This window comes from Thamnophis elegans, chromosome 2 (assembly GCF_009769535.1).
Source record: "Thamnophis elegans isolate rThaEle1 chromosome 2, rThaEle1.pri, whole genome shotgun sequence".
Taxonomy (NCBI): domain Eukaryota; kingdom Metazoa; phylum Chordata; class Lepidosauria; order Squamata; family Colubridae; genus Thamnophis; species Thamnophis elegans.
Genome location: NC_045542.1, coordinates 22,120,165 through 22,192,253, shown reverse-complemented (window position 1 = coordinate 22,192,253; position 72,089 = coordinate 22,120,165). Strand labels below are relative to the sequence as shown.

The following is a 72,089-nucleotide window of genomic DNA, read 5'->3' as shown; positions in this document are numbered from 1 at the left end:
TATCCCAACTTTGGCTATTTTATCTATTTTATCTTTACTCTCCAAGAAGATCAACAAAGAATTGTTAGTGCCTTTCTTTATTTTGAGTATTCTTGTTTCGGTATTCTGCTTCCCAAATCTCAGTTGCATAACACACTGAACAACAAATTAATCAACAACATATTGTTTATGGTTCGGTACATCGTGTACACCCTGCAAATTAGGTTAGTTAAGCATATAGGGAAGTGTTTGTTTGTGCTAATATAGCTGAGGGGTTTTTGTTAATTACAAAGAGGTTTTCACCATCCATTCCACCAGAGATTCTTATGGTCCTGCTTTATCTTCACACTAATTCTCTCTGTGGTAGGCTAATCTGGGAGATGGTCCAAGTAAATGTGACTACATGAAAATTGAAATTAAAGCATTAAAACACTGATGATGTTACCTACTTGGGTAATAAAATGTTTGTAAGCAAACAACCAAGCTCAGAGAGAATCAGGGACTCCACAATTAAAGCACTGTTTCACAAACTAATCTAGCTGAAGGATGGATGGATGGATGGATGGATGGATGGATGGGGACCATTGCATTAAAAAATTAGCTATTTCTACCACAGCTAATAATTATATCTATTCAGTCTCATTGCCTTCTTGACTCAGCTACCAATCTTGGAAGCTGCTAAACCAAATGTTGATATTATCTTAGTTTCCTTAGCCTTTTGTGAATATGTTGCTGAAATCTCACTGGCTTCATAAGGATTCCATTGGAACCAGAGGTGGTATTCAGCAGGCTCTGACCAGTTCTGGAGAACCAGTAGTGGAAATTTTGAGTAGTTCAGAGAACCAGTAAATACCACCTCTGACTGCCCCTGCCCCCATCTATTCTCTGCCTCCTGAGTCCCAGCTGATCAGGAGGGAATGGGGATTTTGCAGTAACCTTCCCCTGCCATGCCCACCAAGCCATGCCCACCAAGCCACGCCACGCCCACCAAACCATGCCCACAGAACCGGTAGTAAAAAATTTTGAATCCCACCACTGATTGGAACATTCTATGTATGTAGGGATTCTGCCCTTATTTCAGACTGGTCCTTTTGAAGATGGATCAAGTTATAAGACTGAAAGTATCATTATTCAAACTTGGGTCCGAAATTGCCCAGTTTCTTTCTTCCTATATAGCAACTATTATTTTTGTCATATTAAAAAAGGTTAGTTTTGGTCTAGGTTTGGAATGGTTGGTTTTTTTTTTTTGTCTTTCTCAGAAACCTTCTTCAAGTAGTTTTGAGGACACAAATTACTAAACATCCTATTGATGACATCTCAGTTTTCATTTCTGTGCAATATTTTATTTGAAACATAGCCAGGCCAGGTGGAATATAAAAGTCCCTCCACAGTTGCTCACCTAGTAGTTTACAGGTCACATAGAAAGTCAGAAGGTCTAACTTTTGGAACCCTGTCAGACCATGCGGTGGTCTTTCCTTGCTTCTCAACATGGACAACCCAACAGCCAGATTATGCAGGCAAAGTAGTAAGAAAACTCTAATGCTTGGTCTGAGAGAACTTCCATTTTGTGTGTGCTTGATAGAGGAATAACTGCAGGGAGAAGAAGATTATTCCCAGTTGTGCTGCTTTTCTTGTCCCTGGACACTTGCAGCATCACCTGAATCAAATGAAGTGGCTTCCAATGGGACTGTTGCAGAGGTGTGTTCCTACCAGTTTGCACCAGTTTGGTAGAACCGGTTCGTCAAATCTACCGAACCAGTTAGAAGAGGTTCCACCAGTGGACCCGGAAAGCAGGCCACAGCTACAGAAGAGGTTCTAAAAAAATTTGAAACCCACCACTGACACACATACTCACACTCACACTCACACTCACACAGAGAGAGAAAGAGAAAGAGAAAGAAAGGAAGAAAGAAATAAAGAAAAAAAGAATGAAAAAGTGAGAGAGAGATGAAAGAAAAAAAGGAAAAAGGGACAGAGAAAAAAGGAAGGAGAGAGAGAGAGAAAGAGAGAGAGAGAGAGAAAAAACACATGGCTGGCAAGCCACTCCCACTAGGTCACATGGCCAGCAAGCCACTTCCACAAAGGAGGCCACACCCACAAAGTAGGTTTGAAAATTTTTTGAAACCCACCACTGGACTGTTGGGTGTCTGTTCACAACTCTTCACAATTTTATCGCTTAAAACATAAACATTTGTATTTGGCTAGCATTTTCATGAAGCAGGATAGTAAAATGAATAGTACTGTGGCTTCCTGAATTGACTTTCATTTCCAGAAAATCAACTGTTTTATCTATTTTGACTACACACTTTGAACTGCTTTTTAAGAATCGCTGAATGTGAAATGCAACCCATTTGTATACATTTTATATAGTTCTAAAAACCCTGCGCAAACTTGTTTTGGCAAACATTGTCACAGAGAGATGATTGGTTAAAAATTGATGCTGCTCTCTATGATCCAAATACCGTAAAGAGACATTTCTTTCAATTCCGTGGCTTTTCCCAAAAAGTTAGTACCTTGGAGAGCAACATATGCCAGTTGTGTCAGCTGCAGCAGCTAGAACATTTTCATTTATGTTCCACTGATGACTTTTTGGTGTGTCTCTAGTCTAGTCTCATAAACTTAGGTCATATTATGAGAGATCAGGCTGAGAAGTTATAAGTGCTGTCTTTGGAAGTCCAAGTGCCCTGACCATCATTCATCAACTGAGGTTTATTTAATTTAGTTTTCCAATGAAATAACATTTAAAAACAATATATTGAAGAAAAGATATTGCTAACTGGAAAACCAACTCGTAACAGGGAGGGAGGGGGGAGGAAACCCACCGCAAAAAAATCAAAAGGGCACAACTAGCCTTTCAACCCCAAGTCCTGGGAGAACAACCAGGTTTTCAGCTATTTGTAAGATATCAGTAAAGTAGAGGCAATAAGAATCTTCAGGTGGATATAAGAGCCATCACTGAGAAAGTACATTTTTCTGGGTCCCATAAACTGACTTTACCAGATAGACCAAAACATATGAAGATAGGTGGTCCCCAAGTAAACATTTCCTTTTAAAGTGAAGATCAGCATCTTGATTGCACTTGGAAGCCAACTAGTAACCAGGAGCAGCAGGTGGTTCAGTCGCCATGGCTTATTTTAGTTGCTGTATTAGTTATGATCTTTCTGGGACTTGATGCTCTGGGTTTAGAATCCATACCCTAATAATTTCATGTATTGACTTATGCAACGGAATTAAATGTAAAGTTTAATTCCATTTCATAAGTCAATTCATGAAATTAGATGGGAGGTTTAGGAATATGAAAAACAAGCAAAACAAAATAGTCTTTGAAAGTGCTCCAAAAGCTGCAATAGGTACCAAATGCAACTGCTGGGTTGTTAGGTGGGCAACTCAGGGGGTTATGATCTCACATGATTGAAGTTTAACAAGGGATAGGATAGTCTCTTTCTTTGTTCTTTTCTTTGCCATCAGAATCCAATTCCATGACAAAAGAAATGCTTTTCTACTCTACTTCCCTTACTGAATACTAGTGATCAAGTTGTTCTAAAAATTTGCTTGATAATGTCACAGTATTAGTATTTCTATAAAGGTAAAAGTTCACCTTGCATATGTGTGCTACTCGTTCCTGACTCTAGGGGGTGGTGCTCATCTCTGTTTCAAATCCAAAGAGCCAGTGCTGTCCAAAGATAGCAATAGCAATAGCAGTTAGACTTATATACCGCTTCATAGGGCTTTCAGCCCTCTCTAAGCGGTTTACAGAGTCAGTATATTGCCCCCAACAACAATCAGGGTCCTCATTTTACCCACCTCGGAAGGATGGAAGGCTGAGTCAACCCTGAGCCGGTGAGATTTGAACAGCCGAACTGCAGAACTGCAGTCAGGTGAAGTAGCCTGCAGTGCTGCATTTAACCACTGCGCCACCTCGGCTCTATGGTCTCTGTGGTCATGTGGCTGGCATGACTCAATGCCAAAGATGCACGGAGCACTGTTACCTTCCCACCAAAGGTGGTTCCTATTTTTCCACTTGCACTTTTACATGCTTTCGAATTGCTAGGTTGGCAGAAGCTGGGACAAATAACGGGAGCTCACTCCGTTATGCAGTGCTAGGGATTCAAACTGCCAAACTGCCGGCCTTTCTGATCGACAAGCTCAGTGTCTTAGCCACTGAGCCACCATGTCCCTTCAGTATCTCTATAGTCATATTGTAATACTAGATGGCTATAGTAATACTAATGTTGTGACGTTATAGTATTACTGGTTCCCAGACTCAAATCATTTTTAAAAGACAGCTAACAAGCAAATATGACAGTGAAATATGACAGTGTATTAGGGTGATAGGGTGTTAGGGCCCAAACGTTGAACATGGCAACATCCATATGAAGTGCCTTTTCATAGCAAAGCGTGGAGGCAAGAATCACATCAAAAAGGGAAATCTCACCTTTTCTGATGCTGACATCCAGGCTAATCTCAGCCTAATCTCCCATTCATGGCCTTCTACTAACTTCCCTAGTCTATAGAAGACACAATCACTATAAATTAGCACTGCATTAGGCATGTTTGGTTATCATATCAGCCAGCACACCATAGGTTGTACCTAGAGAAATTCTCACAAGTTTGTAGCCTTGCCTTATGAAGATGTTCCTTGGAGGTTTATTCCTTTTACATCACTCACCCAGGCTGTTGTGTTTCACTTTAAGTCTCAAGGCACTCTTAATGATGAATAGCTAGACCGAAAGCCTGCCAAGAATATAGAAGCATTCTGATTAATTGTCCTGGTCAGTTTTAGCCAATTTAATCTCATTTCCATTTGGTAGGACTCTATTGGCCAGATGAGGCAGATGGTTGTTGCTAAAGCTCAAGAAAAAAAATCAGCTGAAGTGACATATCTGTGAGGGGTTGTGGGCTTCTTTTGTGGGGTATATGCAATGTATGTGAAAGAGAGCCAGAGCACATATATAGAACTTATATGGGTGCCTGTCTCACATAGTGATCATAGCAGCTCATAGCATTAAAGCCAACATAAAACACATCATATGTGCCACAAAGAAGAGGGAGTCAAGTTATTCTCCAAAGCAGCAGAGGGTAGAACAAGAAGCAATGGGTGGAAACTAATCAAGGAGAGAAGCAACTTAGAACTAAAGAGAAATTTTCTGACAGTTAGAACAATTAATCAGTGGAACAACTTGCCTCCAGATGTTTTGAATACTCCAACACTGGAAGTTTTTAAGAAGAGATTGGATAACCATTTGTTTGAAATGGTGTAGGGTTTCCTGTCTAAGCAGGGGGTTGGACTAGAAGACCTCCAAGGTCCCTGCCAACTCTGTTATTCTATTTTATTTTATTCTATTCTATTCTATGTTATTCTATTCTACTCTATTCTACTCTAGTCTACTCTATTCCATCTCACCCAGGTGCCATAAAAATCATACTTAGCGCCATCCTAGCCCAATGCTTGGGGAAAGAGCTAGATCTTCACAGCCTTCCAAAGGGCTAAAAAGATACCCACCCTCACAAGATAAACTCAGGAAGAAGCAGTTTATTCTCCTACATTGCGCTATGCATAATACATAATATGCATAATATAGGTAGTCCTCGTCTTACGACCATAACTGAGCCCAAAATTTCTATTGCTGAGCAAGGCAGTTGTTAAGTGAATTTTTGCCCTATTTTACAATCTTTCTTGCCACAATTGTTAAGTGAATCCTTGCAGTTGTTCAGTTAGTAACACGGTTGTTAAGTGAATCTGACTTCTCCATTGACTTTGCTTGTCAGAAGGTCGCAAAAGGCGATCACATGACCCTGGGACACTGCAACTGTCGTAAATACGAGTCAGTTGCCATGTGTCTGGTTTTGATCACATGATCATGAAAATTCTGCAACAGTTGTAAGTGTCAAAAACAGTCAAAAGTAAAAAAAACAATGTTGCTCATTTTCCTTTCTTAGCCAAGGGAGCCAGTCTTTTCTAAAGACACTTCCTTGGTTGTTGGCCAGCATGACTATAGGCACACAGAATGCTGTTACCTTCCCACCAATGGTGGGTTTCAAAAAATTTTAGAACCTCTTCTGTAGGTGTGGCCTGCTTTGTGGAAGTGGCTTGCCGGCCATGTGACTGGGTGAGTGTGGCCAACTTGTAAAATGTGGTGAAACTCACTTAACAATGTTCTTGCTTAGCAACCAAAATGTTGGCTCAGAAACTCTGGCATTTGAAGCACGCAAGTCTTAAAGCTTTCAAGTTACAAGATCCTTGTACCCCCTAAACCTTTAGAAAAAAATCCCATAGGGGTGTTCAAATTTGACAGCTTTAAGACTTGTGGACTTCAACTCCCAGAATTCCTCCTCCAGTCATGTTGGCTCAGGAACTCTGGCATTGAAGTGTGCAAGTCTTAAAGCTGTCAAGTTACAAGACCCTTGCACTCCTAACCCTTTAGAAAAAAAAAACCCAGGGGTGTTCAAACTTGACAGCTTTAAGACTGGTGGACTTCAAGTCCCAGAATTCCTCCTCTCGCTCTTCATCTTGATGATGTGCAGACAGGCGGAGGGGAGGGAGCTGGAACCGGTTCTAAACGGCACTGTAGATTTGTGGAACCTCTTCTATAGAAGAGGTTAGAACTGGCAGGAACCCACCCCTGCTTCCCACTGAAGTGGTACCTATTTAACTACTCACATTTGCTTGCTTTCAAACTGCTAGGTGGGCAGGAGGTTAACAGGAGATAATACAGTGAAAATATGATGTTCATGTTCTCGCTTTTCTTGGCCATCAGCTAATAAAGAAGTGTTACGAATACCAAACTCAAACCATGAACATTTTGTGAAGATTCTCTTCCCTTTGAATTATTTCTTTCGGATGGGAACCAGTAGGTGACAAAATGCAAAATGTTGTCACCTAATGCTAGGATTGATGTTCTCGATTAGCAAAATGGGCTTTCAATCCAGCACATAGCTGGGAGCTTTTGAACCTTTTAGAACTTTAAAAAAAATAAAATCCTATTTTGTCTTTGAAAATTTATAGTCTGTTAAAATTCATAGAATTACATTGTCCTCTCCCTATTTCAGAAACATTAAATTCTTCAGATTTGTGAAATTCAAGTTCTTTTTCATATCGCTAATTTGTTTTTGGTGGGTTTTTTGCAGGGAGGTATGAATTCAGTGCTCTGTAACAATGCATTGCCTGCTTCCATTTAAAACAAACTACATATTTCACTATCATATAGATATTCATTTATAAGTATTTTATATAATGCAGGTGTTGACAGCAGGTAGTCCTCAACTTACAATAGTTCATTGAGTAACTGTTCAAAGTTATAGACACTGAAAAAAGTGACTTACGTCAGTTTCTCACACTGACAGTCATTGCAAGATTCCCTGTGATCACATGATCAAAATTCAGACACTTGGCAACTAACTCATATTTATGATGGTTGCAATGTCCCTGGGTTATATGATCCTCTTTTGCAGCCTTCTGACAAGCAAAGTCAATGAGGAAGCCAGATTCACTTAGCAACCATGTTACTAACTTAACAATTGTAGTGATTCACTTAACAACGGTGGCAAGAAAGGCCGTAAAATGTGGGCAAACCTCACTTAACAAATGTCTCACTTAACAATAGAAATGTTGGGCTCCATTGTGGTTGTACGTTGAGGACTACTTGCATTTAGATATATATTTCTAGTATCTTAGATTGCATGGAAAAGTGTATCTAAATAGTTTCCATACATTATGTCACTGATTCTTCCAATTGCCTAGTAAAGTAGGCAGAGAAGGGAAGGAAAGAGAAAGTCTCCTTCTGAAGGCAGGGGTGAGAGGGTTGCGTAACATACCTATTGAGGTCTTGCGAACGGTCATGCAGAGAGATTCTAACAGAGCATTTTTCTGGCTCGTGGCTCATTGAGGGCATTCTAAGTCACAGTTTAATGAGCTGCATTTTGTTTTAGTTTGAAGAAATACCACATCCTGAAATGAAACAACTTTTTAAGAAGGTCCCAGGTAGTCATTTTGCAGGATTCTAGACAGGTGGAATGAGCAGGGCCTAAATAGCAGAAATGTATACCGGATACCCTTAGCCTTTCTCTAATGAGCCCAAGGTGATGAGCTTCTGCTGTCTCCTGGGACTCTCCCTGTAATGTGATCTGCCTACTGGCCTCCCCACCCCACAGTTGCCCATCAGGCCTGGTGTGGTGCAGAAGACTCCCGGACTGTTTTCCCAAATCTATTTCAATTCAGTGTCAAGCCAGGTTATGGAACGGAAACTATCTTGGTTATCCTAAGGATGGATCTGTGCTGGGGAAAAAGAACAGGCAATGCAAGTCCTCCTGGACCTCTCTTTGAATACTGTTGGCCATGGTGTCCTCCTGGATAGACTGTCAAAGTTGGAAGGTAGGGTTAATGTAACAGGGTGGTTCCACTCCTACTTGGATTACCCTTTCCAGAAGGTGTTGCTAGTGGATTACTCTTCTGCCTCATGACGATTGTGATACAATGCCCTTCAGGGATTCATTTTATCTCCCATGGTCTTTAACATCTGCATAAAATCACTGGGAGGTAATCTAAAAAGGTGGGCTGAGGTCCTATCAATATGCAGATGACATTCAGCTCTAGTACTCCTTTTCCTGTAGCACAAGAGAGGCAGCTGGTATTCTGAACTAATGCTTGGGTGATGGACTAAACTGAGAGTCAGCAAATTGAGAGACGCAGTGGCTCAGTGGCTAAGACTCTGAGCTTGTCGATCAGAAAGGTTGGCCGTTTGGAGATTCAAATCCCTAATGCCGTGTAATGGAGTGAGCTCCCGTTACTTGTCCCAACTTCTTCCAACCTAGCAGTTCGAAAGCACGTAAAAAATGCAAGTAGAAAAATAGGAACCACCTTTGTTGGGAAAGTAACAGTGTTCTGTGCACCTTCGGCATCTAGTCATGCCGGCCACATGACCACGGAGACGTCTTTGGACAGTGCTGGCTCTTCGGCTTTGAAACTGAGATAAGCACCACCCCCTGGAGTCAGGAACAACTAGCACCATGGCACGACAAAAGCGCGCTCCACTAAAGCGCGCCCGATTAAACCGCGTCGCTGACGTCATCAGCAGCGCGACAACAGCGACCACGGAGAAAAAAGGGCACTTTAAAAAGCGCTTTGAAAGCAAGCCGATTCAAGTTAAGGTAAGGGTTAGGTTTAGGGTTAGGGTTAGGGTTAGGGTTAGGGTTAGGTTAAGGGTTAGGGTTAGGTTAAGGGTTAGGGTTAGGTTTAGGGTTAGGTTAAGGGTTAGGTTTAGGTTTAGGGTTAGGTTAAGGGTTAGGTTTAGGGTTAGCGTTAAGTTAAGGGTTAGGTTTAGGGTTAGGTTTAGGGTTAGGTTAAAGGTTAGGTTTAGGGTTAGGTTTAGGGGGGTTAGGTTTAGGTTTAGGGGTTAATTTTAGCTTTAGCGTTCACAGCGTGCTTTTTTCGTTGCGCTGTGATGATGTCAGCTACGCGGTTTCGTCGAGCGCGCTTTAGTTTTGTAGTGGAACCAACTAGCACATCTGTGTGAGGGGAACCTTTACCCTTACCTTTAAATTGAGGTTCAATCCAGACAAGATGGCAATATTGTTAATGGGTGGTTTGTCTGTTGAACTGATTGGTACTCTGCCTGTCCTGGAGGTCTCTACACTCACCTTAAAAGAGCAGGTTTTCAGGTTGGGTGCTCCTCTATCCACCACTGCCACTAGAGAGTGGCCTCAGTGGCACGGGCTGTCTTTTATTAGATTTGGCTGATTTACTAACTACAATCTTACCTAAACAGAAAGACATCATTTGTGCTCTGTGACTACAAGGGGGAGAAATTCTTTTGTGGCTGTACCCCATTTATGGAATTATCTCCCCAGAGAGACTTAAGCGCTGCCCATATTGGCATTGTTTTTTCCTCGTGGTGACCAAAAAGTGATCTGAATATAATGAAAGAGTGGTAGTGACAGACAACGTGTTTCAGCTGCTCCAAAATAAAAGCCAGATTGAGAAAGTATCCTGCTGTGGTTTTGGACAATTGAGATAAGCTTTAAGGTGGTCAAAATAGTTATGAATCCATGAGCAAAACTCACTGCTGTGTCCAATCCTCAATGCTTGAAGGTTGAAATCTTCCCCTGCCAAATGTTGTATGGAATCAACCACCAGCCCAACGATAAGGTCAAGCTAATTAGGTAAGGAGGCTGTTAGGCAATGGGATTGGTGAAACATCAGCAGCTTCACTAAATTATTCTGCACCCCTGCTCACATATGTCTCACATCCAGCATGTGTGGAGCAGTTTGAGTTCTTCCAGAGGCTCAGTTTTTGCCCTTGAAGTCTATGTTGCTGCTGCATCTAAAATCTGTTTGAGCAGCCTGAGACAGACCTACAATCCTTATATGATTCAAACTTGGTTGCACAAGCCAATTCCACAGTCTTGTTATAGATTGATTTGACATTATGCAACACCAATCTAAGACCAAGGCTTCCAAAAATCCATTATCTAGGACTCCAAGGTGAGGCAAGTGAGCCAGAAGAGGGGATAAACTCAAAATTTCCTCTGCAATGGTCATTCCCTACTTCCCATCACATTTCCCTTTAATTGTTATAGCTTCAGTCCTCTGCTCATTCTATGATCCCCACTGGTCCCCTGACCCTTCCCTGAACCAAGCTCTTAAAAGATTCACCGACTATAAACCATTTACTCTTCTTCTCCCAGACCCCTTTCATTATCATCCTTCTAGGTAGCATTTGTCTACTTCTGCTGGAAGAATTACTCCCCCTCGCCCCATACATCCTCTCACCAGGTTTCATAGTCTCTCATTCTCAGGAAAAATGGAGTGGGGTTCCTCTTAGCTTTGAGGACAATTGCCCTGAGGTGCTCTCACCCTAGAGCAGGGGTGTCAAACTGATTTCATTAAGGGCCGCATCAGGGTTGCGTTTGACCTGGGAGGCGTGGCCAGGGGGCATGGCCAGCTCAAAGTCACTCATGTTGGGGTGCCGGTGGTGGCCTGACTGCTGTGCCAGTGAAAATGGATTCCCGAGCTCTGTTTTCAGCTGTGACGGCCTTCTACAACCCTCTGTCAATGAAAACAGAGCTCAGGCCGGCTGTACGTGGCCCTCCCGAGCTCCATTTTTGCTGGCAGAGGCCCCTGTGGGCCGGTCCTTTGCTGTTTCCAGGGTGGCCCCGTGGGCCAGATCTAAGCACTCTCTGGCCAGGATCCGCCCCCCGGGTCTTGAGTTTGACACCCCTGTCCTAGCAGTTCAGTTTTCCGCTCTCTGATTCTTATCCAGATGCCAGAGAATGATTGCAATTATTACATTATTTTAGTGGAAGAGTTCACACTGCATTTTCATCATTTGTAGAAAGATCTAGTCCCATAACGGATCTCTTATTCATTCCCCTCTACTATATCACTGCTGCCTAAGTTCAGCTAAATACATATACCAGTACCTGAATCTGAATCATACATCACCATCTTAACCAACTTCCTAATTGGTGACATTCTTCCTTCACATCTTGCCATAATATCATAACCCAGACAAGCCAACATTTGAGATGAATAAAAATAAAAAGTTGCAAACTACAGCAAGTAGAATTTTTGATGGGGTTCTATAATACAATTGGCTAAAATATGATTGGATGATTTGTAGTTCAAGAAGTTCTACAAACCCAAATTTAGATAGAAAAAGCCTGTATTAAGCTATCATGGTCAAGCCTAGCCAATGAGCCGGGCAAAAATAGCAATAAAATAAATAAGTTAAACATGGAATCAAGAATACATCAAAGTTCCAGGGTGGGGGAAGGTTGGGGGGGTTGGGGGGAGGGTGGGTGGGAGTGGAGTTTACTAAGTTGGAGGAGGGATGTTGGATGATTGTACATGTATACTGCTATTTTTTTGTTTTAAGTGTATATTGAAATGGAATTATAAATACCATCAACACAAAAGGGAGTTTACTCAGAAGCTGAAACACACCAAGTGAATTAGAGGAAGAGTGGGAAGCAGAGGAGAGAAGAAAGATAGGAAGAGAGGGATAGGAGAGAGGGTGAAGGGGGAAGATGAGGTGTATAAGGAGGAGTGGTAAGGGGAGAGAGGAGAAGGAGAAAGGAAGGGGAAGTAGAGTAGAAAATGATGGAGGGAAGACAGGATGTAGAAAGGGGGAGGAGAGAGGGGGAAGAAAGTGTCGGATAAGGTATAAATATGGTGTATGGATAGCAGAAGAGCCAATAACTGGGTTTTTCTTTTTTCTTTCTTTGGTAGTTGATGGTAAGATGAATTGATGTAAGTACTTAATAATACAACATGATATTGACTATGTAATAGTATACATGTGATTATATGTTATGAAAATGGAAAATAAAAACTTTCTATGGTGAAAGAATACATCAAAGTTTGTGGCCTAAGTTGAAATAGGAGGTTTTTGTATATGTCTCCCTGCCTAAGGCTAGGTGGGCTTGTGTTGTGGGAGAGCAAACAACTTAAACAACAAAAGTGAAAGGAAACTGAGGCAGTAGGAGAAGATGAGGAGGGGAGCAAGGGCAAATATGCTAGGCTGGAAATGCTGAGCCGATCTGAGGTAGGGAATGAGTCAGAGCTCGTAGCATTGTCTGGGAAAGACAATTCTATTCTTAGTGTGTCCTTTAAGGAAGAGAAAGAAAGGAAAGAACAAATCGCTAGTCCATACTGAACAGGCATGGACAGACTTCAGATTGGAAGGACTTACTACATTTTATTAGACCCTCAAGACCCATCAATGAAATCTAAGCTCAAAATGGTAATAAGGGATGGGGAGAAGGAGTGTCAGTTTTACTGACCTCTACTAAATGTGAATCCATACTGAGATTTTGAATTGTTAAAAGTTTAGTTTGGGTGTTTTAAGTGTCTGAACTGGGAGGGGATGGCTTTTATATGTAAACATCTTGCAAATTCTCCTCATGCTATTTATTGTTGTCCTTTATTGTCCTTTCATTCTTTTAGTTTGTAATCTATCCAAATAACTTTTATTTGAGGATGAATGTAAGATAGATGTATACAATTCTTGAAAAAAGGTTTCTTCTTTGGGATTTTCTGAAGCTTGTGCAATTGAGTGCTACACATATATCAAAGGAGTCTGAATGAATGGATATGACCAATGTATGGTACTTGTTTGATGTCTTGACCCTATTTTCTGACAGCTACTAGTACTACTGAAGAAAACATTTCTTTGACATTAAATCGGTTGTATATTACAGCAGTGGGAGTAGGAAACTATTGATTTTGAAGCAGCTCAGCCATTTAAAAGAAGACAAGAAGCAGGTTTATAGTATCGGTACTTTAACAATATTTTATTATTTCTGTCCATGTTTACATTAGTGGTGCCTGTTAGCTTATGCGTATTGGATCTATACCACTACACTGTATCTGTTGAAACTAAATGTAGTCTTGCCGATCTCACTGGTAGAATATCTTCTTGTGTGAAAAGTTGTAAGTTCCCTAAAGCCTACATTTTAAACTTTGAAGCACGTGGGAGGCAGAATTAAGAAATCTAAAGCCGAGTACTTTTCAGAACTGTATTTTTCTTGTATTATTAGGAATTTCCGAATGTTCAGTCCTATAGGATTAGTTTTGTCAAATTAGCTTGATTTCCATTTAAAGAAGAAGGTATTCAAATACCAGCTACTATATTGAGAACAATATGGAAAGTTAATTTCATGCTCTGTTTAATGGTTGGCCATTTTGATAAAATTAAATGTTGGCCTAACTTGAGCTAGTCTGTTCTCTACTGTATTGAAAACGGACCTGTTTTCAGCTGGACATTTTCCTCTGAAGCTTTTAATAGCAGGTATTAAATGTAGTAGATGTTGTCAGTCTGGGAAAGAAGGTCAGTATTGCTAATTTTCATAGGAAGTTGTAGAGTTGGGGCAGATATGTGACAAGACCCCACTTGTCCTTCCTTGGCTATACAGTATATGAACAAATAAATGTAATACTTACGTTCCAAGAGCCATATGTTTTACCACCTTTCTTTTTTAATTTTTGCAGAATTCCTCATTCTGCAGACTAATTTGCAGATTAGTCGATATTGGGGGGGGGGAATTACAACCTTGTTGATATATAGTAATTTTTTCTCCACATCGACTAATCTGGTTGAGGAATTCTGCAAAAATTAAAAAAGAGGTGGTAAAACATATGGATATACATACCACATACAGGTGGTGGGTTCTGGATCCCATTCCAACCGGCATCCATATAGACACATGCAGTGCATGCATGCATCTTAGCACCTGTGACGCTCCAGCTGCTCAGTGGAGCGTCGCACAAGTGCTGTACACGCCATGCTTGTGCGCGGAAGTGCTGAAGACTTAAAAGACCGGTAAGGAGCTTGGGCGGGCAGGTGGACCCTCCGGAGCACCATACCAGAACGGTATCCAGTGCTCTGGGCAGGGTCCAGTATGCCCGTACCAGGATGTACCACCTGCAACCCACCACTACCACATACACACATAGATATACATACATACACAGACATAAATACTGAAACCTCTCCATAATATTTTCCTTTGCCTACCTTTCACACGTGTTAATTTTTTTTATTTTGTTCCCTAACAGCTCTCTCCCACCCCCACCCCCAGCCCGGACAAAATATGCTCTTGCTTGGGCTCAAGGAAGGAAGGAAGGAAGGCGGGAAGGGAGGGAAGGTAAGGATTGGAAAGAAAGGGAAGGAAGGGAAAGAAAGGGAAGGAAGGAAGGAAGGTTCCTCCTTCGTCCCCTCTTTGCAGAAGAGGTCTATCTAAGGCAGAACAGGGGGAGAGCCGCGCGGCCAGCCTTCTCGTGCCAGGAGCCCTGAGCGGGGGCGCGTAGTCCCTCCTTCTGCGCCCAGGGCGCGCTTCACCTTGGCTCGCGCATTCCGCGGCGATGACATCAGTAGCCGAGCCACTGAGCTACCTGCAACTAGAGGCGGCCGCGAAGGCAGCCCATTGGCCAGAGCCAGTCTGGGTGAGGAGAGGAAGGAGGGGAGAGATTAGGGAGAAGAGCGGGAAGGGAGGGGGGAAGGCGATGGGAACTGGAAGACGCAGGCAGCGCCAGGAGCCCAGCCTGCAGCGGTGGTGGTGGCGGCGGCGACGGCGGCACATGGGTAGGACCAAGAGGCTGGCAAGCTGGAAGGATGAAGCGGGGCGGGCAGGGAGTCCGCAAAAGTAAAACGGCGGCGGCGTTTGCTTGTGTTGGGGATGCTCCGAGATTGGGCAGGTAGGCAATGCTTATCCTTGCGAGGGATGCCGATCGGTTTTCACCTTGTCGCCCCCCCCCGGCTCCTCTCCGGTGCAAAAGCTTTCGTTCCTACATGGGGGGGGGGGTCGGGTCGGGTTGCAGTCGAAAAATAATTAGGAGAACAACGTGGGCGGGATGGGGAGGCAGGTTGCCTCAGAAATACATGACATAATTGCAGAGTACCCGGGAGTGCTCCGGGGATGACTAGATCCAACTTAGGGCTTCCTGGAGAAGTGTAAGGAAAAAGGAGGTAGAGGAGAAATATGATAAGAGATCACTGAAGTTCTCCCACAGAGAAATTTCCGGCCGAGGACCATGCTTGAAAAGAGATAAACAAAGCCACATGGTGCTGGCTGACACATGATTAGCTCATTTGTGGGCAGTTGGAGTCCAGCTAGAAGGGCGATAGCTGGAGGTTGAAGCAAGGAGGAGAGGTAGAAGCTGGAAGAATTTGAGTAAGGACAAAGATCACTGCTTGCCTTGAGTGGTTACTCAATTGCTGGATCAATTGAACAATGTCACAGTGAACCGAATGGTCCTGCTTGGCAGAAGAGAAACATGAAGCTCGGGACAAGTTGTAGCTTTTGCTTTATCGGTAAGGGTCACTCCCCTAGATCCTCTCCTTGTCTTCTTTGGAGTTTCACCATGAAATTAATCCTATGCAGGCTTGTTTGTTTGTTTGTTTTGGCAGAGCCTTGCTTGGGTAGAACGTGCAATTCCAGGAGCTTTTGGGGCAAGGAGGAAATAGAGGAGTGGTACTCAAGAAAAGAATAGAGAATAGCGTTCTTCAGTTTGGGAGAGTATTGGCATTTTAGTAAGATGAAGGAGGATTTCGCATGGTGTCTCATCCAAAGCTGGCAATATTGAAGCAGGAGTTTCATATAAAGTATCCAAGAAGCCACCTGCTTCTTTGCATTGTTTGATTCAGTGGAAAGCCCCACCTAAAAGAAGCTTTAGCATCTGGAGACTCATGGGCCACATCAGTTCATGTCTGTAGTGCCATCTTCTCTCTCTGTTCTCAGTGGTGAAAACTAGAAAGAAAGAAAAAGCAAGAAAAATGGCAGACATGTAAGCAGGCTATCCATGTTGCTTGACTTGGCACTGAATGTGGACTGCTCATTTATCCAAAGTAGAAAACATACTATTTTTTTTCTGGGTAAATCTGCTAGGACATTGATCTGTTCAGCCCAGTGTTGACTTCTCTGACTGGCAGTGATGCTCCAGGATCTTAATCAAGATCTTTTTAAACAGAAGATAGTAAAGATTGAACTTGGGACTTTAGTCATAGAAGGACAAGACTTTACTGCTAAGTGATGGTCCATCTCCCAATATTGCCATGCATCATGTTTGGACAGCCACAAATATATATATACAGTGATTGAGCTATAACAGTAAAATCCTCCACTTTACTGCAATTGTTGTAATATAGTTGCTGCCTCTGTAGTTTTTGACCATTAGAGATACAATATTGGTTGCCACATATGTTAATTTTTAGTCACTGTGTTAAAGCAGAATATTGCCTAGGATATACCATTATGGAGGTAGCTTACATTTCATACCCTAATGAAGTATAACCCATAGCCTTATCATGGTTTTAGCCTAATTTAATACTTTGTCTCATTAATTGTATTGTCCATATACCTTTCATATGCTGATGCTTTATTTAGACTTAGATTTGTTTTTATATGTATAATGTGTTTTATTCATGTTGTATATCAGTGATTGCAGATGCCTCTGTAGATGCTATATATGCTAAATCAATAAATAAAACCTTATTGGAAGCCCCTAACCTTTTAGAAAGGTATGACAGAGCCATTTAGTTCAGGAGCAACCCAATATGAGAGTTCATAAATTATGTTTTTTGATATATTATTTTTAATATCTCTTTTACATATGCCCGTTTTTAACATTTTTGTTACTGACATTTAACTTTTTGATATAATCTATGAATCTTTAATGCATTAGGGATGACAAACAGGTCAAAATAAAAGTTTGGAAGATATCCTTGGGGGAATTGAACACAGGAACTCTTTTCATCTCTATAACTTCAAAACCTTGCTGCAGGACCCTCACATTTTGTAAATATTTAAGTATATCTTGCCAGCAGTTTAGATATTAATGGCTGTATGTTGCATTATTTTGAGGGGACAGCACATTTATACTGTTATACAAGCTGTATACTCACTACTTTACATTGTAGCCAAGTGTCATTTCTTCAGCGTTGTCACATGAAAAGATATATTTGAATATTTACAAAATGTGAGGGTGTGTACTCACTTCTGTGACATACTGGTATTTCTCCATCCTACAGACTTGGCTCCCTCAGATCCATGAGGAAGTCAAGGTTTGAAACCTCAACATATAATAAGCTGCATTGACCAGGTCATACGTAGAGAAGCCTTCTAAACAAATTTACTTAAGAAATTAATTTGAACTTGCAATTTGTATCTTTCTGAGGGTTGACTGCAACTTAATGGCCTAGGTAGGAAATAGAGCCAAAGAGTAGAAACTTTTTAGATTCCAACTCCCATGCTGGCTGGAGAATTCTAAGAGTTGAAGAACACACATCTTAAAATGGCTAAGGTTGAGAAATGCTGCCCTAGACCCAAGAATCTGAACTGAGTCCAAATGCATTCCTATTTAGAGGGGATCTTTGGAAATAGGTTTTTACAAGCATAAACCCCTCTTCTTTCAAAGTCTCTAGTATTTAGGATGACAAAATCTGGATTCAACCCTTCAGTTTTCCTCTTTGTTGCCCTTTCCCTGGGTTGTGGGTTAGTGCCCAACCATAACTTCAATATTCTCCACCAGAATTCTGAGCTTTGTAGTCAAGCATACAAGTAGATCTCAACTTACAGCAGTTCATTCAGTAACCGTTCAAAGTTGCAATGAAAAAGTGACTTTTTACCATTTTTCACACTTACAACCATTGCAGCACCCCCATGGTCGCACGATTTACATTTAAGTGTTGGACAATTGACTCACATTTATGATGGTTGCAATATCTTGGGGTCATGTGATCCCCTTTTGCAACCTTTTGACAAACAAATTCCGCCAGTGGCCAGCAGAGCTGGCAGCAGAGTCGGACAGTGAGGGGGTTGGGGAGAAACATGGGCCGGTCCTGGGGGCTGAGGAAAGCTCAGACCAGAGCTCTGTGTCGGAGGCAGAGAGGGAGCTAGACAGCAGTGAGGCAGAGGAACAGCCAGAGCCTGTTCCCAGTGTGCGCATGTGCAAGGCTGCCAGAAGACAAGAACAACTAAGAAAGCAGGGTCAACTTGGGAGTAAAGCCACACCTTGGAGGTGGTTGGCCCCTTCCATAGGAAACAAAAGAGGAGCGAATGGGGAGTGGGCTTTTGCAGGAAACAATTTGTTCCTTCGGTCATTTCAAGAATGGAAACTTCTGTTTGTGACTTTAAGAGACTCTGTGCCAAGTGTTGCCTTGCCCTGTGTTTGGAAACTAGTTATCTGGCAGCTCATCAAACGAGATAAGGTTCATGTTGATAAATATTCCTCTGAAAGACTGTTTGCGGAGCCTTGCTGACTGTGAATGAAAGGAATTCACAATTGTGTAAATAAAAGAGGTTTTGCTGGGACCAAGACTCTGCTTCATGCTTGTTAAGGAAGCCTAGGTCACAACAGTTACTCATTTAAAAACTGCAGTGATTCACTTAACAAAAGTGGCAAGAAAATTTGTAAAATGGGGCAAAACTCACTTGACACATTTTTCTCACTTTGCAACACAAATTTTGGGCTCAATTGTGGTCATAGGTTGAGGGCTACCTGAATTTGAAAGGTGCTGGGTTATACAAAGTAGGCAACCAAATGTTTGGCTGTGTCTCTCCGTGTCAGTTTCTCCGTCATGAGTTCTTCTCATTGCAATCAAGGGCAGCAGGGCAGGGATGGAGAGGGAACAGAAGAAGTACACCAGCTTTTGGGGAGGGAGCAGTTCAGCTAAGAGAAGTTTGCACAGTTCCTGGACCCCTCCCCCAGATTTTTTTTTCCTCCTAACCAAATGCAGTACAAGGGACAAAAATCCTTTGATATCAGTATCCTATTGCACCATTTATTTTGTAGGCTTCTCGTATGTCTCCTTTTGAATCTGTCTGACTGTCTCTTCTGTGACAGTTAAGAATGCACAAACGCTCCTACACCATATTGTTCTTCCTCTGCTAAGAGAATATTTCCATTAGTTATATTTGCCTGTTCATTTCCCTGGCCAGCCACTCTCACTTCCCTCTGTTCTTTTCTCTTTCTCAGTTTCTAATAGCCAGGCAATTGCAACTTTTCCTCTGGCCAGATTTTCCTCCTCCTTTTGCAGTAAGCAGAAGGGGATGGAGTTGGCTGGAGGGATGGACATGTTTAACAAGGGGATTAAGAACCAGATTTTGGATGAGAAAACTGTACAGGTTGTCCTTGACTTATGGCCACGTTTGGGATCAGAATTTCTGTGGCTAAGCAAGGCAGTTATTAGATGAGCCCTGCCTGTTATTATCACCTTTTTTGCCACAGTTGTTAAGCTAATCACGTGATCGTATAGTGAATCTGTCTTCCCCCATTGACTTTGCTTGTTGGAAGCCATTGAGAAAGTCGCAAATGGCAATCACATGTACCTGGGATGCTGCAACCATTGTAAATACTTGCTAGTTGCCAAACAGACAAATTTTGGTCACATGACATGTGAGGATGTCGCTGTAGCAGACATAAGTGTGAGGAACATCATAAACCACTTTTTTAGTGCCATTGTAACTTCAAATGGCCATTGAATGAGTGGTTGTAAATTGAGAGCTGTCTGTACCAATTTCTTCTAAATGATTTCATAACTTGTTAAGAATAAAAATCAAAGCTGTAGTTCTGTCAGGTTCTTCCTTACATCTTTGAGGAGGGAGGTGTGTTTTACTAGAGAGAGCAATGATGTTGCTGGGTGCCACCCTCAAAGCCACATTCTTTTTACAAATGCCAGTTGCAAGGAGTCAGCATTGGCACACAGTTGTTCACATGGGCACTGGGCTCCATTTGCATACAGGGTGCCCCTTAGCCAATCAGTAGCCTCACCAGAACGATATTGAACAAACATATTGGAATGAAACAAACTCTATGGCCGATTCAACTACAATGCACAAAGAGAGAGAAAGTCTGCTGCTTTGATCTCTTAGTATAGCTGTAGGATTTCCAGACAGATCCTAGCTTTCGGTTGATAAAAACATGTCACCGGCTGCCTTGAGGCAAAAATGAACCAAGATGCATTCCTAAATTGTGTGTTGTCAATTAAATGATCTATTTCACATGCACACATTAGCACTTAGACTTATATATCACTTCACAGTGCTTTACAGCCCTCTCTAAGCGGTTTACAGAGTCAGCATATTACCCCCAACAAGTGGGCATTTGACCGACCTCAGAAAGGTGGAAGGCTGAGTCAACCTTCAACTGGTGAGAATCGAACTGCCGGCAATGGCAGTCACAGACGTAGCCTGCAGTACTGCACTCTAACCACTGCACCACCACAATAGCCAGCTGGCTCCAATGTAGTGCTCTACAGAAGTATGAGGCAACAAGTATGAAGTATAGGGGCAAGAACTTGCAAAATTCCTTGTAGAGGAGACCACCATCCCTTGTAGGAGACAATAAAAGTTCAGTGAAAAAGACAGACAAAGGAGTTGCCAGTGACTAGGCTCAGTTCACCCTGTCCATCACAATGTTCCTATCTGACCTTGGATAAATCATGTCAAGCCGATCTTCCAATTCCCCGCCATGGGATAATGTCCCTGAGCATTGCTTCTGATTATAGTAGCAGAGCATGAGGATAAATCCATTAAAAACAATGAGTCAGGTTGGCTCTAAGAAGATGAAAGTTTGTATAAGCAGATTAATGTGAGGACGAGAGAACCCTATAGCAAAGACCAAAATAAGAAATCCTAAATATTATCACCGAGTAGAAAAACCAAATCTTCTCCTTTACCCATATAAACACATACTATTACCCCGGTTCAGCAATCCATGGGCCCTTGTACATATTTGAAGGATTAGCTATTTTCCAACCCCAGAACAGAATCAAGCATCCCATTTATAAAATGGAGATAGTAACTCTAACCAACCTCCCAGGCCACTGGAAAAAAATGCCTATGGTACAATCCCCTACACTCCTACCTGGAAGTTAATACCATTCAGCTCTGTGGCACCTATTGTCAAGCAATTGCATGTAGGATTGCAACTGGGCAGTGCGATCCTAAATGAGATTAGCAGCAGATCGTGAAATCTCTGCTGGCCCACACCAAGACAAAGGTTCCGAGGAATGTGTATTTTTGTTTTGCTACAGTACTTATAATTGCTTACACACACACACACACACACAAAACACACACACACACACACACACACACACATGGACCGTGATGGTGAACCTATGGTACACATGCCATGCGTACGCCACGATCAGTTGGCCTTTGTGTGTGTGACAGTGCCAGAAACTGGATTTTCCATTTTCTGTTGTGAGCATGCACACTGGCCAGCTGATCATCATGCACGTATGCGTGCCAGTAAACAGAAGACTAGCTGCATGCATGTGCCAGAAACCGGAACTACATTTTCCGGTTGTGCATGCCCCCTAGGCACCTCCTTTTCCAGGTTGTGGCCCTATGACCACGTGTGCACTCCCTTTTCGGCATTTGGTGCTGAAAAGGTTCACCATCACTGCCCTAGGGAAACAACTGCCCTCATCTGGAGCTGATAAGTCATCTCCTTCCAAGGCCTCATGCAAGAACAGGAGTGGCTTGGATTTGCCAAGATTGCCTTACACCAGCTTCCAAGCAAGTTGCTTCAAGGCCTCCTGCAAGCTGGAACAATGCCAATGGTTTATACTCATGGACCTATTTTCCCACAAGCAGAGCCCTTTTCCTGTAGCAGGAGGACATTTCCCTCCTTAACAAAACCTGTTCGGAGAGTCTTCCGAAAGAGATTATAATCCATTTAAGCAGAACAATTTTTACCTGTGGTTCTTGGACGACCCGAATAATTTTTGTTCCATTCATCCAAAGGGTTGAAATAGCTCTTAAGGCCATCATAGATCAATAGAGAGCTCAGAGTCATATTTAGGAAGGCTTTAAATCTATGGATTCTCCTGACCCATCTTCTAACGTGCCTCCTTTTCTCTTGGAATTTCTACTCAGGGGAAAAAAACCTACCTCTGTTGATATTTATTTGATAGAGTTTCTAAGTTCATCTCTTTCATCTCACTCTTCCACCCACACAAGAGATTTTACCAACCTGTGGCCTTGGGATTTTCTTCCAGGAACCAAAGATTTACAGTCTAATGCTAATAAGGCAATCTAAGAAAAAAGCACTGAACTCTAAGGCTCTAAGCAGATAGTTTCATTGTTGTTAATCTTAATATTTTTAATCTCCTTATCTCCTCCTTACTTAACTCAGCTGAATTTAAGTGGGTTTAATTGAGACTAATCTATGCATATTATAGATAGACAAATATCTCTCCACCTGTTGAAAGGTCAGTGGTTTTTTAGGTGGTTCCACTTTATATTAAAAACAAACTTGTCAATTATTTCATATATCTACATTTAACCTGTGTAATTGTTTACAATTACATAGCAAGTTTATTAGGTGAACAATTATGAATTTTCTCTTTGTCTGTGTAACTTCTCCCCAAGGTAGCCATTGTAGAAGCTTTCTTATATTAAAGCTTTACACAAAATGCACTGCAACTTACTTGTCTCCTGTGCCTGTGGAAGAGTTTTGTGTAACCTGTTGGACTGCTCTTTTTATTGATGAAAATATCCTTCCTTTATGTTAGAGATCTGTGCAATTCAAGAGCTGCATAATCTTACATTATTTTAATTTTGGTTTTAAAAGCATATTTCATCTAATTTTAGAATGCAATCTGTTCATGAATAGGATGGCTCTCTTCTTTTTGTTGTTAAAATAATTTGTATTGAACTTATTTAAACGTTAAAAAACAAAACATATTTTTTCACTCATTGCAGCAAGTCCGTATCAGTTACATTAAGATCATTTGTATTTACATAAGCTCTATTTCTATATTCTCTAAAATATATTCTCTAATATACTCTATATTATATAGTCACTTAGAATATAATATTTACAGGTATACAGTGTTATCATATTTGTTGTAGATAATACTTAATTCTTATACAGTATCTTGCATTTATCGTCCAACCATTAATACCATCTAATCCGGAGGTAGGTTCCTACCAGTTTGCACCTATTCGGTAGAACCGGTTCGTCAAATCTACCGAACCGGTTAGAAGAGGTTCCACCAGTGGACCCAGAAAGCAGGTCACACCTACAGAAGAGGTTCCAAATTTTTTTGAAACCCACCACTGATCTACTCCATACTTTATAATACTCCGATTCTTCTCTATCCTTCAATTCCATGGTCAACCTATCCATTTCTGCACACTCAAGTACCTTTCTTATTATCATTGCATCTGAAGGGATATTATTCTGTTTCCAATTTTGAACGAATACTAGTCTTGTTACAGTTAATATATGTAGTATTATATATTGGATTTTTTTACACATTTTATCACCTAGAATGCCCAATAGGAATAGTTCCGGTTTCCAGTCAATCTTTTGTTCTGTGATTTGTTCCAGCCATTCCTTTATTTTGAGCCAATACTCTCTGGCTTTGGCACAGGTCCACCACATATGATAGAAGTTTCCTTGTTTATATCGACATCTCCAACATTCAGGTGAGCGATTGGGAAACATTTTGGCCTATCTCGCTGGGGATAAATGCCAATGGTAAAACATTTTATAAAGATTTTCCTTATAGGCTGCTGACATCGTCAATTTATTATTTTTCTCCCATAATTTATCCCAATAATCTAATTCAATACTATAACCAAAATTTCTAGCCCAACTTATCATTGTCTCCTTCACTGTTTCTTCTTCCATTTTATATTTTAGGAAGAAATTGTATGCTTTGGTAATCATTTCCCCCCCCTGTCCCTTGCAATATCTTATCCAATTCCAATTGTTTTCCATAAATGCCGTGATGTTCTACGTCTTTTTTATATCTTCTTTTAATTTGGAGATAGGGCGATCATCTTATCTCTATTGGCTCTTCTTTTTGACTGACAGAAGTTTGACTCATACAAAGCTCATTGAACAATTGTATTGAAATGAAAGACCAGCAGTGCCCCCACATCAAAATAGAACAAAGCATCAAGTGACATTCCATAGGATTCCATTCTAAGTCTTGTGTTATTCAACATATTTATATATTACTTGGATAGAGGTTTAAAAAATATATTGACCAGATTTGAGATAATGCAAAAATAGGTGAGATCTTAGAAGACAATATCAAGGGGTTCCTTATCCTGACAAATCAATCAACACAGAGAGACAGGCGAGGTGCATCCCTTGTTTTGGGTAAGAAAAATCAAAACATAAGAATAGGAGGCAGGAAACTCTATTGGGAAGCAACACACACAAAAGAAAATGTGGGTGTAGAGTTGATCACATTGAGCAGCAGAAAAAGGAAATGCAATTCTGGGTTGCATAAGAGAAATATAGTGTCAGGATCTAGAGAAATCATAATTCTTCTCCATTTTGTGTTGGTCAAATTACTGCATCCATTCTAGGCACTACCTTTTCAAAAGGACATTTATGTGCTCAAATATGTCCAGAAAGCAAGCAAGATGAACATGGGCCTGGAAAGAAATATCTATGAGGAATAGTTGAAGGCTGTTCGATGAAGAGAAGGGTGTGGGCAGACATGACAGCTACTGTATCATCAAACACCGGAAAGACTACTATGTGGAAAATTGGGTTGGGTTGCTCAGAGTTGTTCTAGAAGACAGGAAAAGAAACAAAAAGTACAAGGCACTAGATTTAAATTAACATCAGGAAAAAAATTCCCAATGGTAAGAGTTCTTCAGACTGTCATGGGAGGTGATGGACTCACCTTGGCTGGAAGTATTAAACAGGGTTCATAAACCATTTTTCAGGGAAGTGGTAATGCTGGATTTCTTCACTGGGCAGGAATCCATTGGGGATTAGACAAGATTACCTCAAGATCCCTTACAAGCCTTACATTCTACTATTCTTTTTGAAATGCAGACAGTTTTTTTTTTAAAAAAAATTATCTGTAACATGTAATGGCGAGCGAATTGAGTGACTGCATGTGTTGACCAGGCTGGTGGTTGAGTTTTTCATCATTTGTCAAATATTGCACCATCAAGAGTGGATCCCCTGTAGAAATATTGGTATCAACTTATTTAGTTTCCTCCTCCATCTGTCTATAAACAAGATAGAAATTCTGCAGGAGGTAGTATGTGAAAAAAAACACCAGACAGATAATTAAAAAGGAAAAAATAATAATGATTATTTGTGACATATTATCCATCCTCTGGTCTGCATTTCTTGTCTAAGCTGCCTATATTTAAGCTTCAACCCTGGGTGTCTGTCTAAACAATCTCTATGCCCCTGCGAGCTCTAGATTGATTTGTCTCAAATCTTTCAATCAGGTTCACATTTCAGAGGATTAAATAAATAACAAGTAGAGTAATTAGAGTGGCTGAGTTACATTGATGCCTAGTAACATAGTATTAACCAATAGCAAGAATTCCTTTTAATAATGGCTTTGAATCTCCTGCCAGTTGGCTTTTCACTCAGAAGAGAAGCAAGGCACCTGATTCCTGATGGAAATATCCTGGAGGCTTTTTAATTCTTAAAAGCAAGTTAGAGAAATGTGATACATTTTTCTGAGCTAATAATTAGTTGTGAAGAAACGCATGTGCTTCCGCAGTTTTTTTTTAAAATTCCAGATAAGGAAAAGGTTGCTTTTATGCAATAAATGGAGGGTTTGCACTCCTGACCCACTTTGGTTGCAAAGATGGCAAAAAAAGGGAGGGAGGGAAGGAGGGGACAGTTTCTGGTACTTGCTCATTTTATCTTAAAGAAGGAAATATTAAAGAATGGGAATGCATTCATCTTCCTAGTTTCTTAAGTATCTGTCAAAGTCTAAGTCAATGTACATTTCTAATTGTTTTAGCCTGAAAAGTATTTTAGACCTGTGCGTATCTTTTGGGCTTTCTCTGCCTGCTTTTGTATGTTGAGAACAGGAAGTAACAAATCTCGGAAACAACTCCAATTGGCAAACCCACAGGGAGTGTGCAGGCAATAAAGGAGGCAGATGGCTGATAGATCCAGCACCTTGGAGAGGGCCTGCAGAGAATTAAGGACCTCACTACACGTCAAGTGACTGATGGCCCTTTGGGATTTGTGAATATCAGCAGAATTTAACAAAGCTGGCAGGCTTTGCTTCTCTTTCCATCCAGGTTTTGGGTCGTAAATGAATATTTCCTTGCATTACTTGCATGTCTGGCAAATCCTTGGGTTCTGCATATTGAGTGACCATTTGCAAATAAGGTAAATAGCTTAAAATGTGTATGTCCGTTGATTTTTCCTGCAAAGGCACATATCCCTTTGCTTTAAAATTCAAAGACAACTGATTAGGTAATACAACATTTTCATGATTTGGGTGTGATTAAAAATCTCACTAATGTCTTGATAATTTGTTTCTGAATATGTTCAGTAGGCATGTCCAGATGTTTTGTATTTGCAACCTCCTGCATTAATAAATACTAAAGAAGTCACCACAGGTGGAACATGTTACATTTCTGTAATTTTGCAAAAGCTGTTGACTTCCATATGTTTGAGCAGGCTTTTAATTTAAGGTATTTGTTAACATGGGGAAGGAGATGTTGACTGGATACAGAAGCTAATGTAGAGCTGAATGAATCATAGTTAATGTGCAGACAATGTGCACTGATTTTTATCTGCCTTATTTTGGGTGTAGGGGAGTGTGTTGATGCATATGTGATGATTTACAATAATGTGACCTACATTGCAAAACCAGAAATCTGCTTTTCTGCATAGAACATGAGATGCAAGTTCGTAGGAATAAAATACTCTCCCTGGAAATAAAATGATTTTTTTTGCATATCTATAAACTTTACCAAAGCCATTTTTAATGCATTTGCAGAAAGATAATTGTTGTTTTAGACTAGAATGCTACAGAGAGAATTTAGGTTTATGTTCCTCTTTTTGAATGGTTCACCACATTAATAAAATGTGTATATTAAAAGTCCACATATGTGAACAAAACTAACCTTGAATAGGAAACTCTAACATGCTACCACTTCTCTCCTCTTTTTCTCATAGGACAATTTATCTATTGGAAGAGTAACATAAAAACACTTGAATGGTGGTCTACATTTCAGAACGCGTGCACACTCTGGATGCATTTATACATACTTCATATATGTAGCTAAAATAGATTAGGGGGTTGCATGCATGCTAAAAGACGACTGAGCACATTCAGGATAAATAATCAAACTTGATATGTCAGGAATGATTTGCAGAGTTGGCCATTAGATTTGCAAGTGCTTTTGTGCCAAAGAAAAGTGAAACATGAAAAAGTATGTATTATGATGTATGTAGCATTGTATACAGGTAGCCCTCAATTTACATCACAATTGAGCCCAAAATTACCATTGCTAAGCAAGATGGTTGTTAAGTGAATTTTACCCCTTTTTACGCTTTTTCTTGCCACGGTTGTTAAGTGAATCTGGCTTCCTCATTGACTTTGTTTGTCAGACAATCACAAAAAGGGATCACGTACTCCAGGACACTGCAACGGTCATAAATATGAGTCAGTTGCCAAGCATTTGAATTTTAATCATGTGACCAAGGAGATGCTGCAACAGTCATAAGTGTGAAAAAGGTTGTAAGTCACCTTTTCCATTGTAACTTTGAATGGATACTAAACAAACTGTTGTAAGTCAAGGATTGGATTACTTGTATAAGTACTTTATAAAAATATTATCAGTTCAGTATTCATTTAGTTCTTCAACAGTTTGATATTTTCTCTGTCTCTCTCAAAAGGCCAAGGTACTTTACATTTCACTTTCCAGATTGGGTTTCTCTCCTCCTTAAGTGTTGCTTTTTAAAAATAATAATAGTATAATAATGGCAGCAGCACACAGTTTGGGGGCATAATAAAAATTCAGTGCTTTGAGGCCCATCTCAGGTCAGCTGCAGATCGCAATTTTTCTTTTATAAACTAAAGAAAGAGCAGCCTTGATCTTACACAAAGGGAAGCCAACAAAAATCTCTCGATGGGGCCTCCTTCGGCATTCTTGACACACAGATGTTTTAGTCAAAAGCCGGTTCCCCACTGTCTTTTCAAAAAATATCTCCCTCTGTTCTCTCCCACTATTGTGCCTTCTGTTTGCCAAGAGCACTTTGAATTATCTTCTTCCCAACAAAATGCCTGTCATCTTTTCTTTCCTGTTTGAAATAAAACAACCTCTGTATATGATTATGTGTCTTCTTTTAATCTGGGAAGTCTGCCTTCCTGTTCATTCAGCCGAACGAGCCTCTGGGCCGCTGCCCCAAAGCCTGATTCTGACAGCCATGTGAAAACGCTCAGGCTTCCGTCTGGGTCTGGGTCTTTCATTCTTGTCTTATTTTCTTCACCCTACTATGGCCATCTTTAATTACATATTAGTTGGACTTCTCACTTTGTGGACTAATAGCCGCCTGCATTGCAGCTCTCATTTTGATCAGGCTTCTGAGCAGCCTATATTTATAATACAGTCACATGACGGATGCATTTAGCAGTGCATCTTTTTAAACAAAATCATGGGCTAAAAAGAAATCCGACTCCCTTCTCAGCACAAGAATCCATGAGAGATGTCTGCCAACTCTGTTTGAGACAGTAAAATGGAACCCACTGCGTCTCCAGATAATAGCAGCCACTACCAAATACTCTTGGGCAGTGTTTATCAATATTGGCCACTTAAAGTTGTGTGGACTTCAACTCCCAGAATTCCCCAGCCACCCATGCTGACTGGGAATTCTGGAAGTTAAAGTTCCCATTAAAACTGTCAAGATTGGGAAATATTTTGCTACGGTGGCTTTTCTAACATTCCAGCAGGATCTACCTTCCTGTTCTTTAAATGTATTCTTCCATTCCCTCAGTCTTGGAATGAAGGTCTTGTGCTTTTTTTTTTTTGCATGATATCCTTTCAATTATTATCACATATTGAAAAAAACCTAAATAATCCCAGATCCATCAGTAGACTCTAGATTTTAGTTCTATGATCGTTGTACTTCTCTGAACTTCTCCAATTTGTTTAGTTCGTGATTTAGAAACTATACTTTGCTAATGCAGCCCAAAATTGCATTTGCCTATTTTTGCAGCCAGGTGAGTCAATACATTATGGTACTTGATGTTTGATAAACTGCTATTCCAAAAGCCTTTTCTTAAGATCTATTACCAAGTTGCAGATCCCTCATTCTCATTTTTAATTAATATGAAATATTAACATTCTTGTTTTAATTAATGCAAGTGCCAGATAAACATATGTGCAAAGGCAGTTTGCCTGGAAACATTTTGCTTGATTGTATTAGTATCCCATTTTTTAACTCTACCAATATCTAATATTATGATGCAAAATACACCAGACTTCCTTGCGAAATGTCACTAAGCAAAAGTACAGACAATATGGGCAAGAAGACAAAAGATATGTTGCTGACCCCATCTCAGTTGGCAGGGGAGGCCACTATCCAAAGCAAACAGAAACACTGGGCTTCTCCTTTTATCATTATGCTCTTTTAGTCCTTTGATGCTAGTTTCCTTTTTTCCCCCCTTTTCTTTCTCACTACACTGAGCATACAATCCCTGTGGCACTTTTGAACCATCTTTATTGCTTGTGGCATGCAGTATCTTACATTTAAAGCTTCTGAGTGTCCTTTTTAAAGGTCTCTCATTCTTCTCCTATCCACTTTATTTTGGAAGAGGGAGGGGGCTGCCTTTTAAGATTCCTATTTTCCTCCCTCTGGGGAATCTATCTTGTTAATACAGCCATTTATTTAGGATACACACACACACACACACACACACACACACACACACACACACACACATATATATATTTAAAGTCACAACCCCTGGTATGGCCAAATATGGGAGGAAGGTCACACTTCCACTCTCTGTCTTCGGCTCGTCACAAGAGACCATCCAGACAGAAACCCAATATTTTTTACTGTTGCCTTTTTAAATATAACATATATATATATATATATATATATATATATATATATATATATATATATATATATATATATATATACATACATACATACATACATACATACATACATACATACACATACACACACACACACACACACACACACACACACGCATCTTTTCCTGCTGTCCCCTATCCCTTACCTTAAACTTCCCTTAACTCTTGATGGTCTCTTTTGTAATATTTCTTTTACATTGTGTATCTTGATTTGCTGCATATACCTCCTAGTTGATGAGATGCAGGCAACAATCTATTGGCTTGCAGATTACTCTCAGTTACAAATTGCAGCTTGTGTAAAATAGCAAAAGCAGTAGCATTTAGGCTTATATGTGATAACACTTTAGAGGTAGTCCTCGACTTATGACCAGTTGTTTAATATCAAAAAAATATCCATTTGGGAGAGTGGAATTGAGACTGAGATTTGCTTAACAACTGCCATAAGAAATGATCGAAAAAGTTTTGTCTGGTCATGTGGTGCCTCGACTTATGACTGCAGTGATTTATAATTGAATTCTGGTCCCAATTGTGGTCGTAAGTTGAGGACTACCTGTAGAGCACTCTCTGGGCAGTTTACTAAGCATTATTTGCATATTGCCCCCCCCCCAACAATCTGCCTCTCATTTTACCAACCTCGGAAGGATGGAAGGCTGAGTCAACCTTGAGGCCCATCAGGATCGAACTCCAGGCTGTGAGCAGAGTTTGCTCACTGAAATACTTTACTTTACCACTGTGCCATCAGGGCTCCCTATATGGTCTGATAATGCTTAGGCTAAAACTAAATGTATTTAAGACATAGTGTGTCAGGCCTACAGTCACATTCCTTTTGGGATCTTTGGCCTGCACACACTCTATTATTTTTCTATGCTGTTTCATTAGTGGAGTAATTGGGAGGGGGAATGGTAAGGAGTAGAATTGTAGAATGTGTTGTTGTCAAAATAAAACATTCCTTTCTAGAAGCCCAAGGTCATCTTTTGTCTCTGCACCTGACAGGAACTAGATGGGTAGAAATGCCAGTGTGGCAGAGGAAGATTGGACCATGTGATGGACTTGTGGGTGTGGGGGCAAGATCTAGAACTTTCAACTGGGTGGAAACCCAGGAAGCTTTCAGATTTGGGTTTCCACAGTTTGTACCAACATGTCTCTCTTATTAAATTGGAACTTTGATGAAAGCTATGCCTTGAACTCTGATTTAATTCTGGATGATATTTGGAACACTGACATACTGATTATATTTAGGGCATACTGGTCAAATTATATACTAATTGAATGATACATTCTTAATACTAAGTGGAAAAGGTACACATAGGACATGTATACCTAAGAGAGGTGATATAGTCCACATAAAGTTCTTCATCTTACTAAAAAAGCATAAATCTTGACTGATTAAAGGCATGATGGATGATCAGTATTGGTGGACCTATCTGATGATGACTATTGGGTATGGAAGACTTGTAATCTGCAATGTAAAATCACAATGTAGCAAAAAGCATGAATCAACAAATGAAATGAAATAAAGCAATGTTGTGCATCTGTGAAACAAAGACACATGTAATACATTTGGATGAAAATTGTTTGGTTTGGTGCAGAGGAATTGATGAATATACAGATAAATTTAAGCAAAGGGTTAATTATGAATGGAAGGTCTAACATATATGTATGAAATTAGTATCTAAGTTGTTGATGTTTATGAAACTAGGAACACATACACTGATGATTATTCTGTGAGAATAAAAAAGCAGAGACGGGATCTGAAAAAAAATATGTGCAGAATGAAAATATTTCAGAATGAATGGAATTCAAGGGTAAAATGGATAGATGGGTGGGAATGAAATGAGGGAGTGCAAAAAAAATGTTATTGGTCCCTTTAGAAACCACTGAATTAATAAAAATGGTGAATACTTAATTACTGTGATGTAAAGCGAGAATATTAATGATAGAGGGATAGTGAGCAGTTCTGTAAGTGTGACTGGCCATTATTTTTAAGGTCAAGGGAGGATCATAGGGAAAATAGACATAGAAGAAAAAGAACAAGAGTTAAAGAAGAGTAACTCCAGGAAGAAATTATTTGAGTACAGAATGATAACACATTAAAAGACAGATTATTTTCCCAAAGAAGGAATGGCAAGTGGCCATGAAAAAGACGTTGTGGAGCTGCCTGGAATGAAGAGAAAAGAATTAAGGGACTGAGTGCCACAGAAAGATGTGGGCATACACTTGTGGGAATTATGAAAGAAGAACACCTGATGGAATGATAAAATGGAAAAGACCGTGGGTAAGAAAAAGGCATTAAAAAAAGAGGCTGTTGCAAAAATGAGGAGATGGACATAATGTGTATGGAGAGAAATAGATAATTGAAAATATTGTAATCAAATGTTTTCCCCATGGCTAGTTCTTGGGGACCAACTGGATAAATCCCTGCAGTTTTCTTGGCAAGGTTTTTCAGAAGTGGCTTGCCCTTGCCTCTTGCCTAGGGGTGAAAAAAAGTGACTGACCCAAGGTTACCCAGCTAGCTTTGTGCCTAAGGTACAGACGTGGGTTCCTACCAGTTCGCACCTATTCGGTAGAACCGGTTCATCAAATCTATCGAACCGGTTAGAAGAGGTTCCACCAGTGGACCCGGAAAGCAGGCCACACCTACAGAAGAGGTTCCAAACTTTTTTGAAACCCACCACTGGTCCTTGGATATGATTATTCTACACTATCATGCTCATATTTATAAAACTCAGTGCCTCTGTGAAAGGTAAGGATGACTACTGCGTTTGTGGTGCAATCAGAACATTGCGTGTGTTGAAGTTGTTTTAACGCAAACCAAAGATGCCTTTTAAAAAACAAGTTTACATCATATTCTTATGGATGCCAGTGCTGTGTGTGAGGTAATTTAAGGTGGTTCTGACAAGTGTCATCAGCATCTTCATATCCGGTCACATGGGCGGCAAGCCACTCCCATCCGGTCACATGGGCGGCAAGCCACTCCCACAAAGGAGGCCACACCCACGGAGTAGGTTCAAACAATTTTTGAAACCCACCACTGCTAAGGTAGCACTAGAATTCACAATCTCCTGATTTCTAGCCTGGTGCATTAATCATTATATCAAACTGGCTCTCAAATTTAGTGAGCAACAGTTCCAGTTAAAAGTGGCAGAGAGAATGCCAAACAATTTTGATGATTAAGGGAAAAAAAACTTTTGAAAATGGTGAAGAGACAGGAAAGAGTTAAGGAATTTAAGAAAAGGAAATCGTAACTGTTGTAAGAATGCTAAAACAATGTAAGGCTGCAGTTATAGATGGTGACCCTCAAGAAATATGAAAATACGGATGTGATTATAGGGTGACTGCGTGACTTGTTAAATATTTGAATGAACTCAGCATCCATTCCTGATCATTGGAAGGGTGAATTTATTGTTCCCCTCCTGGAGGAAAAGTAGAAAGAGTGAATGCAAAAACTACTGAATTAGTTTTCCAAGTGTGCCTGTGAAGGTATTTGGCAGAATTCAAATATAAAAGTTACAGGAGATGACAATGAGCAACGTTTGGGAATTTCAGTGCAGCTTTATGTCTTGCAGAAGGTGTTCAGATCAGATTTTTTGCTCTTCAGAAAGTCACTGAATATGTATGAATATGAGAATGATTACTGCATTGCTGAGTTAGAAAAAGTATATGATAAAGCAAATGGGCTTGAATCATAAAATGTTGGGAACCGAAGCTTAGTTGCCAAGTGCAATAACAGTGTTATATGATGGATGTAAAACAGGCATAGGAATAAATGGGCTGTTTGCTGAATGATTCAACAGTGATCAGGAAGAGGCGAGAATGTCTGATGTCCCCAAGCTGGTTCATATGTTTATGGACAAAAGAAAAGAAAAAAAGAAGAAAATGTGGTATTGTTAGAGGTATGTTGGTTGGGACCTAAATATGTGTGTAATTCTGTATCCAGATGATGCTGAGTTGTTGGCTAAGATTGTTACAGAGATTGCAAGTCAGACATACATGGCAACTAATAGATTAGGTAAATGTGTTCATGTACCTTGATGGAATATTTACAAAAGATGAAAAAATATGTGAAGAAGTTTTAAAACATAAAGTTAAATCAAATGCTGTGGTCACTGGGGTGTAAATAGTATGTGTGTAAAATAAGGAGAGGTAGGATCAAGAATGAAGATGTGTGTGTGTTTGTGTGAACAAGTGTGGATTAACTACAATGAAATAAAAGTTGAGGTAGTTTGAGAGCCAGTTTAGTGTAGTGGTTAAGGCATCAGGATAGAAAGCAGGAGGCCATGAGTTCAAGACCTGTCTTAGCCATGACAATCAGCTGGGAGCCTTGGAGCAGTCATTCTCTTTCAGCTCAACCTACCTCACAGAGTTGTTGTTGTGGGGAAAATAGGAGGAGAAAGGTATGCCACCTTGAGCTATTTGTAAAAACAATCAATGTAATGAACAAATAAAATAATAAAAACAGTAACTAGTTAGATAATATAGCGAGATAGATGAGGGCTGAATTGCAAAAAAAGTATATGAAGGAAGAATGAATGTGACGAAAGGATGGAGAAATACTATGGTTGATCCGGAGTTGATGAGATCCTGAAAAAGACAGAGGGGAGGAATTCAAATAACATAAAGCAATAATGTAAGAGGAGATCTATAGGATAGAAAAATATGAAAAGATATAATGTATGGTCTTGGAGTAATTTTTTTAAAAAAAATCTCTTGCCTTTAATTTATTTAGTTTACTATTTCTTGCTCCTTTTTTTCCTCTCTGCATAACTTTGCTTACCCAAAAAGGAATAATAGCAATAGCCATAGTATTTAAACTTATATACCACTTTACAGTGCTTTGCAGCCCTCTCTAAGCGGTTTACAGAGTCAGCCTATTGGCCCCAACAATCTGGCTCCTCGTTTTACCCACCTCGGAAGGATGGAAGGCTGAGTCAACCTTGAGCCTGGTGGGATTCGAACTGCCAAACTGCTGGCAGCCAGTGATCAGCAGAAGTAATTTGCAATACTGCACTCTAACCACTGCGCCACTACAGCTCAATAATGTGATGGATATGTGTATATTTATCTTTCACTTTGACTATACTTTAACTCTTCGTAGAGTGTGCACACCTTCATTGGAAGGTACGGCTGGAGAGACATTGATAATAACACTGTGGCTTCTCAAGCAAGAGGAAGCACATTCCAGTGAGGGGCCCCAATCTGGAAACTGTGCAGTCCTGAAATGGATGAGGGAGAGAGGAAGAGGGTCACAATAGCCACACCCTAGAATCCCCCAGGATATATATATCTTAGGTTAGTTAGAAGTTTACAGCATTAGGAGAGCAAACTGTCTATTCATCATCATCATTACCACCATCATCATTGCATCCTATGCTAAGCACATTGAACTACAGATTTACTCCACAATTTTCGGTCCGCAGCTACAGCCTCCACATCCTTCCATTTAAGATTGATGTTTTTCAGATCTTCCTGAAATGTTTGGCACCAGATTTTCTTTGGCCTTCCGCTTTTTCTCTGACCATCTGGTGGTGTCCAATTGATTGCAGGCTTTTAGGTGCAATCAAAGAGATGGACTCGATTGGATCTCACTGTCACCTTTGGGTTTAGGCTTGACAATACCTCTCCGGAATAAAAAATCGAATGGGTAAAAATAAGGCAATAGAATTAGGGAGTGTTGAATATCCTCGTCCCTTTGCAGTCTATTCAATGGATATTTTCTGACTGGTTATCTTTACAGTTTTTCCACAGCATTATAAGAGTCCTCTGCTTTGTGTTCTCAAAATTCCAAAGTTTGCTCACCCTCCTTGTTTACTTGGTTATGGAGCATGTCTTACAAGAGAAAACAAAATATGGGAGATTGAAACGAAGTGTTGACAGCTAATGAATTAAAGCAGTAAAAATGAGAAAAGACACCTGAGTACCCCATAGGAGGAGACATGCATGATTGCAAATGCAAAGCTGCTTTCACCATTCACATGTCCAAGCATTGCTTTCTGATAGCTTCATGCCTGTTTTCTGCTTGAGCAGTGGGCTGGATTAGAAGACCTCCAAGGTCCCTTCCAGCTCTATTCTGATTCTGATGCATGTCAACTGATGGTACAACCATCCACCTGGCCATCTTCTCTAGGCTGCATCTGAAATGCAGCCAAAAGAACGTATAGTTCAGACACCAATTCTTAAAATGTTTGTTTATGAATATTAATATTCAGACCCTTTTACCTTTTATGGTTAAATTTCCGAGGCTATATATTTATAGCCAGAGGTAACATGAGCTGCTTGAAACTGGTAAAAAGAAAGGTGTAGGATTTATAGTCCTGTTCTCCACCTTCCTTTTCGCTAAAGTTGTCCTTAGATTTTCAATAGGCAACATATATACAGAATTTATAGATAATTGTATGTTTTTATATAAAATTCACAGACTTGGCACTTTTTTAAAAAAGATTTTATTGAACATTTTAAAAGTTGAATAAATAGACAAAAAGATAGTGAAGAGGAATTGAAAGTAGGCTACCTACTGTACATATAAACTTTACAAGTCTCATAGAAATTATTTCATGATATATTATATCACTTTAAGAAAAGTATTGCGCTCTAAGAATATAAATGCAATATAAATAGTAGCCATCCCAGTAGAAATCATAAAAGATTAGAAAATCCTATAAAGCTGAAATATAAAGACTTTTTGTAAAAGGAAACCATAATTTTGGCTGTGATACAAATTTACATATAGAATTGTAATCTAGAAATCATTCCCAAAGTTAAATGCTTTGTCAGGTTTACTTTTAAGTAAAAAGTTATTTTACACACTGAAGCATATTTCTATAACCAGAGTTGAGTGACTCTTTTAATGGATATTACAATAATAACTTTCTTCTTTAATTCTGCTTAAGGATTTCTTCTTCCAGGCACTAAAACCTGGCTTTTGTACAACACTAGATGCTGTATTCCTGCAAAATTTCTCACAAATCATGAGGATTTCTGTTACAGGAAATAGCAGTACAAGAACATCTAAATGTGTGACTTTGTGCTTTTTTAAAAAAAGATGTGTTCTTTTAACTATGCAAGTCTATATATTGCTTTCCAAATATGGAAGTCTCAAGTATTAAGATTTCATGATAATCTCTTCATACTCCTTGAGGAAAGGGAGCAGCTTAAAACAATCTTGAATGAATAAATACATAAATAATATAAACCTATAACAAATGAAACCACAGGGATGCATATTCTCATTCTGTTTCATATGCACTATCCCCAAACATCATCTGCTTTTTTGAAAGATCTGAAATGGAAATATAACCAAGTTTGGCTAAATGCCATGACACAGCTCTGCACAATTACAAACATGGATAAAGTAAAGATTCTGATAACTAAATTTCCATTTTAGTTGTTTGTAGAGTAAACTCAGAAGGGAGGCGGTGGCTCAGTGACTAAGACACTGAGCTTGTTGATCAGAAAGGTCGGCAGTTTGGCAGTTTGAATCCCTAATGCCGCGTAATGGAGTGAGCTCCTGTTACTTGTCCCAGCTTCTGCCAGCCTAGCAGTTCGAAAGCACGTAAAAAATGCAAGTAAAAAAATAGGGACCACTTCTGGTGGGAAGGTAACAGTATTCCATCCACGTTCGGCATTTAGTCATGCTGGCCACATGACCATAGAGACTTCTTTGGACAGCCTTGGCTCTTTGGCTTTGAAACAGCGATGAGCATTGCCCCTAGAGTTGGGAACAACTAGCACATATGTACGAGGGGAACCTTTACCTTTATCTTAGTGTAAACTCTGGGGAGGAATGTACCATACATCCTCATCACCCTTCCAACTTAAAGATGCACACTACTTGATTAGGTCTCTAATAGCTTGGAAACAAGATATAGAGGAAACATGGTATACAGCCTAAGATATGGAGCCCAACTAGTGTAAAATCTTCCATCAAAACATCCCAAGGGCCAAATTCCATGTTGAATTCCAAATTATACATGTGCTTTTATTCACAGCTGTTCACTGGTTTTTTATCTCTCAGCTATTCTAACCACAGATATAGTATTCCAGATGTACAGACACTTCCATTTCCAGATTCTCCTAGTCGCCTCTATATGTGTATGTAGAGACGTTTTCAACAAACAGGACGCACATGTCTACTCATGCCTAAAGTGTCATGAGCAACGACCCCAGAATGCAGCAACCATCATCAATACATGCCTGTTTGCCAAGATGCTCTAATTTTAGATCATGTGAAGATGCTGCAACAGTTGTCAAGTATAAAGGCTGGTCATATATGACTTTTTTCAGTTCTGTTGTAACTTTGAACATTCACTAAACAAATGGTTTTAAGTTGAAGGTTACCTGTAGTATCATGTTCCAAATTCTTTTTGATATTCCATGAGTTACTTACTAATGTGAAAACTTGGCTCGCAGATCCCATAGTCCCTTGATTCCTGCTAGTTATCTAATCCATGACCCTTGCATTTTCTCTCTTTTTCTGCCTCTTAGGGACTAGCTGCACATTACCCCAAGATACGCATCATCATGGCTTGCCTGCACGAGACCCGCACACCTTCCCCCTCCTTTGGCAGTTTCAACACTATCTTGACGGAGAATTCCTTCCGGAAATTGGATCCAGATGCCTCGGACTGCACCCCTGAGAAGGACTTGACGCCCACACAGTGTGTGTTGCGAGACGTCTTGCCCATAGATGGGAGTGGAGGTGGAGGCGGTGGACACAGTCCTACCCCCAGTGAGGAGACCCATGAACAGTTTGCCAACAGCGTGCTGCAGCTTCACGAGAATGAAGCTGGTAGTGGGGGAGGCGGAGCTGGCGCAGGAGCTGGAGTTGGGAATCCTGAAGTCCGGCCTACCCGCTACCATGCTGACCAAGTACGGATCCACTGCCAGACAGGGAGTGGCTTTCTGGAAGGGCTTTTTGGTTGCCTCAAACCTGTCTGGACCATGATTGGCAAAGCATATTCCACCGAACACAAACAGCAGCAGGAAGGTGAGGAACATGGGGACCACCAGGAGCAAGAGTGGGCATTATCAGTTGAAAGAATCCTATAATAATAACCTGATTATAATCTATGAAGCAAATCCTATTGCTGAGAGCTGGGCTCCATGATTTCCATACAGAAAGGTCTAAGTTGGTTCACAAAATCTCCAGGTAGAGCTGGGAAAGACCCTTCTTTAAATCATAGAGAACTCTTTCCAGACATGCATATCAGGAGTTGGGAATTTGGAGCCGCTATAGCTGTGATGGCAAACCTATGGCACGTGTGCAGGAAGTGACACACAGAGCCATCTCTCCGGGCATGCCAGCTGTTGCCTGTTGCTCTTCCAGGTTCTGGCGCACACATGATCACTGGCCATCTGCTCTTAGCGCATGCATGTGTGCCAGAAACTGGAACACCAGGTGACCGAGGCACATGCGCACGCTGTAAACCAGAAGCTTAGCTTCCCGGCTCTTCCGGTTTCCCGCGTTCCTCCGGTTTCTTCCGGTACTGCTTTTCTGGACCTGCTCTTCCAGTTCTTCCTCTGGGACTGCTCTTCTGGTTTCCGGCGCTCCCTCGCGTGTGTGCATATGTTTCTGTTTTTGCACTTGGTGCCAAAAATGTTCGCCAACACTACCCTATAGCCTTCAGATTTCAGTTCTCACCAGGCCAGTATACATTAGCAAGGATTATCGTGAGTTTGGTTCAAAACACCTGGAGGATATAGTAATCTGATATGAACAATATTGATTTAAGTGTTTGATTCAGTATAACAGTGGTTCCCAAACTTGGCAACTTTAAGACTTCTGGACTTCAACTTCCAGAATTCTCCAGCTCTGCTGGCTGGAGAATTCTGGGAGTTGAAGTCCACAAGTCTTAAAGTTGCGAAGTTTGGGAACCACTGCAGTATAAGAAATTTTCTATGTCCCTATTTTCAAGATATGTTCCCAAATGCAATTGGCAATTCAATCAGTCTTGGTGTCAATGGGGAACTTAGGATTCAGTTTGGATCAAGGCTTTCTCCCAGAGTCAGTGATCTGTAGCATGGTTCTTTTCATCCATTGCTGCCCTCTAGAACACGGTGACCCCTTGATTTTCTGATTCTGTCTGTGTCAGGAATTAGTTATAAATTTAGTTTACAGGCTAACCAATAGTCTAGTGACTATTCATATAATAATTACAGGATTAGGCCAAAATAATGCTATATAAGAAGTTGTCTTTATATATTGAGTGGAAATGAATTTGATCCAAAATGCCATAATTGGAATTTGAATGAGTGCTAACCAAATGGACATAATTATAACTATTTTAATAGAGATATGTTTGTTGCTATGCTATTTGCCAGTTTGTTTCTATGAGCAATCTAGTGTATTGCCTTTGAACCCTGAATCCTGAAAACATTGGTAAAATCAACTTTGTCAATGCCAAATGCTCCAGTTAACTAATGCACTGTTAGAGACCCAAAGGACATTAGAACATTGAGCATGTGCAATTGTGAAGATCAAAAATACCTAACACTTTAATCTTACAAAAAAAAAAATCCTACAGACAATTTTTCCAGTCACTGGGTAATTTGAAATCCCGGTTTTTATTCTCAGACCAGAGCAACATGGCCATTTTGTCTCTCTTCTTCCAGTCAGATGTGTTGATGGTTAAACTTTTTGTGTACAATTGAGCCTTATTAGATTAGATTATTTCTTGCTTAGTACTGAAGTTTCTCAAAATCAGAGCAAGTCTGATGTTGCAGCTTTTAAAGAGAAGAGAAGATGAAGTGACTCTAAAGTAAAAAGCTGCAGATACCTTAAAAAAACATTATTTTCTCTTTTGAGCCAAAAAGGATATCATCATTTACAGTATTTATTTTGCATGCCATCTCAGCCATTGAAGGTATTCTAAGAAGCTCACATGCCAGGATTTAAGGCAACAGAAATAACAAACCATACAATAAAACTGCATAACCTTATATCAGGGGGATAACCAACTCCATAGGATTGTTCAAGGATAATTAATCAGGATAGATTACTGGGAACAAACCATTAGACTGTGTTCCAGAACCGGCTGGAAGAGCCAAGTTTTCACAGTTTTATGAAAGCTTAACAGAGTCGGCCATTCAAATCTTGAGGAAGGGCATTGCTATTTCATGTGGTAGGTCCAACTATAAAGAAGACACGGCTCCGAGGTCCCATTTTGTCCCAGAGAGTCACATTTTTATATAGCTCAGATCTGGAGCCAGAATCTTACTCTCAGCAGAAAGAGACATTACATTGGCAAAGTCAGGAGCACTAATAACAGGTGTTCAAAGGTTGCCCTATGGAGAATGCATTGCAATAATCTCACTAGAAGGTCACTAGAACATGAGTGACTGTGATCATAGCCTCACAAAGTAGGAAAGGATATTATTGTCACAAAAGATGGATTTCTGCAAACGCCTTCCTAGGACAGAGCCACTATCTGCTCATTGAGCAGGAGATGAGAGTCCAGGAGAGCCCTCAAATTATTTTAAAAAGTCTACTTTGGGAAGTGCAACTCTAAGAAAAGCTAGAGATGGTAATCTTGGTGACAGAAAGGTTTTTAAAACCAGAACCTCTGGAGGGGACCTCAGGAAAGCCTCTTTTGAAGAAGCTCAGCTCCCAGACTTGGAGTAGATAGACATGCTCTCTGCTTTCTCCTGCACATCAAGAAAAGTAGAGTCTCTCTTTCGAGTGACAACTGAAAAGAATCATTCCCACTTATTTGCGCAAAATAGATAGGACCAAGGAAGCTGGGAGCAATCACTTCAATTTTCTGATTAAGTAGAAAATTAGATACTTAGAACGTTCTTGCATCTTTTCCAGAATCAAAACTTCCCAATCCCGATCCTGGTTTTTCTTTAAAAAGAGGTTGAGGGGGGTGGGAGATTTCCCCTCTTTGAAATGCCTCTGCTATGGTAATATCAAGCACAGTTTGGTGTTGTAGGCAAAAAAAATCCAACCCGCATACTGGTTCAGGTTCCCTGCCTTCGAAGTAGGCCTTAATAAACATCTGTTTAATCACCATTCCACCTGAAGCATCAAGAAAGAGGGACAACTAAGAGGGTCAAATCTCCAGGTGGATCCAATCAGCCAAAATATTGAATATGGGTTTCTCAATTTGAACATGAATTTTCCAGGTGTTCCCCCCCCCCCAAAAAAAACATACTTTAAGATGGGCAATTTGTCAATTGTGGGAAGACTTCCCAAATTGAGGAATATACTCTTGTGAGTATCTTCCCAGAAGATACCTTCATTTTTATTTAGTGGCTTCTACTGGTAACAAATACTTCAGAGGTATCTATCATGCCTGAATGCCCTTCATATAGCTTTTCCCTCTTGGAAAAAAAAACATGAAGGAATGCAGAATATTCTTCAAACTTTTAGTTAAATCTTGAATGTTCGGCTTATTTATTTTCTTCTAGCCCCTTTTTATGGCACCCAAGATAAATGGAACCAGCCATATGAAATGTGACTGTGATGCTATAAGAAAAGCTGGGGCCAAAGGGGGTGAGCAACGAGATGCTAGACTGATTATTCCTCCCTATCATCATTGGAAATCATTTCTTCCCTTTTTCCAAATAAGCCGTTGTGTTACCAGAGTGCTATACTAGAGGCGTTGGGAGTTGGATGATGTATAAAATCATATTACTGTTATTATATACACAACAGTGTGAAATCATAGCTGGCAGTTTTTTAGATGGTTCTGGCATTTCATACACATCAATTTTTCCAAAAAAAACTAGCTCCTGGGATTTTGTAATGTACCTGCAGAGTATATATGCAAATCCAAGCAGTGTTCTTGTTGTTGTTGTTGTTACAAGTTATTTCTGCAAGGGCTAGAAACCTGATTGGCATTATTATTATTTTTAAATGCATACTTGGCTTATTGAATGCCATGTATTTGCAGTGTTTTCATTTGTTCCTGCAATGATATGCAAGACTTTGGTTATTCCTGAATGACATTATGCAGGATTTTTTGCCCTGTGGATGAAAAACCTGCCTTCCTCTGAACAACCCGCAGCTCCCACTTTCTTTTCCTCTCCATGCAGACCCGTGGGAGGTACCCTTTGAAGAGATCATGGACTTGCAATGGGTAGGCAGTGGGGCGCAAGGTGCTGTCTTCCTGGGACGCTTCCATGGGGAAGAAGTTGCAGTCAAGAAGGTGCGAGACCTCAAGGAGACAGATATCAAACATTTGAGGAAACTCAAGCATCCCAACATCATCACCTTCAAGTGAGTGGGGCAGCATTGGCAAGAGGGAGTTGGCATTGCCTTTCTTAACAATGAAGTCTTTCTGAGCTATAGTTGCAAGGCAAATGTCTTTGCCAGGCACCATAACTTACTCCCTCTCCCTCACCCATAAACACATATAGCACAAGCAATCATACAACACATACAGCAATCAGCTGCGTTTCTAGCCATAGATTGTGTGGAGGAAAAAATCCAATGTGTCCATGTCCCACTTAGTTTAGTGTAGTTATGGCGAATCGTTTGGCTCAGCATGTCAAAAATTCAGAAATTGCCTAATTTGGCTCTGCTGTTATGTCAATACCACCATCTCCCAAACAAAAGAGAAACAATTCTCTGTCTCCCCTTCTAGGCCACCTTGAACAATGGCACCTGGCAACAGTGCTTCAGGTAGGCCTGAAGCAGAGATCCGGACCTCGATTTCGCCCTAGTACCATCACTGCCACTCAAAAAGGCTGCCCTGCATCATTTCCCAAGGCAAAGAAATGTTGGGGAATTGTGTTGTTGTCTCCACAGCCCAGCACTCTCCAGAATCTGCCATGTACCACTTACCTTTAGACCAGTGTTTCTCAACCTTGGCGACTTTAAGTCCTGTGGACTTCAACTCCCAGAATCCCCCAGCCAGGGGCGATTCTGGGAGTTGAAGTCCACAGGACTTAAAGTCGCCAAGGTTGAGAAACACTGCTTTAGACTATGTTTTCTTTCTGATGACAGGCCTCGGCAGCCTACTGGAGGCTGTTCCAGTTGCACGAGGTCTTTGTTCTTGAAATAGCTTCGGAAAATTCTCTTCTGCAGCCTCTTCAGCCTCCAAAAGCTGTCCAAAAACATGCCCTATTCAGAGGGTCAGTAGGCCATGCGAGAACATGGCCCTTTTGCACAAATCCCAGAGGGTCGGGAGGCCACATGACAACACCCTTCATTCTTGTGCAGCCTCTGCAGCCTCCAAAAATTGCACAGGGATGGGGCATGTTTTTGAAAATACTTGTCAGGTGTTGGGGAACGCTGACATCCAAAATGTCATGGCATGTTATCTTTGACACATGTCATAGGCTCACTGTCACTGCTATACTTTCTTTTCTGAAACCACAACTTCCCAGTATCGGCCCTGGTTTTTCTTTAAATCAGGACAATTTGTGAGACAAAATCTTGGGTGCTTTAGTCAGCCTCTCCTTTGTAGTTTTTCACATGGCAGGAGGAGATTATTGGATACTGATAAAGTAATCATATTAACTATAATCAACAAATGTAAATTGAATTGTAATGCTCATTGCATCATAATTAGGTTTCGTTTTGGCTCTGCCACATTTCTTGGAATTGAGTGTGACCTTAGCTGATTTTCGCTGGGAAAAAAACAGAAAAGTAATACTTCTTAAAATTAATAATGCTATTTCAAATGTTGGAATTACAATTCCCATAATTCTAACCTTGTTAGAACGAACCTAATTATTTCCAGATATATTGGGCTATAATTCTTATATTTCCTAACTACTAGGTGTTTCTAAGATTGTCTGTCTGCCTTTGAGTAGAGCGTTGATTCTTGGTGACTTCCTAAGCAAGTACTTAGGATTTCTTTTGGATTTATGAAGTGCCACTGCCTGCTTCCTGGGGCTGAGAGATTGGCTCACCCACCTGGCCTTGTGCCTAAGGCAGAACTAGAATTCACATTCTCTCAATTTCTACATTCATTCCTCAACCACTATGCCAAACCGATTCTCCTAAGAATTGTAGTCCCAAATATCTTTGTGGTCACCCAGTATGGAATAGATACGAGTATCTATCTAGTCATGATATTTCATATCTCAGTAGTCTATTCATATATAGATGTCAACCCTATAAGGTAGACAAAGAAAGCAAACTGATTTTAAATCAGGACTACTTTTATTGTAACAACTATAATATCAGACTACTGCAAGTCTGCTTCCACCCTTTATCTTCATATAAAGTAAGGATGGGGCTTGTCTAAGACATTTTCTCAAGTTTCTTAAGACAGATTCAAGCCCCTCTTATCTGGCCATGACCTTATTAGGGACTCTTCGTCCTGTCCTTCAAGCACATTCCCTATGCCCTCTACAATAGGTGAATGAATGTTTATATTTTCAATGGTTCAATCCATAATGAAAGCTGCAGAAGGAACCCCAATTCACTGTTGCAACTGCAAAACAAAAAGGTTCTGGACCACAGAATGCTGACTAATTTGGGTAATTTCCCACAAGTACCTCATAGCATTAGGGATAACTTTTGGCTTGTCTCTGAACAACAACAGCCCTTCTCACATATTAAACATTAGGCTTTCTTGTTGGGGCGCAAGACAGAAGAGAATCCTGACTCTTTGTCTCCCCAGAAATCATCATTCCACAATAACTCTTCAAAGAGCATGCTGATGTTATTTCTCTGCCACTGTAAAGTGTCCTGCTGGTCCTTTTTAACCCATCCTTATCCTGTCCTTTCTCATTCCTTGCAGGGGTGTGTGCACCCAGGCTCCCTGTTACTGCATCATCATGGAATTCTGTGCCCAGGGCCAACTCTATGAGGTGCTACGTGCTGGACGCAAAGTCACTCCCTCGCTGTTGGTGGACTGGTCCATGGGCATCGCTGGTGGCATGAACTACCTGCACCTCCATAAGATCATCCACCGAGACCTCAAGTCACCCAAGTAAGAAGGGGAGCTAAATAGTTCCAGGAGACTAACATGGTGCCAGGCTGGCAGTGGCAAGGAAACTCAGGGTTACTGAGGGCAAGTCGGTGTTTTCCTACTGAAACAAAACCTGCCATTTTTGAAAGCTTAAAATCTCTCTCAAAATGTTACATTTAAGTGGGAGGCTTGGTAATCTGCTCTACCTCCCTATCACTGGTTTCATCCACAGTTCTTCTTCACGCCTGTGTACAACTCAGGGCATTAACTCTCCCTGTAATGGATGCTTCTCTGGTATATTGAGAGTGGAGGCGGGTTTTCTGAGTTTCATAAATAAGCAAACAAAACAATGCTTATCTCCAAGGAGTTTAGCCTGTACATAAATTAGACTTCAGGGAAGACAATAGTGAAGGTGACAAAAGTATGGCAAAGAATAGATGTGAACAAAACCCTTCCCTAATTAAATGTGGTTGCCAAGAAGAGCATTGCCCTCCCTCACCATCAGTCAAAAAACAGAATGGTGGGCAGCAGCTGCAGTGCTATCTGTTAGGCTGAAGGAGGGCATTGTTTTCTCAGTCAGAGCTTAGAAGCCCCACTACTTTTGCTAAGGAAATAAGAGCAGGGTCTGTAATCATACAATATCTTGCCCTTTATAATCGTTCTTGTTTTGTGATTTCCAGGTGTTTTATAGTCTAGAGGCAGTAGGAGGAATTTGAGTAAATCTTGGTTTAGGAATAAGATATAACAGAATTGCATGGGTTTGTCCAGCTACTCCAATGAAGTTGTGAGGAAAAAATATGTTTTATGAGCCAGTCAGTAAGATAAAGGTTAAAGAATTAGATGATATGCTACATACCTTTGAAGTGCCACCTCACAAATAAAGAACCTTTGTGGCAAAGTTGTCTGCAACCTTCCAGGAAGATATAGCCCACAGTTTCTAAGATATGGCCCACAGGTACTATATAAATTTATTAAATTATTATTATTCTATGGAGTTTGGAGTTTGGAGTTTATTCAATTTGTAGGCTGCCCTATTCCCCAAAGGGACTCAGGGCGGCTGAACAAAGCCAAGGGAGGGGAAATTACAAAAAGTAAGACAAAGACAATCAGACAATATGAACAATTTAAAAGCACAACAGACACAGCAAATTCGAGTAGTGGGGGAACTCAACCCCAGGCTTGCTGGGATAGCCAAGTCTTCACAGCCGTCCAGAAGGCCTGAAGGGTGGAGAGGGTCTGAATCTCCATGGGGAGCTCGTTCCAAAGGGCCGGGGCAGCCACAGAGAAGGCCCTCCTCTGTAGGAGGAGGAAGGGGGTTTATTCATATATTATCTTCCCCAACTGATGGTAGAGAACCCTTTGTCTCTCAGAAGGAGCCATGAAGTCCATTTCCTTTCTTCTCCCCCTAGCATGCTGATCACGTATGATGATGTGGTGAAGATCTCCGACTTTGGCACCTCCAAAGAGCTCAGTGACAAGAGCACCAAGATGTCTTTTGCTGGCACTGTGGCCTGGATGGCCCCTGAAGTGATTCGGAATGAGCCTGTTTCTGAGAAGGTTGACATCTGGTGAGGGGAGCTAACCCAAAAGACAGGCAGTGGAGTGAGTGGGGAAGGTCTGAGTGGGTGGCCAAAGTATAGGACAACCCAGTGCCCCTCCTCCAGCTGTGTTGGGCTCTGGCTTCTTTCGTCCACATAACACATACCCCAAAAAAGGTATGTTGGACTACAACTCGCACCAAGGTCTAGTACCGGTAATAGATACCTATTCATGCACAGATGTACCTTATGTCCTCTAGATGCATTTGTCCATTACTCCTAGTCTCACCTGTATATACTCCCAGGTATAGATTCTGTTTGGGTAGAAGACATGGCTGGAAAAGAATGTAAAAGGGGAAGCCCATTGAGAATGGTTGTTCATGCTAGAGGCTTCCTCTACTCAATTGACTTTTCATTCCCACCTAGGTCATTTGGGGTCGTTCTCTGGGAGTTGCTGACTGGAGAGATTCCTTACAAGGATGTGGACTCCTCAGCCATCATCTGGGGAGTGGGCAGTAATAGCCTCCACCTACCTGTGCCTACCAGTTGCCCAGATGGCTTCAAGATCCTGCTGAGGCAGTGCTGGTGAGTTCCCATGTTATATCACTTCTCAGCAATGTGGGCTAAATTGTGGGAGGAAGAATTAGCCTCCAGAATTAGTCCAGGCCCAGGCCCTGCTCAGCTATAGTTTGAAAGAATTGAAAATTCTAAATCCACACTGTTTTTTTTTTAAGGAAAGGAAAGGAAGACTATATTGTCCTACATAGGAGAGAAAAAATGGGGAAAAGAAAAAAAGCAATCCTGTTTCATTAAAAAAAACCAGTTAAACCCCAACTAAATAAAATTCAAAACTCAGAAGAGGGAGGAGGAAAGCACTTCTTATATAATCTATTGAGATTATATAAACTCCAGAGAATTGAGACACAATATCCTGCAATCTTATTTATTTGCCTTGCTCATGCAAGAGATCCAGATGATACTTTTTTGTGTATGTGTGGAATGGCCTCCTTAAATAGGTCTAAGGACAATAAACATTGATTGAAGCCTATTTTATTCACCATTACAACCACATGGAGTATTTACCATACAGGAACATTTATATCAGCTTTTACATATTAATGTAAATGCTTTCCACATTTTGGGGCTCCCTAGGAATATGTTCCAGATCTGATAGCCTTCCAGTATCTTGCCTGCGATTGATGGGGATTGTAGTCTAAAATTTACAGAGAGTGTTAGATTGGGAAGATTAGTATTCATGTTTTAATACAATTTGAAGGCCCAATTAAATCTAATAGAATGCCTGACTTTTGCCACATCTTATCTTCCTCATGCAGTGGTGGGTTTCAAATTTTTTTAGAACCTCTTCTGTAGGTGTGGCCTGCTTTGTGGGAGTGGCTTGGTGGCTATGTGACTGGGTGGGAGTGGCTTTCCGGCCATGTGACCAGGTGGGCATGGCTTGCCAGCCATGTGACTGGATGGGCGTGGCCAATTTGTAAATGTGGTGAAACTCACTTAACAACGCTCTTGCTTAGCAACTAAAATGTTGGCTCAGAAACGCTGGCATTTGAAGCACGCAAGTCTTAATGCTGTCAAGTTACAAGACCCTTGCACCCCTAACCCTTTAAACCCCCCCCAGGGGTGTTCAAACTTGATAGTTTTAAGACTTGTGGACTTCAACTCCCAGAATTCCTCCTCTCTCTCTTCATCTTGATGATGTGCGGACGGGCGGGGGGAGGGAGCTGGAACCGGTTCTAAACGGCACTGTAGATTTGTGGAACCTCTTCTATAGAAGAGGTTAGAACTGGCAGGAACCCACCCTTGTCCTCATGATATATAATTGGGAAAAAAATTACAATGCGTTTTTTAGGTACTCTTCTCTGGCTTCTATTCACGGGAGATAGAGATATAGCAACCTAATTATGTCACATTAAACCCAAAATGTGATATGTCTTTTTGTTATGAATTATTTCTTTCTAGAAATCCCTCTCTTTACATATCTTTAGTTCACTTTTGATCTATTAGGATCAAGGTTTCATTTCCTTTACACCTGAGCTAAAGAAACTGTGATCCTCCAGATTACACTCTTCATAAATTCCTTGGGGACATCAAGAAATATTGTTTTTTAAAAATACATTTACTAGCAGATCTTATTGAATGAATTTAAAATAATACACAGAGATGAACAGCATTTTGGCAGATGGTGTAATGTAGATACATATATATTTAATTTAGAGCCATTTTTTCTTCAGTAGTCTCCTCCAGTTTATCATACCATAACAACTCTATGGAGTAGGTTGTGTTAAGAGAGAAAGCCCATCTCAAAGTGTCAAGTTTAAAATTCGAACAACACACCTCTTTCCAGAACTCACCTTGATTTATTTCTGAAGACCAGGTAGATTACACAGTAGAAAAAAAAACTTCATAATAGAAGTTTACAATGGAACCCAATAAGCTTTCATTCCTATTTGCTACATTATAACTAGTCCTCACTTACTAACCATTTCTTTGAAATCATGAGGGTAGTGAATATGGAGACTTACAACCATTCCTCAGAGTTGCAACCATTATAGTTTCTTGATCATCATTTGTGACCTTTCACAAACCAGCTTCCAACAAGCAAAGTCAATGGGGAAGCTAGCATAAAGTCACAAGTCACAGTCATGTGATGTTGCACTTAATGACTGTGGGTGATGTATTTAATGACTGCAGCAGGAAGTGACAACTGATGTCACAAAACAATGCTTTCATGTGATGTCTGGCTTAATGACTGTGCCACTTAGTGGTGGAGTTGTCAGTCTCTATTGAGGTTGGTAAGTGAGGACTAGCCATACATGGAGCAGTTAATGGCCATACTAAGGAAAATGTATGATATAAAGTTTGACTGAGAGCAGAAAGAACATTTATTTCTATAATGAAAGCTTGAGAAACAGAATAAACAAAACTCCCAGAAATAAAATATTATACTAATGCACAATACAGCAAACTTTAACACCATATGCCAGTTTCTAAATTCTACACTTTACATTTTAATTTAAATTCACACCAATCTATGCATTGTCATACCCAAAATGGAGCACAACTATAGAGAGGACAGCTGTCACATTCTTAGAAATTCTTTTTGTGTGGATATATGTCCACTCACAATTATTTGGTTATTTGCTTGCTTGCTTATTTGTTTGTTTGTTCATCACATGTATATCCTACTACAATCATAACCAGACTCTTGATGGATCATAACCTTTAACAAAACAATAAATAACAATAACTACAGATAGTCCCCGGTTTACAGTCATTCATTTAGTGACCGCTCAAAGTTAAAACGGCACTGAGGAAAGTGACTTATGACCATTTTTCACATTTATGACCACTTATGCAGCATCCCCATTGTCACAATAATCAGAATTCAGATGCTTGGCAACTGACTCCGATTTATGACAGTTGGTGTGTCCCAGGGTTACCGGTTCACTTCACAAGTGTGTTAGTAGCTTAACAACAGTGGTGGGTTTCAAAAATTGTTGGAACCTACTCTGTGGATGTGGCCTCCTTTGTGGGAGTGGCTTGCCGACCATGTGACCGGATGGGGGTGGCTTGCCATCCATGTGACCAGATATGAAGATGCCGACAACACTTGTCAGAACCACCTTAAATTCCCTCACACACAGCACTGGCATGCATAAGAATATGATGTAAACTTGTTTTTTAAAAGGCATCTTTTGTTTGCGTTAAAACAACTTCAACATATGCAATGTTCTGATTGCACCACAAACGCAGTAATCATCCTTACCTTTCACAGAGGCACTGAGTTTTATAAATATGAGCATGATAGTGTAGAATAATCATATCCAAGGACCAGTGGTGGGTTTCAAAAAAATTTGGAACCTCTTCTGTAGGTGTGGCCTGCTTTCCGGGTCCACTGGTGGAACCTCTTCTAACCGGTTCTGCAGATTTGACGAACCGGTTCTACCGAATAGGTGCGAACTGGTAGGAACCCACCTCTGCTTAACAAGTGCAGTGATTCATTTAAGAACTGTGGCAAGAAATGTCATAAAGTCGGGCAAAGCACTTTCACTTAGCAAAAGAAATTTGGGGCTCAGTTGTGATCATATGTCGAGGACTACCTGTAGATAAAATAAAAAAGTCATGCAGTCAAAAATATAAAAACTTGCATTCCAGATAATGTCTGACATCATTCTAAGTATCCTCTGGAAGAATTCCATTTTCATCTGCTTGTGGAAGGTGACTAGAGTTGGTGCCAACTGTAACAGTGAAAACCATTAACAGCTGGGCTTTGTGTTGAAAGTAGGAACCTACACTTTGTCAGAGGAGTCTACAAGTATTTCTTTGCAAGATACCATGCATATGCACTATCAGTGTTCCTTTAAAGCAGTGTTTCTCAACCTTGGCGACCAGCTATGCTGGCTGGGGGATTCTGGGAGTTGAAGTCCACAGGACTTAAAAGTCGCCAAGGTTGAGAAACACTGCTTTAAAGAATGAGTGATGCAATACATAACAGTTGATGAGTTGCATTTTAAATATCCTTTTCTGACAAAGCTATCAAGTGTCTTTCCTATTAGGAAGAAAAAGACCTGGAAATCAACCCTGGCGATCAATGCGGTGACAGATGTCGCAGCCAGATCGCCCTCACATCCATGCAGCAGCACTGGGGGTTCGTCAGAAACACATATCAAATCCACCATAGCTATTTTATACAACAAATGTGGCAAACCCATTGCACTGCTTATTTCTTTCCCTTTCAGTATTAATTTGACTACGGGCCACACAGTTTATGGATTGTAACTTTGAGTGTACTTAGACCATGTGTAATTGACAGACTGGATTTTATCATAGATTTTATCTGTTATTTATTATTTTATTCCAGAATTTTAAATTGTATATTTATGGAGTGTTTTAATTTGTTCTGGTCTCTGGTCTATGACTATAATAAACTGAATTGATTGATTGACCTGGAAATCAACTCCATAGCAAGCCTAAAACTACTTTTATTGAGGCTGACTATAATAACAGAATCTTGCAAGTTTGATTGTGTTGTATCTCTTCCCCCTTCTTTTACTACATTAGGGAGCTGTTTGTGTGAGCCATTTCCAAATGTTATCTCATTCTTCTGGACTTAAAAAACCCCACTTCACCCCCTTTTGCCTAGATAGCAGTTCCCATGTATCTCTTCAGGGTCATCTTTGTTACTCACTATATCAAATGAAAGGGATGCGGTGGCTAAGATGCTGACCTTGTCGTTCAGAAAGATCGGCAGTTCGGCAGTTCAAATCCCTAGCACCGCGTAACGGAGTGAGCTCCCGTTACTTGTCCCAGCTTCTGCCAACCTAGCAGTTTGAAAGCATGTAAAAATGCAAGTAGTAAAATAGGAACCACCTTTGATGGGAAGGTAACAGCATTCTATGTACCTTCGGCATTTAGTCATGCCAGCCACATGACCATGGAGACGTCTTCGGACAGCACTGGCTCTTCAGCTTTGAAACGGAGATAAGCACCAACCCCTAGAGTCAGGAACTACTAGCACATATGTGCGAGGGAAACCTTTACCTTTACATCAAATGAGCTTTCATTGCTTAAAGGTAAACCCGAATGTGGGCCTCCCTGCTCTTGGCCCAACAAATTAACCACACCACCAAACAAGCTAGGAATCCACACTGTGTGCCTTCTTCCCCTCAGTGTATTCTGTCTTCCTTCATCAGGAATAGCAAACCTCGGAATCGCCCATCCTTCCGTCAGATCCTACTGCACCTTGACATCGCCTCTGCTGATGTGCTGTCCACACCGCAAGAAACCTACTTCAAATCCCAGGTGGGCTTCCTTGGCAAAATTAGTTTGAAATTGTGTTAAAAATGTATATGTTAGACACTAGCTACAGTTATAATGGTTTCCACCAAGGTCCTCTGTTCCGGCGGGAACAGAAGTTTAATCTCATTGGTCGAAGGGTCTGACAGCTCCCTATGAAAAGGGCTCAATTCTATGTACCTTCGGCATTTAGTCATGCCAGCCACATGACCATGGAGACCAAGGACTCAAAACGCCCTTAGAACACAAAATGGCCATGCACGCCCCATCAATTCCATATGACCCAGTCACCGAGCACTGGGACTTCTATATGCTGAGGTTCGACTGAGATCAGATGCTGAGGACACATTACGCTCCCAAGCCGTCTAAGCACCTCTGCTGGCACGAATTTAATATTCGTAATCAAAAGGAAGGCGAGTCGATCAACGAGTACGTTGAGGCACTATGGAAGGCCGCAGTGTACTGCGAGTTCCGAGACCTAGACAAACTTATACTAGACCGCATCATATGCGGTGTGCGGGACATTAATTTACAGAGGAGTTTACTTGCCAAATCTAACCTCACTCTACAAATTGCCTTGGATGAAGCCAGGGCATCAGAATCGGCCGTCAAGTCTAGAGAAATCCTGCAGCGCCAAAGCACTCCACAAGATGCGCGAAAGAGCACACACATACATCGCGAGGCTGCAGAGGCCGAGACCTCAGAAGGCGAAGAAGATGACAGCTGCTGCATGTGCAGTAGCCATGCCCAGCCGGCGTGCAAATTCGAACCACGTTTCTTGCCTTGCGCAAGCTGCAGAGAGCCCATGCAATAGCAATAGCAGTTAGACTTATATACCGCTTCATAGGGCTTTCAGCCCTCTCTAAGCGGTTTACAGAGTCAGCATATCGCCCCCACAGTCTGGGTCCTCATTTCACCCACCTCGGAAGGATGGAAGGCTGAGTCAACCTTGAGCCGGTGAGATTAGAACCGCCGAACTGCAGATAGCAGTCAACTGAAGTGGCCTGCAGTACTGCACTCTAACCACTGCAACATCTCGGCTCCTATGCCAGATCATCTTGCTGTTTCCGCGATGCTATCTGCCAGCACTGCGAGCGAAAGGGGCACATCGCCAAGGTTTGCAGAAGCGAGCACCCCACAACGACCTGGCAGCCAAGAAGCTGACCTAACCTCCAGCAGAGGCCCAACCAAGGGGTATGGCAGAAGCCACCATGGTGCTCCAAGGGCAACACCAGAGTCACCTACCACACCTCAATCAGCCAAGTTCGCACTAGACGGCCAAAAAAGCTGAAAGTCACAGTCTAGTGACGTTGTCCGCCACTCTGCAAAAGACTCCACCATGAAACAAATTTTGAATTTGGATGTGGAGGGGTGGCCAAAGGGGCCTGTTGGGTCTGATTTCAAAATGTACTATTGTAAGAGAGATGAATTGTCTGTTGTTAATGGCTGTTTGTTGTGGGGGGACCAGATCGTTGTACCATCCAAACTGTGCATTGCAGTATTAGAGGCTTTACACATAGGGCATCCTGGAATTGTTGGGATGAAGTCTTTGGCCAGGAGTTACGTGTGGTGGCTTAACATGGACAGGGAGATTGCAGAATGGGTGGCTATTTGCATACCATGCCAGGAGTCCAGACCAGCTCCCCCAGAGGTGCTCGCTAAGGAGTGGGAGTGACCTCAAGCACCATGATCTAGGTTGCACATTGATTTTGCTGGCCCAGTTCATGGCCAGACATTCCTCGTAGTTGTAGACGCCTACTCAAAATGGCTAGAGGTAGTCCTGATGACCTCCACTATGACAGAAGCAGTCATCAAGGCCCTATGGAGACTTTTCTCCACACACAGCCTGCCTAATTTCCTGGTCTCTGACAATGGGCCCCAATTCACGGCCATGCAATTCGAGACCTTCTTAGCAGCACAGGGAATCAGACATGCCCTGGTTGCGCCATTCCATCCGGCCTCCAATGGACAGGCGGAGAGAATGGTGAGATCTGCAAAAGAGGCCCTATCTAGGATGGGCCCGGGAAATTGGCAAACATGGGTTGACCATTATCTTCTAATCCAACACATCATACCAAGCGCCACTACAGGGAGAAGCCCCTCCAAGCTTCTCATGGGTCGCCGGCTAAGGTCCCACTTAGACTGGCTACACCCAAACTATTCTGCCGCATCGCCCCCTGACTCCACAAGCAAAATTTGAAATTTTAGCGTAGGGGATTCAGTTTACGCCCACAACTACGCCGGGGGAACTCTGTGGATTCCTGCCACAGTGATAGGCATCACTGAGCCTCGCTCTTATCTCATAGAGCTCAAGGACGGTCGGAATTGGAGAAGGCACGTTGACTAACTCCGTGGCTGCCTGTCCAACTCCACTCTTAGGCAGCCAGAGGTAACTCCTGCTCGAGTTGGCCAAAGCCCTACCCAAAAGGAGCACAAAGTCACTCCTTCCACAGCCCAAAGACACCGGGATACTTAGCTACTTGTGTTGCAGGCCCACAGCAAGCTCCGAGTGAACCGGCTCTAGAAGCTCCAGCCGCGGCCTGTGAAAGGTTCCATGAGCTTCCACCAAGCGGAGCTGCAGAGCAAACAGGTCCGTCTGACCTGTCCGAAGAACACCGTCCGATTGAACTGCTCAGGTCTGGCAGAGCTACCAAAAAGCCCGCCTACCTGTGTGGACTACGTTACCAGTAGGATGATTCCATCTAAGAGGGGAGGGGTGTTAGATACTAGCTACAGTTATAATGGTTTCCACCAAGGTCCTCTGTTCCGGCGGGAACAGAGGTTTAATCTCATTGGTCGAAGGGTCTGACAGCTCCCTATAAAAGGGCTGCTGTCAGACTCAACCATCGCTGGATTATACATACTTGTTCTGTTACTATAAGGAGCTGTTTTTGCCTTTAGCCTGAGTGTGCCTTTCCATTACCCGATCTAACAGTATAGACCTCTTTTCATGTTAGTCTGTAAAGTAGTTTACAATGCAGTTATATAAACAATAACATAAAAACAAACTGAATTAATCTTACCTCTGAAATTTTAAAACAACTTTTCACAATAAGTTAGTTAGGAAGATGAGATAACCAATAAATGCATCTTTTGCTGAGAGCCGAACAGCCCCACTTTTTATTATTCTCATTATGGAACCTATACCATGCAGTGGGGGGTACCATAATCTACAAGAGTAGCACCATTGTAAACAGTTTTCTGTTCTCTAGTCCTGGAGCCAGATGAATTCAGGGAATGAGTTTATGGAGCTCTCATTTTCTTCCCCAGGCTGAATGGCGAGAAGAAGTGAAGCTCCATTTCGAAAAGATCAAATCGGAGGGGACATGTCTACACCGTCTGGAAGAGGAGTTGATTCACCGGAGGCGAGAAGAGCTCAGGTAAGGCAGGTGTGGAAACCATTAAAACATAGAAGATTCGATACCCATATATGTATTTATAAATAAAAGGTCTCATCTGAACTGAGTTACACCTCTAGAGGCAATATGGACATGTTCTTTTCCTTGTGTGATACTAAAAATGTGGTTTGTCACTCTTTCAAGATGTGTTTTTCAACCTCCCACTCTAGACTTGACACTTTCATGCAGAGCCAGGAATGGCTGACTGCTGCCACCTGTCATGATAAGTTTATACATAATGACGTATATTCCTTGCATCTGCTGGCATGCTGAAAATACCAACATTTGGGGGGAGGGGGTCCCCCATCAGTGAAGCAATTTTGTATTCCCCAGAATTGAAGCAAAAATCTTGACAATTCCTCCCCTGTCTTTTATTTCACTACCACTCCTTTTATTAAAACTAATGATTGTTATATGTAAATGGAACTGGGCATAATCTTGAGGGTAGGTTAATTGCATTTGCATTTCATTTGAAACTTTATTTTTCATTTCCCAAACCTGTATGCGAATTGGAATGCAACTGTTGACATTTACATTTTATGGAACATATTTATTTTATTTACATTTAGTTTGTCAGTCATGTACAAGACAACAGGAATAAGAATAAACATGAATAAGAACACAGGAAATGGGTACAAATAAAAAGAAACATTAGGACAGGGATGGTAGGCATGCTGGTGCGCTTATGCTCGCCCCTACTTACCTCTTAGGAATGGGGTGAGGTCAACAGTAGACAGTTTAAGGTTAAAGTTATGGGGGTTTGAGGATGTAACAACAGATGCATTCCAGGTATTGACCACTCTGTTGCTGAAGTCATATTTTGTGCAATCAAGTTTGGCTTTGTATCTATTGTGTGCTCATGTATTATTGCGGTTGAGGCTGAGGTAGGACATTCGTAGGAGATAATTTTGTGAACTACTCTTAGGTCAGACTATAGGTGGCGTAGTTCTAGGTTGTCCAAGCCCAAAATTTCAAGCCTTCTCATGAAATACCTCTGGACTTGCTCAATTGTGTTAATGTCCGATATGCAGTGCGGATTCCAGACAGAGTTTCAAGATGAATAAATCATAAGAAAAAATGTATATAATGAAGAAAATGCACACAAAAGTAGATATAGTGAAAAATGTATAAAACTGCATTTGTCAAATATGCTTGCAAAAAGGAAGCTTTTAAAAAAAATTTTCTTGTGTTGTTGTTTTAAGGACAGAATGATGGAAGATATAGAACAGAATAAACTTCAGCGTTGGAAAACTGGGACATAAACTAGATCTGACTTCATAAAAATGTACCTACTCCTTCTAAATGTCTAGTTTGATGAAAAGAAGGACTAGGGGAGACATGATAGCAGTGTTCCAATATCTCAGGGGTTGCCACAAAGAAGAGGGAGTCAAACTATTCTCCAAGGCACCTGAGGGTAGAACAAGAAGCAATGGGTAGAAACTAATCAAGGAGAGAAGCAACTTAGAACTGAGGAGAAACTTCCTAACAGTTAGAACCATTAATTAGTGGAACAACTTGCCTCCAGAGGTTGTGAATGTTCCAACACTGGAAGTTTTTAAAATGTTGGCTAACCATTTGTCTGAAGTGGTGTAGGGTTTCCTGCCTAAGCAGGGGGTTGGACTAGAAGACCCCCAAGGTCCCTTCCAACTCTGTTATTCTATTCTATTCTAAATGCACCTTCCTCTTTAATGATTCTTAAACCTGCAGTGATGTTCCATCAAATACCAAAGATGCTAGGACCTTTTCTAATTTTCTGAGCTCACCTGAGTCCTTGCTATTAAGCATCTCAAAACTGTCCCTGCTTCCTTATACCGGGATACCGATGTCCTGCAGGGGATTGTCAAATAATCAGGAGCCTTTGAAAGAAGTGTCAGAGCCCTGTGATACAAGCTCCCCCCCCTTCTAAAAGGGCAGAACTTGCAGCCTGGTGCCACACAACATTCTTTTTATTCTCCTGACCAGGGATCTCCAACCTTGGCAACTTTAAGACTTGTGGACTTCAACTCCCAGAATTCCTCAGCCAGCAAACCTTAAAGTTGCCAAGGCTGGAGACCCTGCTCCTGACCATAACAGCAAGAGCCTGTGGATGCTATTGAGTCTAATGTAGTGATTGAGGTGGATCAAAGCTGGGGAACTCTCAGCTCGTTGGTAACTTTGGACCAGTCGGTCACTCTTAGCCCATTCTACCTCACAGAGTTGCGTCAGGATAATACGAGATCCTCAGATAAGCACTGTGAGTTCAAATAAATGAATAAAATAACAAAACCACGACTCTTTATATGTTTGAAAAGTTTCCTTGCTCCCCTCTTCTGCTGCAGGCACGCCTTGGACATCCGAGAGCACTACGAACGTAAACTGGAACGGGCCAACAACCTTTATATGGAGCTCAATTCCCTCATGCTACAGTTGGAGCTGAAGGAGAAAGAGCTGCTTCGGTAAGATGGCAGAAGGTCCTGGATGGCTGCTAAGCTTTGGAGATGTATTCTCCAAAGGGGAAAGGTTCAGTAATGAGAGCTTCAGCCTACCAGCTCTCTCTCTCAACCCTCCCCTCCACCCCTGTAAAGGAAAGGTGGCACAGTGGTTAGGGTGCAGTACTGCAGGCCACTTCAGCTGACTGTTATCTGCAGTTCAGCGATTCTAATCTCACCGGCTCAAGGTTGACTCAGCCTTCCATCCTTCCGAGGTGGGTGAAATGAGGACCCAGACTGTGGGGGCGATATGCTGACTCTGTAAACCACTTAGAGAGGGCTGAAAGCCCTATGAAGCGGTATATAAGTCTAACTGCTATTGCTATTGCTATTGCTAAATTGGGCGTACCCCTGACCTGTTTTCTGTCTCTTAAAAATCAATACCACACCATCGATTTGGGGCATCATTTTATCCATAAGGTAAGGAGCACAGAATAAGGGACGAGGAAGCTCTGGTGGCACAGTAGTTAAAATGCAGTACTGCAGGTTACTTCTGCTGCCTGCCGGCTGCCTACAACTTGGCAGTTCAGATCCCACCTGGCTGAAGGTTGACTCAGCCTTCCATCCTTCGGAGGTGAGTCAAATGAGGACCCAGATTGTTGGGGACACTAGGCTGACTCTGTAAATCGCTTAGAGAGGGCTGTAAAGTACTCTGAAGTGGTATTTAAGTCTAAGTGCTGTTACTACCAACCAAAGTTCCTGCAATTATTTGCATTGGGAAGGAAGTACAGGTAGTCCTCGACTTACAACAGTTTGTTTAGTGACCGTTCAAAATTACAACGGCACTAAAAAAGTGGCTTGTGACCATTTTTCACACTTATGACCATATAGCATCCTCGTGGTCACACGACCAAAATTCGGATGCTTTTCAACTGGTTCATATTTATGATGGTTGCAGTGTTCTGGCAATTTATGGTGATCATATTTTGCGACCTTCTGACAAGCAAAGTCAATGGGGAAGCCAAATTTAATTAACAACCATATTACTGATTTAACAAGTGCAGTGATTCACTTAACAAATGTGGCAAGAAAAGTCATAAAACTGGGCAAAACTCACTTGACAAATTTCTCACTGAGCAACATAAATTCTGGGTTCCATTGTGGTCATCAATCAAGGACTACCTGTATTTGCCCTGGATTTTTTAAAAAAATGTAGAAAGTTCTACCCAGCTTTTCTCCACTTGATAGCCTCCATATCAGGTGGAATTCAAGAGCCAGCAATAATTGTTCCCACTCAGAACAATTGTGTGTGTGGCGGGAGGGGGGGAGGTGGAGCAGTCAGGTTATCCTTCATCCTCTACAAATGGAAATGTTTGGGTTTCTTCGAATAGTGTGTTGAATCAAGCAATCACTCTATCAGTCATCTAGTAAAAATTGCTTTCTGGTATTTTATCTGATTATCTTTGTTGTATTACACGCATCCTGTTTTCCTGTCCCAGGCATCCAAGCGACTAGTGTTAACTTTGGATATATTTTTCTCTCTGTGTCTTTGCATCCTTCTCCTAGGCGAGAGCAAACGTTAGAGAAGAAATATCCCGGGCTTTTTAAACACCATCCATCCCGCAGTCTCCTGCATGGCAACACAGTGGAGAAACTGATCAAGAAGAGGAATGTGCCACAAAAGCTCTCTCCTCACAGCAAAAGGTGAATCCCTGCAGAGAAAGGAAGGAAGGGTTTAACAATGGTCATCATGTGTAGTAGTATAAAGTGAAATAGTGTGGAAATAATGAGGAAAGAAAATGTAAGTATTGGGCACAGAACCTAAGTTTCTGTTCAGCCCAATGTCAGCTCCCAAATAGAGGGAAAATGACACGAGAACACACCTGTCCTGTTAGATGCTTTTTCCTGTCCATCTTCTTTGTTGTATTCAGTTTGTTTCCAAATGTTCAGCATCTTGTAGCGGTACCGAGCCTGCTAGCTGAGGGCATAATTAATAATTTATTGCAATCTCCTGCAAATTATTTCAATTGCTTTGATGTCTTTTATTTTACTTTTAACTAGCTGATATCACCTGGCATTGTGTGGGTATTTATTTATAGGGGGAAAATGTCCGGACCAAATGTAATTTCTAATGTTGGATTTTCCCCCTTATCAGAGGGAGATCCCTTGTGGAGTACTGTGAAGCCGTTACCATGGCAATTCCACTGTGCTGTACAGTAGAAGCCATTTCATGGCAGTACAGTAGAAGTCATTTGAAGGCACAACAGGCTGTATCGTAACAGAACACACTCCCCGAGGGGTGTTAGGGGTGTCTTACCCCAACGGTATTTTTCTCCAAAGTGTAAGTCATCTGTGTACAAAGTTTGGTTGAAATTGCTTGAGGCATTTCAGAATTATGCTGAAACACACATACACACACCTGGAGCTATTTTTATATATGTTGATTGTTGTTTTTATTTATGTGAGCTGCTCACAATCACTTAGGTGAGATGGGCAGCGATATAATCTTGTTAATAGGCGTAATCATGCAAAGACTTAATTCACATAAGAGTACAGCCAGTCCTTATTTAATGACCACAACTGAGATTGGAATTTTGGTTGAAAGTTAGTGCGATCATGAAGCAGATCGCCATGTGACCTGACTCAGTTTTATGACAGTTCTTAACGATGATTGTAAATCGAGTCACCATAATAATTAAGCAAATCATGAACCATATCGTCATTTAATGAATCGATTATCGTAAATGGGCTTTTTTTTTTTTTTTTTGCTGGAAACCAGCAAAAAAGTTGCAAATTGCAGTCATAGGGACCGCAGGACGCTGCAACTGTAAATATAAACCAGTTGCCAAAATGCAATCTATATGAACACCTGGGATGTGTGCAGCAGTTGTAACTTCAAGGGCGGGTCACAAATCACTTTTTGGAGTCTGTCATAACTTCAAAAGGTTGTTAAGCAGCCAATTATTAAGTGAGGGCTACCTGAATATGTTTCTATAATTCAGATATTCTAGTCTGCTCATTACTTCCTTTCAAGGAAATTAATAATCTAATGTAAGACCACAGAGCACCATCAGCAAAACTGCAAAAAGTGTATATGTGTGTGGGGGGGGGGGGGGGGCAGTCTTAGGAGCAGTAACATAGGAGCCAATTTCTTAAAGATGTCGATGGAAATACAGTACCCTCTCCCTTCTTGGCATCGAGGTTACTCAACCAACTCTATTTCACTTCTGCAGGCCAGACATTCTAAAGACAGAGGTCATCCTGGACCCCAGCCTGCCTCAGCTTGCCATCCCTGTGTGCCAGAAAGGGCCCCCGTCCCCTGGGCGTAGCCGCCGTGCTAAGTCACGCTATCGCAAGGTCAGCACTCGGGGAAGCTGTGGGGAACTGGCTGATCCCGGAGGAGCCAAGCGCCTGGAGCCCTGCACGGCCCTCCGCGGGCTCCAGCATGACCTGCTGCTGCGCAAGATGTCGTCTTCCAGTCCTGACCTCATTTCCACGACATTGGGAGCGGAGGGCCGCAAGGGGGCAGCGGGGCCGGAATCCCCACCAACGGAGCAGCCCCGCAGCGAGACGCCCAGTGAAGACACTGCCTCGGTGCCTTGCTCCAGCAGCCCCGACTCGCCCTCTTCTCGACAGGGGGCAGTGGGGCCACCAGGGAAGGCAAGGCTGCAGCCCGGAGAAGAGGCGGAACGGGAACAGGGCAAAGGCAGCCGCTCAGGGGCCCCACAGCAGTCTCAGCACCTCACACCAGCGGCTATGTTGTACCGGGCAGCTGTTACCCGCAGCCAGGTAGCACGGTGTTTCTTTCCTTTCCACTTTTTCTTCCTTCCTTCCTTTCCCAAATGGAAGAAAGTAGGTATATGGGCAACAGCCACTGTAATCTGAAAAGCCTGTAGAAATGGTGGCTGTGGTTGCCTTCTCCTTTTCTTCCTCTGATAATAAGGTAGTCCTCGATTTAAGACCACAACTGACCATAACATTTCTTTTTTGGGAGCCAGGCAGTATTAAGTCAATTTTATTCCATTTAAAGAACTTTCTTGCCACGGTTGTTAAGTGAATCACTGCAGTTGTTAAGTGAATCTGGCTTCCCGATAGAATTTACTTGTCAGAAGGTCACAAAATGGGATCACATGATCTTGTGGGATACTGCAACGATCATAAATAGGAGTCATTTTGAATACGTGACCATGGGGATGCTACAACGGTCGTAACTGTGAAAAATGGTCCTTTCACTTTTTTTCAGTGACATCGTAACTTTAAATGGTCACTAAGTGAACTGTTGTTAGTCAAGGACTACCTGTACCACAAGCAATAAGGACCCTGTGTGCAACAGATAACTGTCAAAGTTAATGCCCTTCTCCAGCTTTTAAGGACTATCATGTCCCTTTCATATCCAAGGTACAACATTAGAGCAGGATAGGATATTGTTGAATTTCTTTGCTGGCTCAGCTTATTGTATTTCTTGATTATGATTTATTAAATTGATATTTCCACTCAACTCCCAGCAACTCTGGGCTGTTCTTTATATTCAGTACCAATCTCCATCCAGGGGTGAAATCCAGCAGGTTCTGGAGAACCGGAAGTGGGAATTTTGAGTAGTCTGGAGAACCGGCAAATATCACCTCTGGCTGGCCCCAGGAGTGGGGTGGGAATAGAGATTTTGCAGTATCCTTTCCCTGCCACGCCCACCAAGCCACGCCAAGAACTGGTAGTAAAAAATTTGAATTTCACCACTGTCTCCATCCTAGCTGGCAAACAGTTTATAAACTAGCCATGTCATTCATGTATGTATGTATGTATGTATGTATGTATGTATGTATGTGTGTATATATATATATATATGTGTGTGTGTGTGTGTGTGTGTATGATATATATATGTATGTATGTATGTGTGTGTGTATATATATATGTATGTATGTGTATATATATATATATATATATATATATGTCTCTAGTTGTTCGGGTTTTCTCCCGCGTAGAATTGGAGATGTCTTGGCGACGTTTCGACGAAGTCACATTCGTCATCTTCAGGCTGCTGCTGACTACTTCAGGTTTGGTGTTTCCAGGAGTAGTGTGTGAAACACCAAACCTGAAGTAGTCAGCAGCAGCCTGAAGATGACGAATGTGACTTCGTCGAAACGTCGCCAAGACATCTCCAATTCTACGCGGGAGAAAACCCGAACAACTAGAGACCTACATACTAACACCCGCGAAAACCTCAGAAAATATATATATATATATATATATATATATATATATATATATATGTAATCTTAACATGACTCAACACTGCAGAGCAGAAAATTTTTTCTAAAAAATCCCAGAATATTCTCCTGCCTCCAAAGGACCCCAAAGAAGTAGACTGAGTAGCTGCCCTTGGAAGAGGTTCTAGACCTCAGGACCAGACACCAAACAGACCGTGGGTTTTGTGGAATGCAGTTATATATTCAGTAGTCTCTTTATGGCTGTTTTTAGATCTTGAGAAGAACTGAGATTAGTGAAGAATAAAGTTCTTAACATCCTCTAATGCCAGACTGAGCAGAGGTAAAATTATACACTATGAAATGATCCTGGAAACAGACAGGTTACCAGGTGTCTGTGTCATTTTACAATTCAAAGTCTTTACAGTTCAAATCCACATTTCACATTGTCTTTCCTTTTCATTTCAAGGTCTTTTTTCTGTTTCTCCCAGCATCTCAACATTTACCAAAGACTACAATTCATAACTGTAATTCCACCCCCCTTCCTTCTCTATTTTTTTTTCTTGATTTTATTTATTTTCTCCCTCCTTTCTTTATTGGCCTTGTCATTTATGCTCCCAGTGTATTTTGTTTATTTTTGCTGGTCTAGAAACTGAAGAGTCTGAAGGTGATGGCAACCCTCTCTCTTTTCGAAGTTATCAAGTTCTTGCTACTCCTTCATATGGCAAAAGGATGTTCCCCCACCCTTCCCCGTCCTTTCTTCTCATCTTTGAACATCAGAGCAGCAGATATGTCTACAGACTCATAAAGTTCTATAAAATCAAATCTTCCCTCCAGTCATGGAACTCATTCTCTATTCTTTAAGCCAGGGGTGTCAAACTGGAGGCATCATGTGATGTATTGTGACATTTTCCCCCTTCGCTAAACCGGGTGTGGGTGTGGCCAGCACAGGGCGCATCCAGCCCGCGGCCTGTGACTTTGACACCCCTGCTTTAAGCCAAGCCATTCTGAAAAATTATGGGGGCTGCAGCATTATAGTGCAACCAAAGCGACCCACTTGAAACAAGCTAGAGGAGAAGAACCATTTCAGACTTGGGTTTTTTTAGAACACTTCTGAAAAACCACATTTGGTTTCTGGATCAATTTATTTTAAGGCAGTTGTGAGGCTGACTAAATCCAGTTCTAATCTACCATCCTTTCCAGAGGTGGTATTAAACACATGCGTGGAAGGCCGGGTGCATGCGCGGAAGGTGCGCATGCAAAGCGAGCATGCGTGCGTGCAGTGAACTGGTGGTAAATATAAGTGAAATCCTTTCCTCAACTAGGAGCATAAATGCACAATATGAAATAGGTTCATAGACTGATTTGTAGGCACCATTGCCTGAACTCTCCCTGCTTAGAGACCTTGAATACCCAAATCACCTGTTCAAGATAGGAGACAGGTGGGCCTGTTTGGCACCATAATTAACCTCTCGTTGGACCAATCATTTCTCAACAGGGCTTGTCTTGAAGTCGGAGCAAAACAAATGGGTTGATAAAGAGGTCATTTTTTAGTTGGTAATTGGGATTTAGTTAGTTTAGATACATTCACCTTTATTAAAAATGCAATGCTACAAGAGGAATACAGAAAACTGGATCTGCTGAGGTAAAATAAAAGACAACTCAGTCTTGGGAAATGGAAAAGCCTGGGAAAGAAACTCAAAATAACCCCACTCTGATTCTATTTGTTGTAAAATGGCAGAGATGGAAACTCTGACAGCTTCAAGCTTGTGTTATTATATCCTGGAACAGTGAAGGACCACCTTGTAATCCTTCTTATGTCTGTTTTCAGTCTGACCTATTTTGAAACGTTGACAAATCCTGACCCCATTTCTTTTTTATTTCATTTATCTTGACTTAGAAACGTGGTATCTCCTCAGAGGAAGAAGAGGGCGAAGTGGACAGTGAAGTTGAGCTCCCTCTCCGGCAAAGGTGAGCAGTTGCCTGATTTGGGACTCAACCCCCAAGGATTTGGAGGGATCAATGAGTGGAGTGGAAAATGTTCGCCTCTCATTTATGTTTTGAGAGTGGATCAGAGATTTAAGAGGAATGGTAATCTTTTTTCCTTTAGTTCGACAATACCTAAAAAATATCCAAGAAAAAGTCAGTATTTCCATCAAATTTCAGTGGCACAATTTAATGATTTGAGGATTAGAAAAATAAAGTGATGGTCATGATGGTTATAAAAATTGCCACCTGTAAAAATTACTGGAACTCATGAAATAGTATGAAACTACGGATTTCTCAGTATTGCTCTATGGAGGAGACCTTTGTGGGGATTGTAAATCTGCTTGATAACTTGTTGAGCTTCATCATGGAAGAAAAGTGGTTTGCAAAGAAATAAAATAAATTGCTCACTTAGAATCATTGCAAGAAGGAGATTTGTAAATGCTCTGGGATTCCTTCTGAGTTAGCAGTGTTGAGTAGGCAGCAGTGGTGAAATGGGCCAATTTTTTAGGGTTTTGAGTGCTAGCATGGGAAAGTGTTGAATGAAAAAAGGGGTGAACAGAATTCTTCAATATCTTCATAAATTATCTAGATGAGGGAATAGGAGAAGAACCCATCAAATTTGCAGATGACACTAAGCTGCCTGGAATAGCAACCCCAGAAGACAAGCTCAGGATCCAAAAAGATCTTGACAGACTTGAAAACTGGGCCTTATCTAACAAAATGAAATTGAACATAGATAAAAGTAAGAGGCAAGAAAAGCTAACTGTATAGGTATAGACTAGGTGAAACCTGATTAATGCCCGTAACTATGAGAGGGATCTTAGAATCCTAGTAGACAATCACTTAAATATGAACCAACAATATGCGGCAACAGCCAAAAAAAAATGCAATCCTAGGCTGAATTAATAGAGGGATATCAAATGGAATCAAGATCACGTGAAGTGCTAGTACTGTTTTAAAAACCTTAGTAAGACTATACTTGGAATGCTGCATCCAGTTCTGGTCACCACAATATAAAAAAGATGTTGAGACTCAGGAAAGAGTTCAAAAAAGAGCAATAAGAATGATTAGGGCGCTGGGAGCTAAAATATATAAAGAACTGTTGCAGGAACTGGGTATGTCTAGTCTGGTGAAAAGAAGGACTAGGGGAGACATGATGGCAATATTGCAATATTTGAGGGGCTCCTACAAAGATGAGGGGGTCAAACTATTTCCCAAAGTACCAAAAGGCAAGACAAGAAACAATGGATGGAAACTAACCAAGGAGAGAAACAACCTAGAACTAAGGAGAAATTTCCTAACCGTCAGAGCAATCAACCAGTGCAACAGCTTGCCTTCAGAGGTTGTGAGTGCTCCAACCCTGGAAGCTTTCAAAAAGAGACTGGACAATCATTTGTCTGAAATGGTATAGGGTCTCCTGCTTGAACAGGGGGTTAGACTAGAAGACCCCCAAGATTCCTTCCAACTGTATTATTCTATGTTCTAAACAGGGATATGCAAGAGATTGTTTATTGTTATCTGCTTCTTCTTTGATGAACCTCTAATTATGAAGTAAGAATATAGAGCAGGGCAGTGGTGGGATTCAAATAATTTAACAACCGGTTCTCTGCCCAAATGACCAGGTGAGTAGGCAGGGCTCAGTGGTCATGTGACTGGGTGGACGTGGCCAACACAGCGTCACTCAGGTTGATGGGCGCTTTGCCTTAGCGGTTACAATGTAAGAAGGGTTAACCGGAGACGCAGTTTCTGTAATCAGGGCAATAAAGATTAGGCTAGAAACAACACCAGGATGTTTCCTTCCTGCCTTCATTACAGGATTAGCCCTATAAAGTGGAAAAAAACAAATGAGATTTCTTCCAACAACCGGTTCTCCAAACTGCTTAGAAAATTACCAACCGATTCTCCCGAATAGGTGCGAACTGGCTGAATCCCACCACTGGAGCAGGGGTGTCAAACTTGCGGCCCGTGGGCCAGATGCGACATGCACTGGCCATGCCAACCCCCATTTTAGCGAGGGGGGAAGTCATGATATATCACATGACAATGCAAGTTTGACACCCCTGATATAGAGTATCCTTCCCAACTGCTGCCTGTCCAGCATGTTGGATTGACCACCAAGATGGGGAAAGCTTATGCCTTCACTCAAACTCTTTTCCTGGTGAGGAGTGAATGAGAGTATAGAGAAGATGGTACAGATCTTCCACATCTCCTGCCTCCACCCCAACCCCTTTGATTGACTTATGTGTCATCCGGTCAATGACAGCTTTTGGTGATCACATACAAAGACTTTCTCCAGAATGATCTTTTTCCAGCCTGGTTTTTAGGTTATCCAGTTGCCAATGGAAACTAATTTAATCTGTCCACTTTGCTGCTCGTCTTCCTGTTATCTTTCCTTCTACTGTTTCCAGAATTCAAGAGAGCTAGCTCTTTGCATATTATTATGATTTGAGCTTGATCATTTGTGACTTGTTTGATTCCCCCCCCCCCCCAATAATCTATTTCTTTGTTTTGGCTACCCATGGTGTTCTCAACAATTTTCCCCAACACCAAAAGCATTTTGTCTCCTGCTTCTTCAAAGTCCAACTTCTGCTTTCATAGAGTGTCACAGAAAAAAAAGCATTTCACTTCACTATCTTAATTGCCAGTTCTAAATCTGATTGCTGTACCTGTTATCATTAACTTGGTCTTCTTGATATTATCCCATTCTTTCAGTGTATAACTTCCATTATTAGAGCCCCCAGATCGTTTGCAGATTCCACTGGAATATCATTGCTGTAGAGCAATTTATTGATTTTTCTTCTTCCAATTATAAAATCATGCTTACCGTCTTCCAACCCAGCTTCTCTCAATATATTATTCAGCATATGGTATAGGTTATATAAAACAAGAGAATACACTCCCTTTTTTTGCTGACCTGGAGCCAATAGTCTGAACTATGGATTCTTGCCTTAAATTTCGTGTGAAGATATTCTGGATTTCCCATTTTCCAAAGGACATTCCATATTTTGACATGATCTGTAATCAATGAAGCACATGGTTTCTTCTCTTTCCATGGGGACATTATTGCTCTAACTACATTCTCTCTAACTTCATGGCTCTCCAGAACGATCAGTTTTATAATCTCAGGTTCCTGGGTGGAGAAGGAGGTGTGAAATATTTTAAGTCAAGAAAAACAAGGGAGTTAGGGCTGGGTGCTTTGATGGGAAAGGGCAGGTTGGGTTTCGAGTCAATCTGGGACACTTTCCTCTTGTCTTGCTGCTGCATCTCTCAAAGCTTGGGTACCAAGTGCGCTGGTTCCACCTGGAGCCCAGTTTCCTCCCGGGGTGCAGCCTTCTTCTTATCTTCTGTTTCAGGCTGACTGCAGTTTTTCTCTTCTTTCACTGTCTTCCCTAGGTGGCCTCAGGCTAGGAGCAAACGGCAATCTCTTTCCACCTTCAGCTCTGAGAACTTCTCAGATGGGGACGGTGAGGAGGGCACCGGCAGTGAGGGCACCACAGCTTCCCACAGTGGCGGCACCCCTGATGTGCCCAGTACCAATACAGATGAACGCCTGGATGCTGAGCGCTCAGATGACGACATTCTGGGGAACTCTGATGGGTTGTCCGAAAAGGAAGCAGCCATTCAGCTTGTGAAACGGCAGCTCAGTGCTGAGCAGAATGCTGGAGAGGTGGGTACTGAGTAAACATTAGCCTTCTCTCTCTCAGGACTAGGAGTCTCACACATACCCCAATCACAGACTTACCACCAGTGGTGTCCATTTAGGAGGAAGGGGCTTCGGAAGAGAAATCTTCAAGTTGGTTCAACCTCATTTTATTATTATGCTACACATTCAACCTGTACCAGTAGCCATAACTTGTCTGCCTGCACCCACAGGAATTTATTGGCTTTCATTCTGAGGCTTTGAGAATCTGGTTCTTACCCCTCAGAGCTGCATTTGTGGTTTACTTTCCAATCTTTTTCTTCCATTGAAGGCCTTGTGTTCATTTGCAGACCTCTGCTCTGCTCAAGTGCTCCCCCTCACTCATGTGAGTGGAGCTTTACACACGAGGCAGGGCCCGCCACTCGCACAAGTGGAGCTGCACCTGTACGCACTTGACTATCGGTCACATGGCCCAGTTTCAAACAGGCCGTGGCCTGGGGGTTGGGGACCCTGGGGTAGTGTATATGCATGCTCCAGTGGCCAAAACAGATTTACTTGCTTCTTTAATATAAAATGTTTGCTTTTTAAAACATACCTTCCCATTGGAATCCATGGCCAAATGTAACATAAGGTTTTCTGCCAGGTTTCGTTTCCTTCCTTCCTTCTTTCCTTCCCTCCTTCCTTTCCAGACTGCCTGCCTTTTCCTTCCTTCCCTCCTTCCTTCTTTCCTTCCTTCCCTCCTTCCTTTCCAGCCTGCCTGCCTTTCCCTTCTTTCTTTCCTTCCCTCCTTCCTTCCTTTCGTGTCTCCCTTCCTCCCTTCTTCCTTTCCCTCCTTTCCTTCATCCCCCTCCCTCTTCTGGCTCCACCTTTCTTCACCTGCTTCCTTTCTTTCTAGGATCCTGCCGCCTATGAAGACTCGGATTGTGATAGTGCCGAACTGGACAATTCAGGCAGTGGGGAGGTGCAGAGACTTCCAGACATACCGAATTTGTGATCTCCACTGCTTGGGTTTCCTTTCCCAGGTTGTACAGTTCCCTTCTCCCTTCTTGGCCACCGTGCACCATCACCACCTTCTCCCCAGATATTTATATAAATAATTATAAAGCTCTATATAAATCTATATTATCTCATAATCTCTGGAAAGAGAGCCAGCACACCTCATTCCTCTCCTCAGTTCCTGTTCCCACGTTTTCTCTGACCAGTTGGGGAGGGAGGTCCAGGGTCTCACCTTACGATCAGGGCTCACTGCATTCAACGCTGGACAGCTGGAGTGGAGGCAGCGACCGAACGGACCCTCCCCAAGGACGGCCACTGGCCCCACAGCTCACCACTTGCTCCACCCAGAGGAAGGCACCAATTCCTTCCATTTTGCTTCCTCCAAAGTCCCGAATGGTTTGGGAATTCAGCAGAAGATCAGCTGGGCATGATGGGCCACCAATACCCAAGGGATGAAGAGAAGAGAGCCAGAGGTGGCCATGGGCTAAGAAACGGTGCTTTCATCCACCAGTGGAAATGGCAACGGTGCGCCAGCAGGGCTGCAGGTACCACCTCAGCCTCTTGACTGGATGATGTACATCACTACCACAACATCCTGAGTGCTTAACTAGACTGTCTCTGAGATGGACTTGATGCATGTTTGGGCCACAGTCAGCACGGAACTATTGTCCCAATGGACAGCTTGGAAACGAGCCATTTCCATCACCTTTCTGCTCTTGTATCTCTTCTCGGAAGCAACAACAGGAAGACTGAAGGCCTCAACTCCCTCCCAGGCCCCATGTCTCTTCCCAGTACGTCATCCTCACCTTCTCCACATCCAATTGTTCTGCAGAAAAACACACACACACACACACACACACACACACACACACACACAGGCTTTCCTCCCTTTTGAGAAGGCTCGCTTCTTAGGTT

The 72,089-nt window shown here is 41.6% G+C and overlaps 1 protein-coding gene across 1 annotated transcript; it reads left to right on the top strand.

Annotated features, from left to right (window-relative positions):
• The first annotated feature begins 38,844 nt into the window (after positions 1–38,844).
• On the top strand, positions 38,845–71,172 carry MAP3K12 (mitogen-activated protein kinase kinase kinase 12). The gene is made up of 13 exons (XM_032211478.1): positions 38,845–39,310; positions 43,360–43,543; positions 46,020–46,211; positions 47,600–47,758; positions 48,155–48,313; positions 53,440–53,548; positions 56,813–56,922; positions 59,259–59,375; positions 60,915–61,052; positions 62,582–63,137; positions 66,450–66,520; positions 69,932–70,205; positions 71,074–71,172. The coding sequence occupies exons 1-13, from the start codon at positions 38,845–38,847 to the stop codon at positions 71,170–71,172; spliced, it is 2,634 nt and encodes an 877-aa protein (XP_032067369.1).
• Positions 71,173–72,089: the final 917 nt, after the last annotated feature.

Coding starts and splice junctions, on each gene's coding strand:
- MAP3K12 (XM_032211478.1), top strand. CDS start 38,845: ATGGCTTGCCTGCACGAGACCCGCACACCTTCCCCCTCCTTTGGCAGT. Junction 43,544..46,019: donor CCCAACATCATCACCTTCAA/GTGAGTGGGGCA, acceptor CATTCCTTGCAG/GGGTGTGTGCACCCAGGCTC. Junction 66,521..69,931: donor GAGCTCCCTCTCCGGCAAAG/GTGAGCAGTTGC, acceptor TGTCTTCCCTAG/GTGGCCTCAGGCTAGGAGCA.